The 72,089-nt window shown below is 40.2% G+C and overlaps 1 protein-coding gene across 4 annotated transcripts; it reads right to left on the minus strand.

Moving 5' to 3' along the window:
- Positions 1 to 42,729: 42,729 nt before the first annotated feature.
- On the minus strand, positions 42,730 to 46,853 carry LOC126045238 (uncharacterized). Of its 4 annotated transcripts, none has more exons than XM_049816028.1 (2): positions 46,092 to 46,853; positions 42,730 to 44,227 (listed from the first exon to the last, which is right to left on the minus strand). In XM_049816028.1, the coding sequence occupies exons 1-2, from the start codon at positions 46,677 to 46,679 to the stop codon at positions 43,925 to 43,927; spliced, it is 891 nt and encodes a 296-aa protein (XP_049671985.1). In that variant the 5' UTR covers positions 46,680 to 46,853; the 3' UTR covers positions 42,730 to 43,924. The 4 variants fall into 4 exon arrangements, with proteins under 4 accessions (XP_049671985.1, XP_049671987.1, XP_049671984.1 ...); XM_049816030.1 differs by having other exon boundaries at positions 42,730 to 44,533; XM_049816027.1 differs by having other exon boundaries at positions 46,050 to 46,853.
- Between the last annotated feature and the right edge of the window lie 25,236 nt (positions 46,854 to 72,089).

The following is a 72,089-nucleotide window of genomic DNA, read 5'->3' on the forward strand; positions in this document are numbered from 1 at the left end:
CTCTAAAATGTGCATTACTTTCTGGTGGCTATCAAAATAAAATAGGGGTCAGGATGCTTCTTAAGCTTTGGAGTCCATTGACAGTATAAATGCAAGGGGAACCTGAAATGCCTTCATGGGAGTGGCAGGTATGGCTCTTAAAGATGAGATCAGCTGAAGTCATGATGGAAGCTAGGGGAAATATTGCAGAGAGTTAAAAATTACATTAAATGTTTATGTTAAGGTAATTGAATCCTGCCCAGAAAAGCTAGCTCAGATACAGATGTCTGATTTTAAGTGATCTTAGTCCCATTCCTTTTGTCCTGAATAATTGTGTATTGGGTTTTTTAACTTTTCCTTGTTACAGTACTACTCAATTTAGATATTGTCTCAATGAAGTATTTATTCTGGTCGAATAGACAATTTTTCTAGGGGAATTACTTCTGAGTTTTTTTCTTGGCTCATTATTTCCATCTTTATGGATAAAATTAAAAAAAATAATCTATAGAGAACTAAAAAGTTGTTTAAAAACTTTTTTTTTCTCAATAATATCTGTGAGGACACATCACAATTTCTGGAAGATTTCTATCCTGTAAGAAGAAAGAATTCTTTGTAGTTTTGATTTTTTTTTCCTTTTTACAAATGTCAGTATTGGTATCAATGTGAAGTATCTGAACTTCAGTGTGGTATAAGCAGAAGCAAAAAATACCACTCATCCAAAGCACATTTCTATAGATCTTCTCTGAGAGAAGTGACAGTATGGTCTGAAATAAATAAATAAATAAATAAAGCTGTATAAACATATATACCTTGAAATATTCAAGTCCTAATATGATGGTGTAAAGATTACCTGCACTAGCTTGTCACAAGATGTCAATGTTTCCATTATTAAGGTATAAAATGTACATGCTTTCTATGTTTATAGTAAGTTCTGCAAAAGCTCTACCAAAGGTATGACTAAAATAATGTGAAAATGAACCTTCATCAAATAAATGTGTGTAGGCCTAATGGCTTAGTGCAAAACTGACTGAGAAAACCTGTGTTAATCTTGACATCATCTTGGAAAGATAAAATAGTTTCTAGAACTATAGAGTGAATTCCTCAAACTATCACTGAGCTATAGCTATAGCATCTGCATTGAACGATAACTTCTTCTCTAAAGACTTGTCCTGGAAGCATCAGGACCTTACTTGGAAGGAAAGATATACCATGATATCACTATGAACTGACTTGGCTGACAGCCTGTGCAAACACCTGGATAATAAACCCACACAATCGTAGAGAGTGGGGGAACATTGTCACACAGCCGTCCAACACTAATAGAAGCAGAGGTCTTCAGGAGTCAGTGCCAAGCCCAGCCCAGCCCCTGACATGGACACTGGAGGGAGTGGGTGTCATGTTTCTCCAGGCTGGGCTGTGCTGTTTTACTGGTGTAGTTACTGGGGCAGGTCTCAATTAACTGAAATGCATATGCATGCATGCATGTGTGTGCGTACGTGTGTGTATGACAGTGTGTGTGAAAACCTTTTCTGAGACAGAACATCTCCCCCTCGTCTCACTTCATAAGTCAAACTCAACAGTGTCATGCTGTTTGATGTTCCTTCCCCTACATTGGCAAAGGGTAAACAAGACTGTTTCTTGGTGTGTGTTAATGTTACCTTGTATAAATATGCAATAGGGAATTTCAGCAAAACTAAAATTACAAAAGAAAAAATTAAACATATTTCTTAGAGATAACAATATTACTTTGTGTTAACTCAATAAGCAAAATGAGAGAAAATGGAAGGAAATTAAGGTACCTTTTGTTTTTTCCCTCTTATCTGAGAAAGAAAAGGACACTTAAAAATATTAGATATCACACATGTAGAGTCCCATATAAGAAAAAACAGATATAGTTTAATCTAAGAGATGAAAGAAGACCTCATATACACAAAGTTCCTCTTATTTGATTATCGTATAAGCAAGTTACTCCATGAACAGTGGGATTGGTAAAACCTGAATAACAGCAGCAATAAAACTTGATTTCTTATGAAGCTTTCCCACATACTTCTTATTTCTTCCTTCTGTATTCAGTGTCCCTTCCCCTTTGTTGTAAGATATTTCTTTTTTCCTCATATATCTTTTATCTATTTCTATGACCAAATAGCAGCACATGCTGTGGATTGCTCATTGTTGCAGAAAAATATGAGCTTTTTTTCAGTGACATTCATTTGTAACTGTTTTATATTGGCCACTGATTTTGTGAAAACTTTTGTCTTTGCAAATTCTACTACTTTAGCTGTAACTGACCAAGGGATTGAAGAGTTATTTAGGAAGCACAATAGACAAACAGAGTGATTACATATGATTTGTAATTCACTCCTGAAATTAAACAGATTATGAGGTCTTGCACATAGCAATCTATTTGTTCATCATAAAAAATTCATCCTATCATTCCTTCAGACTGTTACCCCATGTTGCCAATGAGGGCCAGCAAACTTTAAGGCATGCGATTTTCATCTGTAGTGTTAAAGTATTTCAAAATATTATCTTGCTTTTCTTGTACATGATTGGCTTGCTTTTCTCTTTGTTTTCTTTGCACATAAGTGTAATAATGTATTTTGCTGGCCTACTCGTTTCCTCAGTTTTCTGGATCCCGGGTCATGTATGCAAATTAGCACAGCTGCACAATGAAGAAGAAGATGTATTATAAGTATTATTAGTGTTTACGTTTCAAGGGGTAAACTGTTCTCCAACTGAAGTCAGAAAGAAATTTTGCCATATTATGCACATGGATATTTCACATTTGCTCAAGTTTTCCTTCTATAACAGTCTTCAAGGACAGCATATTAAAATGACTACTTTATTGAAGTTGTATAATGTCTTTTCTAACATTTTTTTATTTGAATGTATTTTTGCAAATGTAATTATACCTCACATTTACATACGTGATATTCCCCTAATATTGCTTATGTCCAATGTGTAATGAACTATAAAGAGGTAACCTGGGCTGTTGAAGTCAACATTATTCATATCAATATCTGTATCTTGGGCAAATTAGTCAAAACTGATCTGAGAAGATAAGAAATGGTACTTAGTGCATAAACATAGCAACCAAAAAATAATCATCAGATCTTTGACATTACTGTGAAAGCAGACAGACTTTTGACTTCCAAGGTAAAACAAAAAAAAAGGGGGGGGGGGGGGGGGGGATGTCATATGACATCACATTGTCCCATAAACCATGATAACACAAGAATTTTTACATCGGAGCATTTTTAACAGAACTCTATCATCTGTAATTGTTATCTTTTTATTAATTTTATTCTTAAACAGTTTAAGTAGTAAAGTATTATGGCTTAAAGATGCAGCCTTAAATATGAACAGTTTGTGAAGGATTCAAACCACTAAAATGTCCTCTGAAACAGGTTACTGTATTTTTCAATGTCTATAATTAGACATTCATATGTACAAAGTTGCAGTAGGTTAAAATTTTGGGGGTAATTTCATAATTACTCTTCTTCTACATATACAAATACTAATTAACTAAGGATGCCTCTTGGAAGGTACCTTACTGCTTTTCTGATAATCTGGATTGCTCAGTGAATCCTACTTCATCCTCTTTGGAAGTCTATATGATGGCTAATGATAACGACAGGGAGTGAAACAACCTTCATCTGGAAGCATTAATCTCTCTTGCTTTGCAGCACATTTGACCTATTGTCTTTACTAATACTTCAATGGTGGTGTCATCATTAACTAGATCGATAATAATTTTTAACCTTAATGGTGCTGAGAATCAATAGAAAAATCTGGTGTCAGAGTTGTATGTGGTTTTGAGGCCATAACATAATTGCAACATTGGTGAACACACAGATGTGGAAGTTTTTGAGGGCTGGAATCATCTCATCCAATTATATTTTTCTGGAACTTAGCCATGGCATTTCAGTTAGTCACAGTTAGTTAACAGAGTCAGGGGAATGAAAGAAGCTGGGAGAATAAATCACCTTGTGGTGTGACTGTTGCCACTGTTTATAAAAGGAGCCTATATGATTAGTTTATGTGAGATATTCGACCTCTATATAGCTGAAGTTAAGTGAGTTGAATTCCATCTTCACTCTTGACAAGATGTAAGGTGAGCTAAATTGCTGTGAAATAGGCCACTTGTCTTCTTACATCAGCATGGCAAGAAAGCATCGTAGTCACATTTTGTGCAATGTGCTTATATGAGACAGTTTTTTTCTCACTTTTTCCACCACTCCCCCTAACAAGCTTGTTACTTTCTAGTATATAAGAAATTATTCCCTTTTTTTATACTTTCAAAATATATACAATACTGTTGACATAATTTTACATACTTCTTGTTTTCCCGGTGAACAGAAGGTGCACTTTCTTCTCATCATTATTGAAAAATACAGACACCTTAGCCTTAATATTAATTATTTTATTTCTTGCAAAGGACATAGTTGATGAGAATGATTAAATTTAGAAGTTCAGACTTCTGCTTAAGAAATCAGCTATGTGTTGAAGAAATTTGCAATTATCATTATTGCTTTTACTTTTGGAAAGGTAATGGAATACATTCCAACCACATTTGCAATCAGTTGTAATCAAAGCTTTTGTATAGGTTGACACTTTTCAAGTTTATGGAAATTCAAATTGATTGGAATTTATATTGGCTATATCTTAATCCACTTCTGAGAGGCTAGTTACAGCATGTTAGGTTTAAAAAAAAGTTCCAAAAGGAGACATATTATCTCATACAGTCTGTTACAGAGAGTGTATATGTTAAAGACAAGTCATATGGGCTGGATGAGAGGCACAGTGTGTGCTGGAAGCCTATGGTTAGTGGAGAGGGAAAGACAGAGAAAGGCTATGGAGAAGATCAGGTTGCCAGCATGTCATGGTCCAGTACACTCCAACCAGGTCCCTTCAGATGTTCCACATGTGGAGTGTTTAATGCACAATACAAAATTTACTTATTTGAAGCTCTTTGAAGTTCCAGGAGATTTTGATTTAGCAGAGAAACTCAGCAGTGCTACAAGCTACACTTAACAGAGTGCAGCAACGGCCGTATATAGTTGAATGGCAATACAAACTTGTTACTGCCTCTCTATAACCTGCTCATTGTCACGGCACTGGGTGTCACCATTTGCCAGGAAGGAAGGCATGGGTTCAAACCAGCTTAAGCCCATTGCTCCCCTCAAAGTTTCTTCTACATCCAGCTGTGGGGCATGTGGAAATGGTTCATTGTAATTGTTAAGAGACATAGAAAAGGACCATTTATCACTATTGGTTTGTTGGGGTTTTGTTTGGTTGGTTTTTTTGAGGAGGAGAACTTTTGAGAGTATTCAACAAGCTGATGGCATCAGTAGTATTTTCACACTTAACAGAGAATATCATAATTTACATCGCTGCTCACAAAGGTAAATCAACCCGTTAAGTAAACTGAAGTTTTTAACATATGCCCACTGCACGCCAAACTGATAATCGCTAAATACACACACACACACATATACATTTTCAGAACATCTTTGAAGAGCTTTGATTTATTATGTCAAAAACCAAGTAAAAATATTTTTATTTTCTTGGTTAGTATTCTGTCACACAGTAAAGTTCTCTACCACTGACAGTATTTCCCATTTTTGCTGAAATCTAACACCCTCCAAATACTTTCTGTTTTGTTTAGTACAAAAAGCTTTTAAATCAAGTCTTAATGTTTCTGGAGCTTATAGTGCACAAAACTAGGTAGTTATAAAGACCACCAAAACAAGTCACTTTTTAAAATTTGCAAGTATGAGGACCCTGGTAGAACCAATGACCTTTCAGGGTTCTAGAAGATCTATGATGACTCAGAGTGCTTTGGGTGCATTTTAAGTTGACTAAAAGAAATATAAAATTGAAGAGCAGGTTTTTGCTGAATGTCATCTGCAAAACTAATGATGAGAAACAATAAGAATACTGATTTTACGAAGTCAACTTGCAAAGACGAGTGAGTTCCTTTATCTCCTAGATGCTGAGGTTGTCAGAAACACAAAGGCACTAGTATATAAATTCTGTCAAATTTAAGTATATAAACAATCCCAGCAAAACTTGCCAAACTGTCAGGCTGCTTCTACGGTTTTTTGCACTGTTTTTCAGGCAAGGCATAAACACAAGCCCTGATGATATTAAATGACAAAAAGTGCTCTAGCTAATAGCATCTTTACAGAGCTCTTCAAAAGCCAATAAGGGAAAAGAAGACTGTTAGAAAACTTTTCATGGATACTCAAAATATAAAACTCATAGAGAGTGAACTTAAGTTATGTTGGCCCTTAAGGCTGAGGAAGACAGTGAACAGGCCAGTATACTTGCTTAGAGATTTTTGCAAGAATTTAGAACAGCATCTTTTAAGAATGTTTTAAAGCAAGTATTCCCCGTGGCAAAAAAAATTAGACCTTTTTATAGCTTATCATGGTTCCTGTAATCAGATTCTACCATTGACTATGTATGTAGAAGCTAACAAGGAGAAGTCAGTGAGGAGTTTTATTTACTGAAACTTTATCCGAGTATAAACTGTCTGGTGGAAAAGCGTTTTGCTTGACATCTCAAACAATGTGAATTTTCCCTTGCTTTGACAGTATAATTTTCAGTAATAGTGAAGCTGGAGTAGGTATCTTGGCAACAAAACCAACTCTTTGACAAACTCAGCGATGGTTTCCCTGAAGGCTTTGTTCATGTGGCAGTACTTTTCAGTATTTAAAGCATCAGTATGTTGTTCATTGTCTGTCATACATGTTTATAGCCAACATCTAGTTTGAAAAAACAGCAGGCAGAGAGACAGCTCACAGTAAATTCATTTGTTATGAGATTTAAATATCTATTAAGTTATTAAGCACAATCCAACCACCCTAGAGACAACTCTCGAGTATTTCCAGAATTTGAAACCCATGTAAGACAAAAGTCTGAGTAAAGCTAGCTAGTATTAGCTGAAAAATGCAATCTTGAATCTGTAAGTTTGCAACAAGCATGCATGTTCTGTTTGCATTGCAGTTTTGCTCATTTGGTTGCTGTAACAGCTACCAAACTAGAATAATAAAAACTAGAACTATTTTGAAGTTGAACACTACTGCAGATCTGGCTTCCATTATTGTTAATCATTCTATCAGCAAATATTGTACAAACAGCTGCAGTTACACATATTCTGTAAAATTACCAGTATCAAAGACCAAACACTTTCTAGCAACTTAGAATCAGGATGCAACTAGAAAAACCCTTTCAGGTACTGGCCTCAAATCTTTTTTCAAGATAGAAAGAGCAAGCATGTGTGGGGATAATATGTGTCATTCGATAATATGAAATATGGACAACCTTTGATACTCCACATTAAAAAAAAAAAATATTGTTGACTTTGTAGGAACCCTTCCAAGACTTATTTTATTTTTGCAGCACTGGACTAAGATCAAATACGAACCATTTGGTGAAGAAAGGAGGAAATACTCATTCTAAATAGAAACGTGATGCATGTCAGTAATGTGAACACAGTAAACTGCAACTTCTGCAATTACAACTTATACTGACAAGAGTCACACGGCACACACTTATGAATGAGATGTAAAAGAATTCATCAGACCTTTCCAAATCCCAGTGAAGGGTTATAAATTTATAAGTGTAAATTTATAAAGTTTCATCAACTTTTGTATATGGCATTCCAATCCCTTGAGAATCTGAGCAACTAGGCAGGTTCAGAGCCGACCTCTTTGCTTGATTTCAGTATATTGTTGAAGAGGTGCTTCTATTGAGCTCTCAGTTCTTGCATTATAGATCCAGAAGAAAATAGAAGGAAATGTCCTGCTTAAGTTACTTTGATATCTTGTGGTTCAGGAATAAAGGAAGATGATGACTCATCTGTCCCTTCATTCAATAATATTTTTGAGTTTTGTATACTGACAGCTTCAAATAACATATATAAAATATCTTCAGAGAAAAAAAACCTGGAAGTTGCATGGGGATGGAAAGAAGTTAGTGTGGGAAATAATGCTAAGAGACAAAATGGGTTGAAAAAGAAAAAAAATGTAGAGGGATAAATTGATTATTGTCTTAAAGATTAAATTTAGTGATTTCAGATAATTTATAAAAGAGCTGGGCATATAAAAATCAGAAGTGGCTATGTTTACATTATATGGAGAAGAAAATACAGAAACTTGTAATACATTGAAGACAACATTTTGAAGATTTCTAGAGTGCATGTATTAACTCTCTAGTACAATGTTATGAGAGAACTAAGTTCTTTAAAACCTGTTGGCATTAATTATTTTTTAATATTCATGACCACAGTGTTTTTCATACATAGAACAAGCTTTTGAAGGGTGCTAGGAAATTACAACTCAGTAAATATTTAGGGTATATAACTCTTCCCAAAATGAAGCTCAAATAATGCAGATTGGATTCTGTCAAGGTTTTCACAGGACTATATTTTCCTTGAGAAATCAGGATTGGATTGTTCCTTTTGCTATACATATATTTTTAGACAGTATATTTCTAAGTGATCCTTAAATATTGCTTGTTTCAATGAGTTGGTTCAAGAATATTGTCAGGAGCTGATGTTTTCTTTCATAGTTTATTTCATTATATATGTAGGTAACTCTTGCTTTTAGCTCACAGAATTTTACATGAACAAGAGAAAAACAGAGCTATGTCTCATCAGTTAATGACTTTACTGGGTTTCAGCTAATCATATATGTGCATTTAATTACAAAATAGATTTAGGCACTATCTGTAAACATACTTACTGTTATGCCACAAGTCTGGACATGCTGAAATCTGTTATTTTTTTGCCTTTACTAAGGGGAAAGCAAGTCCATTGATTGCTCACAAGTATACATACTTCCAAAACTCTTGTCAAGAAAACTGCCAGGACCAGTGGGATTGCTGATGATCTGGTGAAGTGCTAAGACCATCTGCTACATAAAGCTGATGTTGATCCTCAAGAAGCCCTTTCTAAGCACAGCCTAAGTAGGTTGCAGTGATTTTCTGATGAACTGATATGAATAATGTGGCATAAGTTTGGAGCCCTGAGAAGTTCTTATGGACTCACATAAGTACTCAAAAAAGAATGTTATGAATATAAATGGGGCATTTTAGTGTATGAGACATAAAGCAGTTGTTTTGACTGAAACTAAGTCATATCTAAGAATTATAACTTAGAAGAGGGAAGCCTTTTCAGGTACAGGTAAATGTTCTTAGCTTGCTCATGTATAGTTAAAGAAAGTGAAGTGGGAATGTATCTGACTCAAGTGGCTGTATTGCTCAAGAGATTTCTACTTAAAAATTCTTGGACTTTCAAAAATAGATTTATTGTACAGAGGTTTCAGGTTTGCTTTTTTTTTTTTTTTTTTGGGGGGGGGGGGTGTGTCACATTTTTCCTGAATGTTAAATGACTTCATGCTTCTTACATTTAAATATTTTCCAGTACCATTCCTCTTTAAGAGTAGATGGTATTGGGTATGGGGGAATGGAAAAAATTTCTTAGTCTAACTTAGCACTGATAGAGAGAAATTCTGTCAAGGTCTATATGCCGTCCATCCACTCGTGACATTTGTGTTGCATCAGCATCCAACATGTAGTAGTTATTTTTAAATGTTTAAAGGTGTATTTAGGGCTAAATTCTTCATATATGTACATGACAACTTTGTCAGCTAAACCTCTGTGAAGACCGATCACAGTTCAGCAGCAACTTTTCTGCTATCTGCACACTGCTGTCTGCAACTGCTGTCATTGGTTTTTGTCTTGCATTCACCATTAGTATCCCACCTGAATCTCTCTGAAGTCAAGGTCCAAAGATGAGATTTGAGTTCCACTACTTGTATAAATACACAAAGTATTTTTATTTTAACCTTTGAGTTAAAAATGGTGCCAGGGAAAAGAAGCAGAAGAGAAAACAGTGACAGAATCTATGTAAGTTTTAGAGAAGCACAGAGTAGTGGCATGATAGAGCAGATGGGAATTCTGAGAGGTAACAGGAAAACTTAATCAAAACTATAAAATTGTGACAAGAAATTGGAACTATGCATTGGTGACTATGCTGTCTTCTTGCTATTGACTATGAAAATGAGGCCTGGGGAAAAGGTATTTACAGCTCAGCAGTTCTTGATGTTCATTGGGAAGTAGAGGTGCCTTGGCTTTGAAATTTCATTAAGAATTGTCTTAGTAATGTCATCTAAACCCTTTTCTCACAAGGGTGTCTACATATACAAATGAGACATAGAAAACCACATCAAAAAGATGCAATGTATAGAGCTCTGAAATGTGCATTGTTGTGTATAAGGAGAAATTAGCCATCTGTGATTTCTGCATAATGACCAAACCTTGTACTCCAAGCACCACATTGGAGAAGTTATCCGATGTCACTTTGAGCATTTATGATGAATCCTACATGACAGATTGAGAAACGTCCTCTAGAAACTGTATCACAATATTGTAAAGATTTTAATTGTAGGTGGGACCTCAATCTGTGAAGTTAAATAACTGAATTTATGTAGAATTAAATTTATTCAAGCAAGTTGGTCATGTGTTTGTATCTGTAAATTTGGAGCATCCTCTGCTGAAATAATGTATTCATATGCCTATATTCTGCTTCATACATTGTAAATATTAGACTGCATGGAATTCCATTATGGTTCTGGTTAACTTAATTAAAAAAAAAAAAAAAAAAAAAAATTGTCAGTTTGGTGAAACCTTTGGCTGAAAAAAAAGACTGAGATTACAATGGAAGAACACTTTGGGATTTGACTTTTTAAATGGCCTGTGTACTAAAATTTTGCTTGAAAAAAAATACTATATTGTTGTATCTTAGTAGTATAAAATAGTAATTTTCAGTTGTGATACCATAGACAACTTGTAATAAAGATTGTTTATCCTCTATGCATTTTTATTTTTTGGTTTACAGCTTATGAGTTGTTGGAGCGGCAGAGGAATGCACATAAGTTGACCCAATATGAGTGATAGAAGTGATTCAACTTTATTTGCACAGATAGCTCATATTTATACAGTTTGCGATAATTATGCCTACTAGTCCTAATACGATTGGTACATTGCTAATGTTTATTCATTACTAAAACACACCCACTTGTGATTTGCAGCTATGCGTGTTCCGTAACTTTCTCATGGGAACTTCTTCAAAAGTTGCTTATGAAACTATGCCAAGGTCACACTGTCCCTGTCTTTCTCCTGATATCAGCGAGACCAGCTGTTGTTTTTCTCCTGATATGAGCAAGGACAGCAGTCTTCGGCCAAGGTCTAGTCTTGCTGCCCACGCTGACATTCCTTCACACACAACTCTGCTCGCACAACTTTTCTATAGACCCATGTCCTTTCTCATCAAGCCACTTCCCAACAATTCCCCCTTTTTCTTTTTGTGCGAGTAGAGCTTGGTGGGTCAGCTTTAAGACTCCTCTCATCATGTACCCATACGCAATCCTGACTATTACACAGATTAATATCAATATACCTAACCATCGTAAGGCTTCCTTAATCAATGACATTAGCTATGGTGTTATCCCGCCGAATATTGACTGTAACACTCAATCAAACCAACTAGTTTCTTGCTGGATCTTTGTGTATGTTTCTTCAGCCAATCTATTTGTTTGTATATAGTTTGAGAATGATCACTTAAATTAAAGCAACACATCCCATCAGCATCTTTACACCCGTGTCCTTGTGCCAGCAATAGAAAATACCCAGACCATGAGGACTATGAGGAAAACGAACCATCCATACGTTCTTGTGCCATCTTGCTCCGCGAACTCAGCCCAGCAATCGGTAGGTGCCAGCTTTCCGTGGGCGTCCCCACAGAGGCAACGATGGCCTCACCGTACACCCGCCCGATGCTCTTCGGAAAATCCCGGTATTTATACATTTGCAGAGGAACAGGTTTTAGCACACGTGGCCAGCGGGTGCCAAAAGTCCGCCTCGGTTGCAATCTATGACGCATGTGCTCGCCGGCCAGGTGTGCTGCACGAGTCATAGCCATCTTGTCTATTGCTTCGTGGGCTTTACGATACAGTTGCGATGCGCAGAGAATCTTGACCTGTTATGTTAGCCAAGGTGACCTATACATTAGTTTTTAGCTGAGGTGGTATTCATATTGCCACATCATCTATGATGCTCCAGATGATGATGGTCGTGCAAATCGAACAGGAGTCCGTCGTGGGCCTGTATCTGTGGAAACACAATCAACCTCGTTCCCAGGTTATTAGTGGAAATAGACCTTACCCCTGATTTTGGCTTTAACTAACTTTTACATTTACCCCACACTGTTTTCCCGTAATCACACTATGTTTAATCAAATTATGCTTAACATACTTTTTACCTAAAGCAAGTTCCATATACAATAAGGCACGCTGTTCTAAAGACCTCTCTGAAGGACTCAGTGTCCATTAGTAATACTCTATTAGTTAGAATCTGTCAGATCAGTGGCTCCAGCACCCGCCGGTGCCGTGCCAGTTGCCATTGGGACAATTCCGGGTCCAGCATCAGTGCGAAGCCATGGCTTGACCCACTTAGCTGGGATCTCCCAGTAAGTTTTACTTCTGCTGATCCGCACCATTTCCCGGATTCTGGGTCCTTATACATTACCATGATTCCTGTACTTTGTTGCGTCCTTTCTGCCTGTAAAAGAACATGATGCACTACCATTGGTGGGTCTTTGTGATCACCTGTCAATCTAAGATAATTTAGCACAAATAAGGCTTTGGCCAATCGTTCCTCTGGGAGTAAGCCCTGGGTTCCCCCCTTTTTGTTTTTTCAGCATGTTCTTTTAGGGTTTGGTTGGCCCATTCAACAATAGCCTGTCCTGTGGGAAGATGTGGAATACCGGTACCATGGTGAATTCCCCACAAATTACAAAATTGAGCAAATCGTGTAGAACCATAGGCTGGGCCGTTGTCCGTCTTAATTTCTTTAGGCACACCCAGTACTGCAAAAAAAGCATGAAGATGTCATTCAATATGTAAGGCCTTTTCTCCAGTTCGTGCCGTGGCCCACATGGCAGCATCAATACACACATGCACAGAACGCTTTGCACCAAACCACGTGACATGGGTGACATCCATTTGCCACAACTGCAATGGCAAAAGACCTCGTCGGTTAACCCCACAGCCCAAGCCCAAGCCCTTCCTTTTGACAATCGGGGCATGCTTAAATGATACCTTGGGCATCAGTAAGTGGTAAATCAAATTGCTTTTCTAACATCCTAGTGGGTTGGTGCAAGAACGCATACGATTGAGATCTATAATTAACAAATCCCATTCTTCTGGAAGCATAACAGGAGACGGCAAACCTGGCTGCAGGGCTCCCATACTGTCCATCACCGCGTTCACAGCTCTGAGATCATGTAACAGTCTCCATTTCCCACTTTTCTTGGGAATGGTAAATATTGATCTATTCCATGGACTAGTAGAAGGAACAACATGTCCCACTCTCAATTGGTCTTCAACTAACCCTTGTATTTTTAGCAACCTTTCAGAATTTAGCGGCTACTGATCAATCCAAACAGGGTCATCTGTTTTCCAGTTAATTTTCAGAATTGGCTGCCCCTCAGTGACCGCTCCTAAAAAGGATGGGCCACTAACATTGCCTTCATTTGGCTCAATAAATCACAGCCTACGAGGCCAAACAATTCAGTTGGGGTAGTCATGACATACAGACACGTCGTAATGTGTTCACCGTCAGGGAACACAAATGTAATCGGTAGCTGACTTACTAAGGTGGCTTGTGTGCCCCCTATCCCTGCAATACCAAAATTTGGATTGATCGATGGCCATGATGGAGGCCAAATGCATTGTGAAATAATTGTAACATCAGCTCCTGTACTGATTTGTCATCGGTTTCTTGATGATAACTCCGTCAGGCCCTTCCAATTGCACTACCTTTTCTGGTTTACCTCTTGTTGTGTCCATGGCAAAGTTTACCTGTGGTTTCCCTGCGGAGCCGAATCCACCATCTCCACGTTGTACTTCATCTGGGTTCGGAACACACGACCTGAATGGAACAAATTGTGCTATTCTGGTACCTTTCGGAATAGAAACAGGAAGGATTAAAACATGAATCATAATTTTCACAGTCCCACAATAATCTGCATCAATAAGCCCTGGGAGCACCAGAATTCCTTCTAGAGCTGTTGAAGATTGCCCCATTAAAAATGCACTAAGTCCAAACCCCAACGGTCCCTTTATGTTGACTGCGGTTTCCACATCCACTCCGGAGCTTCCTGCGGTGGCGGATCTGGTGGTTGCGAGGCTGCCTGAGGGCTGGCAGCTCAAGCCCCTTGCATTCGTGTCATCGCGCGAGGGGCCTTCGCAGTCGGTGTAAAGTTTCCCTTCTTCCTGTATTCTTGGTGGTATGGTTATCTTTCTTAAACTTCTTGCAGCACTTACTGTTAACAGTACCTGTACATTTGCTCCTAATGTGTCCACGTTTGCCACAGTTAGAACACTTGACCAAGGGTGTCTTATTGGCCTTGTGTTTCTTTGTAGCTCCTTGGAGAGCTGTGGCAGCATAGGCCACTTTCTGTGAGCCCACTGATCGATCCATGTATTCTATCATATCAATGACGTCTGCATTTTTCGGCAAATTACGCAATGCTTTGCGTGTCTTTTCAGTAGCATTTTCAAAAGCAAGTATTTTGAACATGTTTTCTTTCATGCCCTCGTTCATGTCAGGGTGGTCATAAATTGCCCTATGCAGTCTATTAATAAACTGTGTAAAAGGTTCATTATTCTCCTGTTTCACCTGGGTAAAAGCATGGCTGTACATATTGTCTGGTATGGTAAGATGTCGCGGTAGAGACGGACAAGACAAGTAATAGATCACGCAAAATGGCTACTTTATTGTTCTAACACACCTTTTTATCCCCTTCTTCAGAGTATGTGTTAGTATATGATTGGCTTAGTTAGTAACTAACAATTCATGATTGGTGAGTTTGTCAGGACGGTTCTTCTTATCACTATCTTGTTTTCGTACTGGTCTTCTCGGATCTTTCCAGACTTCTCAAGGATATACTACAAGCTGCTCAAGGTCGCGCTGTTCTCGAACTGTCAGGAATTCCGTAGACTTGTTGCATCCCCCGACAATTCCCCCTTTTTGTATTTGTGCTAAAAATATCCTGGCTGCCCTCTGCAGGGCCCTTTGCAGAAGGCTGAAAAGACAGGGCAACATTAGAAGCATAGTTATCACAATCAAGATAACTACCCCCACAGTCTTGAGCAGAGATATCAACCATCCAGACAATCCCCAACCCTCAAATATCTTCGTCCTTGTGCTAAAAGCAAGAAATCAATTCCAGCTCTATTTTATAGCGTAGCATGTCTGACACTATCAATGTCTAGCAGTAAATCTGATAATACTACACCAGTCTGTATTCAGGGACCCCAGAATTTGTGATTCCTGGGGTGGCAATGAGGGTTAATGCCCGATCCATGAAAACCAGGCATTCCCATCCATTGATTCCATGACCTGCTGCACAGGGGTCTCCATCAATAAGTTCTTAAACTTTGTCGATGTCAGTGTAACCCCCTATGAAACCTGTGAAAAAGTGATAGCTTGGTGTTGTTGTACTAAGGTATAAGAAATCTTGTCCAGTCACGTCAGCCAGGGTCATCCAGATGTTTTCTTTGGTTTGCGGTGGTATCCATGCCTACGTCCATCCGAGGACTGTGAGGTAGATGAACCATCTGTACATTCTCGTGCTGTCTTGCTCCGCAAATTCAGCCCAGCAATCGGTAGGTGCCAGCTTTATGTGGGCGTCCCCACGGAGGCAACGATGGCCTTGCTGTACACCAGTCCGATGCTCTTCGGAAAATCCCGGTATTTATACATTTGTAGAGGAACGGATTTCAGCACATGTGGCCAGCGGGTGCCAAAAATCCGCCTCGGTTGCAATCTATGACGCATGCGCTCGCTGGCCAGGCACGCTGCATGAGTCATAGTCATCCTCTCTATTGGTTCATGGACTTTGTGATGCGGTTGCAATGCACAGAGAATCTTGACCTGTTATATTGGTCAAGGTGAAGTACACTTAGTTTTTGGTTGAGGTGGTATTAATATTGCCGCACCCTCTGGGATGTTCCAGATGATGATGGTCATTCAAATCAAGCGGGAGTCCATTATGGGCCTGTATCTGTAGAAACACAAGCATAACCTCGCCCCCAGGTTAACAGCTCACATGGTCCACTCCACTGACCAGTAACTAAATCTTTAATGTGTACTTTGATGCCTCTTTGTAAATTCTGTGTTGAAAAAAGAGAAGTGTTGAAAAAAGGAGGTAGAGAAGAATTATCCCCATAATAGAGAAAGCTAAGAACATAAACCACGTTATCTAAACATGCCTGTGGTGGTTCCCCAATCATTCCCCCTTTTTGTTTTTGAAGCTGCTGCTTCAGTGTGCCATGTGCACGCAGCTCTACTATTTGTGGAGAACCATTTTGATACACTACTTTGCTGTTCCAGTTGTTGTTTTCATACCATACTACTGCTGCTTTACCTGTTTTTCCAGAACCATCTGTGAAGACAGTAGGGCCTTTCACAGGTTCCGGCTGGCTTAAGCTTTTCTGACCAAATGGTATTTCTCGAGCAAATTTCAGGAGCGGGTGCGACGGTAGATGATACGAGATCTGTCCTTGAAAACCCGCCATAGCCACTTGCAGCTTGCAATTGTTTGCCAGATACCTTTGAAAGTACCAATTTTGAACAGGTAAAACAATAGTAGCTGGATCACGTCCTGTTAGTTCTACACATCGTTTTCTGGCTTTTATGATTACATCAGCAATAAGTTCAAACAAGCCAGGAGCAGTTTTTCATGGCCAGAAATGACAAAAACATCCATTCTAAAATATGTAATGGGTCATCCCACTCAGAATTCCACTGCACCAAAGCACCAAATGGCACAGTTTTGTCAATTAGTACAAAGAATTGTACCAATTGAGACAGATCAAATTGAGAAACAAATTTCCTGTGTATACATTGTTCCACCCTGTGAATTACATTTAACGCTTCCTTATTCAATATTCTGGGTTCTGTTGGATCATTGGAATTTTTTAATAAGTCTAATAGAGGTTGTAACTGCGAATTGGTCAGTCCAAGATAGGGCCTGATCCAGTTCAAGGATCCCATTAATTTCTGTACATCACTGAGTGTCTTAACTGCAGGGTTAAGTTTCACAGGTTGGGGCACAACCTGCTTATTTGTAATTGTCATTCCCAAATATTTCCAGGGTGCTATTTTTTGCTCTTTTTCAGGGGCAATAACTAACTCATATTGTTGTAGCAAATTCGCGGCCAAATTGTTCATGCCATTCAACTGCTCCTTGTTGTCTGACGCTAACAGAATGTCATCCATATAGTGATAACTATAACTAGTAGGGAATTTTTCCCGTACAGGTGACAGAGCTTGTGCAACAAACGATTGACAAGTGATTGGTGAATTTTTCATGCTCTGTGGCAGAACTCTCCATTGATATCTTTTTGCTGGTTCTGCATGATTGATAGAAGGCACAGAGAATGCAAAATTTTTTTTTTTTTTTTTTTTTTTTGTCTTGGGAAGCTAGTGGAATTGTAAAAAAAAACAACCCTTAAGGTCCATGACAATGATTTCCCAATCTTGAGGGATCATGGCAGGTGAAGGCATGCCTGGTTGCAGAGCCCCCATCATGGCCATGACAGCATTGACTTGCCACAGGTCATGCAAAAATCGCCATTTTCCTGATTTCTTTTTTTTTTTTTTTTTTTCTTTTTTTTTTTTTTTTCACAAACACTGGAGCATTCCACAGACTGTGAGATGGTTCAATGTGTCCGGCAGCTAGTTGTTCTGCTACCAATTCTTGCAGGGCCTTTAATTTTTTCAAGTGGTAGGGGCCACTGATCCACCCACACAGGGTTATTTGTTAACCAAGTTAAAACAAGCATGGGTTGTCTAACACCCTGCAGCACAGTGGCCCCCGTTAAAAATCTGTGATAATTCTCACCCCCCACTGCGACAAGCAATCCCTCCCCCATAAATTGAGGGGAGCTGCCAGCACATATGGTTTAATAACTGCTTGTTGGCCCTCAGGATTGGCAATCGGAACTGGAGTGGCTGCCATCTTTGCACGTGTGGATCCTCCCAGCCCCACTACTCCCATACCAGCCTCCTCTGTTGGCCAGGTAGACAGCCACAGATAATCGGCAATAATAGTCACATCAGCTCCGGTGTCCAGGAGCCCTGCAAGCCTTACTGTAGTCGGTGATCTTCCGTGATTCAACAGTGTGCACGTCATATGTGGTCAGGATAATGAGACAGTCTGAGACCAGCAGACCTGAGGGGGTCCCGTGGAGCTGAAGCCTCCAGCGTATCACAGTCGCTGTTCTGCTTTTGAAATAGAACTCGAAAAAGGAACAAGTTGAGTACCTCTAGGGATTGGTACTGGTGGGTAGGGGGTCGAAATCATCGCACAAATTTGACCTGTTAAAGCAGCATCAATAACTCCCACATGCACGATTATTCCATTCAACGTGCTACCTGATCTTCCCGGTAGCAATGCACTCAGTCCCCGTCCTATAGGACCCCTTGCATTAAGAGGGACCTTAACGATGTCTTTCGTGGCTAGAGTTACCGTGTCGGCGGTGGATACATCCAACCCTGCTAAGCCAGCTGTTGCAGCTGACAGTTGTTCGCAGAGAGGAATTGGCCGGCTGTCGGGAGGGGATTTGTTCTCCTTGCGCGCCCTCTCACACTCATTTTGTGGTTTTCCTGTAGCGGCTGTCCATTAGCATGAAATTTGGAGTGACACTGTTTTGCAAAGTGTCCTGATTTCCCACATTTCTTGCAAGTAATCTCCGGTGAGTGGTGCACTGGTTGTTTACCTGGTGGTGTTTTGTGTGGAGAAGTTACCATGATGTGCCCTTCACTGCCACACCCAGAGCACTTTCCAGAATTTCTCATAGCATTGGCTATGGTGGTCACTGTGTGTGCCAGTGTCCCAACTTTAGAACATGCAGCTACCATGTCAGGGACAGAAGGATCTCCTGGCAGAGCCTGTACGATCTTTTGACAGTCCTCATTAGCATTATCTTTTACCAACTGTTTGCATAGCATTTGTCTTAAGACCTCATCTTCTACCTGTTTTTCCAGGGCAGCAGATATTTTTTTCTACAAATTGTAAAAAGGGTTCTGTGGGGCCTTGGCGGATAGTGATGTATTTTTGCTTCGGAGCTGCCATATCCATTGTTCGCTTTATTGCCATAAGGCCTATATTTCGTGCTTGTTCGAGAGCCAGCGGAGGCCATGTAGCCTGTAGCTGAGGGTTTCTATACTGCCCTTCACCAAGCAAAGCATCCTCTCCAAGGCCTAATCTCGGGTCACCCTGTGGCAGTCGTGAATTATGCAGCGCCGCCGCGTGTGCCATCTGCCTCCAGGTGGATTGAAATACTTGCAATTGTACGGGCTGAAACAGCACTTGTGCTAGATGCATAATATCATATGGACACAGCAGATCTGTGCTAATTATACGAATAAGTTGCATTACCTCAGGAGAATTGATTCCAAATTTTTGTACTTTATTCTGCAAATCCTGCACTACTCTCCAGCCTATGGGATTGTGCTCATCGTGCCGGTTTGTGCCTGCAGTAGCTTTGAAAACAGGAAATGTAACAGGAGCCTCTGCTGCATTATCTAGAGGCTTTAGAAATGCAGGTGTTAGAGAGCACAGGCTGAGGCGTTCTACTAGATCCCAGTTGCCGGAGTCGGCAGCATATCTTCTAACTCCCTCCCAAAATTGATCAGGGGATCTCAGGACCACAGTTACTGTGGACGGAGGGAGAGTCCATGGCAGGGGTTCTTTTGGTATGGTTTTATCTGCGAGCTGCAGGGATCGCATAGCGTCAATTAGAGATTTTTCTGCCTCAGCTTCATTTTTGCTCTCATTTTCCATGCGGCCCTCACATTCGGTTTGAGTCTCACCATCCTTTCGGCCCTCACTTTCGGTACGGCCCTGGCTTTCGTTACGGCCCTCGCTTTCCGGCTCAGTGTTAATCGCCACATTTTTCTCTGCGGGGGGGGCTGATGGAGTCACCCCTTCTGCCGCCGCACCAGTAGGTGAGGAGGGCCCCTCATCGCCCGGTAAAGTAATTAATGGCGTAGGAGGAGGAGGTGAATAAGGGTATGATCTGATTTTGCTTGTGAGGGGTTTTCTGCCCGCAACTGCTGATATTGCAGCATCGGCCGCAGCTGTTACTTGAGCAGAAACTTTTTCATTTATAACATTTTCTGATTTCTCATCTTTCTTTTGCTGATCTTTCGCATCACATTCTGCTTTCCATTCCTTCAGGGTCTCACGTAATAGACGCCATACGATCGCCAACTTACAGAGCTCTTTCTGTCCTTTAGAGATCTCATCAAACATTTTCCAGCCCACTGTTTGCCATGCATCCACACTGAATGCAGTAACTGTTGTGGCTGTAAAGCCTTGCACCTTACACCGTATTAAAATCCGTTTCAGGCTTTGTTCTGGGGTTTTAACCCCTTTTCTTTTTAACAGGGCTTTCCAGGTAGACAAAATCGTCTCCTTTTCTTTTGTTAATTTCTGCCCCATTCTAACAGTTTAGTCCCCGGTGGCTCACCTTATTAGGTGTCTAGGCTCAGGTCCGGACCAGGCAGATTCCACTGCTCTCAGCTTCACTGGGCTCCGTCTCCGCAGCTTTTCTCGCTGCCGGTATACTCTTTCACAGCTCTCATTGCCGCTGGTATACTTCTCTCTAGTGCTGGATTTATCACCGTTAGATGATCTGTTCGCTCAGGCGCATCGGGGTCACCATTTGTCGCGGTAGAGATGGACACGACAAGTAATAGATCACGCAAAATGGCTACTTTATTGTTCTAACACACCTTTTTATCCCCTTCTTCAGAGTATGTGTTAGTATATGATTGGCTTAGTTAGTAACTAACAATTCATGATTGGTGAGTTTGTCAGGATGGTTCTTCTTATCGCTATCTTGTTTTCGTACTGGTCTTCTCGGATCTTTCCAGACTTCTCAAGGATATACTACAAGCTGCTCAAGGTCGCGCTGTTCTCGAACTGTCAGGAATTCCGTAGACTTGTTGCATCCCCCGACAGTAAGAAAAGCTTGATACGCCAAGATTTGTGATAGATGATGAACCTCAGTGATACATTGTAACTGAGCATTCCCTGATGCAAAGGGTCCAGTACCCATCAGCATCTGCATGGTTACTCCCCATAGGGGATCTGTTTGTTGTCGTGATGTTGCTTGTTCCCTTTCACAGAGCTTCTCCCACTGCCAGAAAAACACTAACATTCGGGCGGGTGTCAAAATCAACTGTGCTAGCTGTTTAATATCTTGAGGTATCAGCGTATCAGCAGAAAAAATGAATTGCAGTATTTGGTGAGTTAACACAGATTTGATTCCATACTGACTCACAGCATTCCTTAATCGCTCAATGACCTTCCAGTCAAACACCTCCCATTTTTTCTGTCCAATTGTTGCAATAACTGGGAATGCTTGGAGCATAGTCCCTTCTATAATGGCCTCTTTTATTACTCCCCTCCAATGTCTCTGCCTTTCTTCTGCAGCGGCTATTACAAGCGGCTCCGCGTCTATCGCAGGTGCGGTTGGTTTCCCCATCTCTTTTCCGCATTACCTTTAACAATTCTAACATTGTCTCTTTTTGTTCCATTATTAGAGTAACCAAATCCTTGTTTGCATTATTTGAATCAGGGTGTATGCTAGGTATAATTTGTTCATGTTGAACGGTGGTATCTGGGGGCTGTTTTTTCATAGGCAGATTTTTACTCACTCCCTGATTCTGTAGGGTTTCCTTTAATCGTACGGTTAGGGAGGCTTGGGAACTGTCAGATGGCTGATTAATATCGGCAGTCCCAGGGAGTGGAGCAGAAGTCAAGGGCACAAGAGCAGGCGAACAAGCTCCAAAAAGTCTCTCTCGCTGCATTATGGTTTTCTCCCTGCTTTTCCCTTTCTCTTGCGGTTGGAAAGAGAGAGCAGCAAAAGCAGATGCTTTACGATCTGCTTTCATTTCTTACAGAGTTGTCTTAATCAATTTCCATAAAGTTGCAAGATCTTTAACTTCTTTAGACCCGTCACTAATTTCATCCCATAAGGAGTTTCCGATAGCATTCCAGGTACTAAGCTCAAAAGCTGTACCCACACTAATTGAAAGGTTTCTGTCCTTGCTTCATTAGTTTTTTAGCTGATTTGTCATCGTCAATTACCATATCCCATAATACGTCTCCTAATCTACGCCATTCACTCTCCTCAAATAATAAATCCGGATTCTTAAAGCATCCCTTAACATGACCTAAAGCAACTAATCCTGAAACTTGCTTAACGCAATTTACCCCCCGCTTTTCTAAAAAGCACTGTAATAATTTTAGGGCTACCTCTTGATCCATTGCCGGCCGGCTTCTTGATACTCCTTGGCGCTACCTTGATTAAGGCACCTCGGTTAAAAAGTCTTTGCAGCCTTTTTCCAGTACCCCTCACTGACGGCGAACCCCTTTTGGACGGTCCAGGCACGAGAGTTAACACACCAACCAAGACGATCAGCGTTCGGTTAATCTTTTGCCCCCCGGTCGCTGCTACCGGTGCTTCTCAGTGTCCGTCGCTCCAATTCCCCTTTCTTCTGTCCCCGTTTGGGCGCCATTTGTTGGAGCGGCGGAGGAATGCACATAAGTTGACCCAATATGAGTGATAGAAGTGATTCAACTTTATTTGCACAGATAGCTCATATTTATACAGTTTGCGATAATTATGCCTACTAGTCCTAATATGATTGGTACATTGCTAATGTTTATTCATTACTAAAACACACCCACTTGTGATTTGCAGCTATGCGTGTTCCGTAACTTTCTCATGGGAACTTCTTCAAAAGTTGCTTATGAAACTATGCCAAGGTCACACTGTCCCTGTCTTTCTCCTGATATCAGCGAGACCAGCTGTTGTTTTTCTCCTGATATGAGCAAGGACAGCAGTCTTCGGCCAAGGCCTAGTCTTGCTGCCCACGCTGACATTCCTTCACACACAACTCTGCTCGCACAACTTTTCCATAGACCCATGTCCTTTCTCATCAAGCCAATTCCCAACAATGAGTATTTCAAACTTTTTGAAACCTCTACTACACTCCCTCAGTGTCGGAGGACATAACAAATTTCCATGTCCTGCTGAGATTTAATTTTCTACTCAAAATAACAATCAATACAATGTCTAAAATGAGGTTTCTCATTCTATTTATATTATTTATTGAGATTTTTTTAATGTAGTAGCAGTCCCATTACCTTGGTAGATGTCAAATAAAATTTACGAATCCTAAACCAAGCTCCCTATTAAGACCACTATTGAGAAGATTTATTCCTTACTATGAGAAGTATTGACAAGTTGTGGAGAACATCCTTTTTGTAGCAATTCAGGCAATGGATTTATGCAATGGATTATTACAACAGCTGCCATCTTGTTCAGAAACAAAAAAATCTCTAGCTTGAAGTTGGTGTTTGTAACAGACAAACATCCTCTCTGCCCTGCACAGAGGAAATAGTTTGCAATCTGTCTGAGGGGTTACAAAACAGTTACGTTTGCAACTTCTTCCTCTGCCTTTTATATCTGAAATATTTAAATCCCTCAGATGCTGAGAGTCTCTAAAGAAGCTAATATCCTCTTAGACATAAGAAAACTGTTAAAAGTTTGTCATGTATAGTAAGTCAGTGTCTTGTGCAGCAAGGCTTTTGAAAAGCTTTAGTTTTCTTTAATATTTAAGAGAAATTATTTTACCTCCATGTGATAATAAAATTATGAAGAGCACTGTATAAGAAAAGGAATGCATTAAAAAAAACTAACCATCAGTATCCTAGCTGTTTTTACAAAGACAGAAACATTTTTTGTACAGTAACGTGCCATTACACTGTGAAAATAATGGCAAGATTTTAAAATGGTAGTCTTCATTAGGCCACATTATTTGGAAATGAGATTAGGATTTTACTATAATTAATCACTTGTATCATCTAGGAACCCTTGTCATTCACTAAGACCTCTTTGGCCTTGCAGCTGTACTAACATGGACCAAAAGAAAACATCAAAGTAAACAGTGTACAACAGTAGCAATTTGGGGGTGGCAGTGCTGCTATGGAATCATAACATATAATGAACCATGGGCTTGACCTAATGTTTTCAGAATATGTTTTACATATAAACTCAGATCTTGCTACTACTGAAATTAATTGAAAAATCAGACTCTATAAGACATTTTATAATTTATTCATCTCTGCATTCAAAAACGCAGAGGTGGTAGATGTCCCAACCCTGGAAACATTCCACATCAGGTTGGACGGGGCTCTGAGCAACCTGATCTAGTTGAAGATGTCACTGCTCATTGCAGGGGGTTTGGACTAGATGACCTTTAAAGGTCCCTTCAAGCCCAAACTATTCTATGGTTCTATGATTCTATGATAGCATAACAAGCAAAAGCCATATTAAAGTGCTAAGTAACTTATGCTTTTATTATTTTTTTTTTTTTTTTACCCAAAGCTTAGGCACTTAATGTAGCGTTCACTACATATCAAGGTGCCGCGATTAGATCACTGGTCAACCTGGACCAGGGAAAGAGACAGATAACACACACGGTGTGAGCGCCAACTTCCCTCTTTTATTGTGCAGTTAATTCCTTTTATACTAACAAGGGCAGACAGGGTTACAGATGTGTCATAGGGCTGCGACTAACCCTCCATCTTTCCGTAACATCGCGAGATCTTCCGGACGCTGAACCCTACATCTCCCCCTCCCTATGACTAACTAGTTTCTATTGTTATAAACAGCTTCACACAAAGAACTAACTGTGTAAAGTACTACAAACACAAGCATATTTCTACAACTAAGTTTAAACACTGTATCTTAAACACACATAAATGTAATCCACACAAATGGTAAATGGAAAGCCAAGGCTTATTGTCTGGGGCATCCAGATTCCCGGCTGTAAGCAACTCTGCAACTCCGCCCCTGACAGCCGGATCCCATAAAGGCATGCGTTGATGGGGTCTGAAAGGGATGTAGTCCGGACAAGCATCGGTCTCCCCAACTGGCCCTGCATCCACTGCCAGAAATTGTAGCAGATACCCAAGGCGACACAAGCCAGGATAGGATGACAGCAATCTATAAAGAAAAACACTCAAACACTACGAGGTTAGGGCAGGATGAACCATATGACTATGGACCCATTTCAGTAGCCCTTCAGGCATCTGTACACAGGCATACCCTCGCCCGAGACAACGCAGCTCAAATGGCCCTTCCCATTGGCGTGTCTGAAAGTCACACACACAGACCAATGGGTAGGGACCTTTCTCTTCCATGCTCGTAAAATGTCACTGCGCCATCGTCTGCTCCAGGTCCCTTCGAACTGTCTGATTTAATGAAGGTAATGCAGTTAACAGAAGACGCTGTATACGGAGAACAGGTACATTATCCTGTAACCAGGAGGGCTCCTCCTGCTCCCCCTCCCTAAGCCGATTGAGCAAGGTCTTTAAGGTTCGATGTGCTCGTTCTACAATGTCTTGGCCGCAGCTATTATAAGGGATGCCATGTATAAGGTTAATACCCCAGGTTGCACAAAACCGTTCCACCTTTTCCCCACTAAAAAGTGCACCATTGTCTGTCTTAGTCTGTTGCGGAATACCTAGTTGAGCTATGCAAACACGCCAGTGTTGTTTAACTGCCAAACTATTCCATTTAGTGTGTGGTGTAGCAAAAATACATCTACTATAAATGTCTACTGTAACATGTAAATGCTACTGTGGCTTAAAAGGAGCATATTCTGCAATATCCGTTTGCCAGATCTGATTTGGCCGCAAACCACGAGGGTTGACCCCAGCCTCCCAAAGGGTTCTTTGGGCACAATGAGGGCAAGCTGCGACAATTTCTTTGGCTTCAGCATGAGAAATATCCATTAGCATCACCAGGCCTCGTGGACCGCAATGCAAAAGGCGGTGTAACGTCATCACGCGTGCCCTTGCTGGCGTAATGTTATCATCACCAACAACAGCCAACAACGTTTGTGCTGCCTGGTCAGCACGGCTGTTCCCTTCAGCTAATGGTCCAGGGAGACCAGAGTTACTGGTAACATGAATAGGGAAAACGGGTACACTACATAACTGTAAGGCGTTCAGCAGCATACGGGCTATCTCCATAGAAGAGGCTAGTGCCCATTCCCCTGCAACCAAAACCTTATATACATACAGTGAATCCATGACCACATTTAAGGGCTCTGTCGGCCAATGTAACAATGCCATGGTCACTGCCGTGGCCCCCAAAAACTGTACTAAGCGACTTGGTTCAGTATAGTCTACCTGGTGACATGCCCCATCTTCTTTCCAAACACAAACGGCTTTGCTGATCTTGGAGGATGTGTCAGTAAAAATTGTGCACTCATTATTAGGGTGTTTTGCCACCTGCTGTGCTGGAAGAATGGGTAAGGCATGCAAGATCTCCCCACAAGGATGGACCTCATGTCCCGCTATTGTCCCCGTAAACTCTGCTAAGGCACCCTGTATAGCAGACACCGCGGTCTGACAGAGAGTTGGTGAATTTTTCATGCCTTGGGGGAGCATTTGCCACTGATACCGTTGCATGGGCACTTGATGGTTCCTTTCCGGGATAGAGAGGGCAAACAGCTCACGATCTTCCATGGTCAATGCTATTTGGGCAACAGGAGGAACTGCCGGAACGGTTGTTACATTGCCCTGAACCTGTCCCTCCTTCTCGGCGGTCAGTTCCACGGAAGCACCAGTTGATCCTGAGTTGTTGTCACTGGGTCCTGTACAAAATTTAAAGGGGAGAGCTCGGACCCCATCCCTCCCCCCATCTCATTTCCCGACATCAGTTCTCGTTGTTTTGTATACCACGGAGCCCCCCACTGGGCCCCGGGTACACGGCAGTCTCGAGCTCTGTGTCCGTGCTTACCACATCTCCAACAGCAGAGGTTGCCCGCCCCCACCTCCTGAGCCAACCCTCCAGGTCTGGTTGCGCAATTCCTCGCTATATGGCCCCTACCCCCACATTGGTGACAGGCGCCTCTACCCCCTTGCAAAACTTGCTTCAAAGGCGCTGCTAGCGGACACGATTCTTGTTGTTGCTCCCTTTCCAGTACGTGACGTATCATTTCGCCCAGCGATGAGCCCGCTGGCAAATGAGAGAGAAGCGCTGCGGTCTGTGGGTTTGCTTGAGCCTTAGCACACTCAACCACAACCGCTTCCTTAGCTGCCTCCGGAAGGTTTGCAGCCTGTACAGCAACCTGAAGCCGATCTAAAAAGGCTGTAAACCTCTCGGCAATCCCCTGGCGGATCTTCACCCAAGTGGGATCTGCTCTGTCCATAGCCGCGACATGTTTAAATGCGGCCAAGGCGGTAGCCGCGACTGCCGCAAAGTCACGTCCGCGCATGCCCTGTGCCTGCGCCTGAGGTGTCACAAACTGCCCCTCCCCCATGAGTTGCTCCATGGTCACTCCTGCCAGGTGGTGACCAGGATCCTGAGCATCAGTCACGACCTTAAGGCACTGAGCTCGCCATTCTTCCTTAAACAACAACAGCAATGATGGGGGCAGAACCCCTCTCATCAGCTGCATCACATCAAAGGGAGCAAGAGGCATTGAAAGCAGACATTCGAACAAAGTGAGTGCCTGCACAGTACTCGCGAGTTCCCGAATGGTCTTTACATCAAAAGGTGTCCACTCATACCCTCCTCGCGCCGCTGCTTGAATAGGGAGAACGACCGGCTGAAACTGCACCCCTGAAAGGCAACATTCTTTGGCAATCAGTCGCCAGTCTGTGCCCTCTCGGGTGCCCTCTTCCTGGCCAACCCCGTCCCCCTGTGTGGGGGGCATTAGCGGCACTGCACGCTCTGCATTCTGTATGACCCCCTCAAGCCTCCGCAACAGACCCTGTACTCTCTGCAAAATGTTCGGTCCCTCCTCTATTTGAGTCTGTGGCGCAGGTTTTGACGGCCTCCGTATTGCACCATCCCCCTTCTCCTTGTCAGAACTATCGGAATTGCCCTGCGCTGGCACTTCGCGCCACTTCCACAAGGACCCAGACGAGGGTTTAACCTGTTCCGGCAAAGGCGCAGTAGACTTAGGCTCAGCAGGCACGGGAGGCTCAATCCCAGGAGGCTCAGTCCGCTCTCCCAGCAAGGGCGCCTGATCTCCCTCACAGGGGGTGTTTCCTCCTCTGCCACCGTGTCCAACCCCCGCAGTCTCCTAACTGCTCCCTCCATGGGTGGCCGTTCCTCCCGCTCTCTCAACTTACAGTATAAATGTCCCTTAACATCCCTGCCTGGAACCCAGTCCAAGAGGCATTCCTCTAAGCCCTTCCAAACCACCCGCCGTAATTCTTCCCAGGAAAACTTCCGAGAAGGGGGGCGTACCAGGCCCCGCTGGTGCCTTTTCAATAGGAAAAACCTCGGTCTCCGCCGCACCTCCCGCGTCCCCGCCCTTAATCAGAGAGAGATCTGTCTGCGAGCCCTGCTCCACGACCGCCCACTCTGTCTGAGTCTGACTCACTGTCCCCGAGGGCACCGTCTCCCACTGTTCCTGAGGCGGTGCCTCATCCGCAAACAAAGCAGCTCACGCCACCAACCAGCACGCCCCGGCTTTCTGTCCTTCTGTAACCACCCTCTCCACTTTTCCCCAAGTTTGTAATCGTTCTGCAGCTCTGCGCTCGGGGGCGAGCGCAGATTGGAGCAAAGACTTCCAAATTTCTCCCCATTTTGGGGGGTTTAAAACTTCTCTAGGAGAACCAATACCTCCCCGGCGCAGCATCCACTGGATGCATTCGCCTGTGGGGCCCCTCCTAATCGCTCCGCGGGCACCCACCTCATTAGCTAACACTTTCAATACCTTAATCACCTGCGCAAGTTCCATCGTCGCCTGTGGGACCGATTACGTCGGGGTCACCACTATGTAGCGTTCGCTACATATCAAGGTGCCGCGATAAGATCACTGGTCGACCCGGACCAGGGAAAGAGACAGATAACACACACGGTGTGAGCGCCAACTTCCGTCTTTTATTGCGCAGTTAATCCCTTTTATACTAACAAGGGCAGGTGGGGTTACAGATGTGTCATAGGGCTGCGACTAACCCTCCATCTTTCCGTAACATCGCGAGATCTTCCGGACGCTGAACCCTACACTTAATATGACTATCCAAACTGCTATCTATCAGTATCTGTTTATTTCACCCTGTTTTCTTTGGTAAATTAAAAAGATTCTTTATCAGTTCACTGGGCCTTAGAAAATATAAAAGAAACAAATAAAGAACTCCTTCCAAACAAAGAGCAATCAGAAAAAAAACCCCTTTTAACTACCAATCACTCTACTGGAATATTCAAAGGTAATTAAAAAAACTAAAATGCAGTCATTTATTAGTTTACATGTGTGTGTGCCATGATAAAATGTGGATATATGTCCCAGGAAATCCAACTTTGTCTGTTTTCTGGTCTTTCTGGTTTTGGTTTGGTATTATTAGGTTTGTCAACATGATAAAGTATGTAATGTAGATGTAACACAGAATAGTTGAAACCCAGATAAAAATGCCTTGCTCTCCACTTTCACTACTGTGATTTTTCGCTCCCCTTTTCAGAAACCAGCATTGCTTACCATATTTTCCCACATTAACTGTATTTTACAAACACAATGTTATGTACTTTAAGATTCTCCGTTTAGATTCTCTTTATATTCAGTACAGAGAAAAAAAATCATTAAATTATTTTGACCTACTTTGAAGTCTGCCTCATGATCAGATAAACTGTGGTTCTTTTTCTTCTGTATTATCTACAAAGGAAGCTGGAGTGAAAAGTTCAAATATGCATGTTTACATTTGGTGAGAGTAATCCCATCTTGGTTCGTATGAAAAAGCTCTGTAATTTACTTTTTTTCTAATGGAGCACCAACAAGAATGAGACTCTGGACACATGCCAGTGTGAAGAAAAAAAAAAAGTAAAAAGCAAAGGGCTACATACTAAAATAAAAACAAAGAAGAAAGTTTAATAGGTTTGGAAATTTTGTATTTAAGGAATATTGTGATCTTTCCAAATATCCCAAAGATATTAAAAAAGCTTCCAAATAGACACTAAAGACAACACTGCATAAAAAGTCATGATAGAATCTCATATTAGAATCCTCATCAAGAGGTGGTGAATTTTTTAAGATAGTGGCTAAGGACAGCAGCTATAAAACCATCAGCTGATTTCCTTATTGCAGTTGTCTAAGAAAAGTTTTCCAAATAAACTGGTTTTGATACTACAATTTGAAAGGCATTTTCAACTTTGACAGCTGTAGAAAATGCAGCCTGTAGGCTGGGATTAAAATGTAGCTTCAGTGTTGGCACAAGGCACATATAGAAAAAGAGAAACAAGCAAACAAGCAAAACCAACCTTGCATGTACATCATTACCTCTCTATATACAGCTATATCTCCCTATATACATCTATATCTCATCTATATATGCATTTATATAAGCCATATAATCACATTAGTGTTAATAAACTGTAGGACTACAAAAATGACCCAATAACTGAAACTGAAAAAAGAAAGGTCTGTGACAATCCCTTTTGATGACTCTATCAATCAATGGAAATGAGAAATCCATGTAATCTACTGATCCATGAAAAAAATTTCAGAAATTTTGGGAGAGTGATTCAGGTGCCTAAGCAGGTGTGTTTTAAATGTCCTTGGGTATCCTACATGACATTTAGGGAAGGTGGTGTGTCTGCTGTTATTTTGTGACTTTTACCAGCCAGCCTTGTGGAGATGTTTTCTTTGGAAAGACTTAGACTTCAGCAAGTCAGTCCCCTGTAAAGCATATAGCATAAATGTCAGGTTCTCAGTATTGTTTCACTAATAGAGTCATAGAATAATTTAGTTTTGAAAAGGCCTTTAAGATCATCAAGTCAAATCATTAACCTAAGACTGCCAAGTCCACCACTAAACCATGTCCCTAAGTGCCACATCTTTTAAATACCTCCAGGGATGGTTACTCAACCACTTCCCTGGGCAGCCTGTTCCAATCCTTGATAAACTTTTTCGTGAAGAAATTTTTCCTAATATCCAATCTAAACCTCCTCTGGCACAAGTTGAGGCTGTTTTCTCTCATCCTATCATTTGCTACTTGGGACAAGAGACTGACCCCCACCTCACTACAACCTCCTATCAGGTAGTTGTAGGGAGTGATAAGGTCTCCCCTGAGCCTCCTTTTCTCCAGACCCTTTTCTGTAACCCCGGTTCCCTGAGCCACTCCTCATAAGACTTGGTCTCTTGACCCTTCACTAGCTTCATTGCTTTTCTCTGGACACGCTCCAGCACTTCAATGTCTTTCTTGCAGTGAGGGGCCCAAAACTGAACACAGTACTCGAGGCGCGGCCTCCCCAGTGCCAAGTACAGGGGGGCGATCACTCCCCTAGTCCTGCTGGCCACACTATTTCTGATAGAAGCCAGGATGCCGTTAGCCAACTTGGCTACCTGGGCACACTGCTGGCTCATATTCAGCTGGCTGTTGACCAACACCCCCAGGTCCTTTTCTGCCAGGCAGCTTTCCAGCCACTCTTCCCCAAGCCTGTAGCATTGTATGGGGCTGTTGTGACTCAAGTGCAGGACCCAGCACTCAGCCTTGTTGAATCTCATATAGTTGAGGTCAGCCCATCAATCCAGCCTGTCCAGATCCCTCTGTACAACCTTCCTACCCTCAACCAGATCAACACTCCTGCCCAACTCGGTGTCATCTGCAAACTTACTGAGGGCACACTTGATGCCCTTGTCCAGATCATTGATAAATATATTAAACAGAACTGGCCCCTGTACTGAGCCCTGGGGAACACCACCTGTGACCAGCCACCAACTGGATTTAACTCCATTCACCACCACTCTTTGGGCCTGTCCACCCAGCCAGTTTTGAAGAGTATGCCCGTCCAAGCCATGATCAGCCACTTTCTCCAGGAGAATGCTGTGGGAAATGGTGTCAAAGGCTTTATGAAAGTCCAGGTAAACAACATCCACAGCCTTTCCCTCAACCACTAAGTGGGTCACCTTGTCATTGAAGGAGATCAGGTTAGTCAAGCAGGACCTGCCTTTCGTAAACCTATGCTGACTGGGCCTGATCTGACTCAGTAGAGCCTTTTCTATTGCACTGCCTTACTAGCTAGTAAAGCCACAGCTTATGATAGCCTATGATATCTAAACTGGTAGTAAAAACATTTGTTTAAGTATATGATTTTTTTCCTGTGTGTTCTTGAAACAAGCACCTAGCAGAGAAAGGAGGAAAAGGTTCTCTAAATATGCTTTTGAATGGAAGTTGAGAGAACATGGAGAAGCCTGAGGAGTACTGATTCTCATAATTTCCTGGAGAATCTGCTAAATTTCCATAAGTATGTGGATATTTTCATCAGCGTATAAATCTCCAGAACCTTATTTTATCACAACAGTATTTTGTTTGCTCAGGACCTGACTGAACCTAAACTCTTTGTGAACTCTTGCCAGCTTATTAGAAAAACACTTTTTACTGTGTTACTTTGTGGCAAGTGAAAAGGGAATGCCTTCCGACTCACTCTTTCATGGCAAGAATAATACTATTTTCTATGCATTTCAGAGAGGTTTCCTCCAGCTTGATAGGAAAAAGTGGAAAATATTTACTTTATATTTCTGTTTTAAAACAAAAGAATTTTATTTAAGCTGTAAAAATAATCCATCTGTTGCTTCTCTGTGATTTTGTACAATTACATTGAGCTTTCTGATGTCAACCCTTATCAAAATAATGAAAAACCTTATTACATATATACTTAAATATTTACAGTTTAAACTTCCTATGTTGTATTGTACAAATGTATATATGTGTATATGTTGCTTTGTTATATATATTGCAGTTGTGTAAACAATAAAGCACACTAAAAACCCCTTCTAAATTCTTTCAGATTCAATAAACTTCAAAATTTTTCATTTTAGAATTAAGTCAGAATTTTCTGGTTAGCAAATAAAGCATTTCAATAGATTGACTGAGTTAGTAATCCTATACAGAGAATATAGTCTGATACAATAAATTTGGATTTGAACATTCCTGTTGTGTACCAGATGGTGTAGCCTAAGTACTATGATGGTAGTTATGACAGTTTTTTCTAACATTATGTGTAGTCAAAGAAATCTTCAACATCATTAGTATTATATTCCTTACAGAAAAGAAACAGTTTTCTGTTATTGACCAACTATTATTCAAAGATATAAAAATAACAGTTCAGATTCATAGAATAAAATATTTCCATAGCCTCTAGAATTCCTTTAACTCACAAATACAAGGGTAATCAGTATTTTGGATTGTATGTTTTTAGGGACAATAATATTTTAATACATGTAATACATTCTAAAATGGGGAGTGTCTTATCCTCATTTGAACTAAATTTGAAGGTTTTCATAACACTGGTAATGGAGATAAGAACATAGAACTGAATCACAGTTTGGATCTCAGCCTTCCAGAGCTTCTGTAATTAACATTTGGGGAAAGAAATGGAAAGAAGTGGATAAGTTTGTTTTGGATACTTCTGAAAGAGACAAGACAGAAATCCTGATCTTAAACCAGACTTCCCTTTACTTTTCCCACTTCCCCTTTTCCTGAGGTATGACTAAATGACATTTCAGAAACCCAGTAACATGATCAACCAGGATAATAAAAATTTCTTTGCCTGTTTTTCTTTCTTTTTTTTTTTTTTTTTTTTTTATTGTTAATAGAATTTGAAGCAGAAAATACTATGTAAATTCTTTTTGAAGAATCACCAGAACTTTCTGCAACATTTTTTGTTTTATTTCTTTGCCATCGTGTTTATATTTCCCAAAAATTGCCATTTACATATTAACAAACTTCTCAAAAAAATTAAAAATTAATTAAGTCTCAACATAAATTCTATGGGTTCATAATAATAAAAGATTTATTCATTTTGGGATGGTAGATTTTGCTCAAAAATCTAGTAATAAAGGAAAGACAATTTATTACTTTTTGCATTTCTGTAAGTCTTTTGTGGTGCAAAGCTAAAACAGGTGTTAAAAATATAGATTCCATGTTTCTGCTATTTCTTATCTCCTTCTGCCTATATCTCCCTTTGCTCTTCCACCTCACTGTACTTGAACAATGATTGTGAGTTAGAATGTTAATTGAAATGGACATAACTAATGAAAAAAAGAATGCTGTTTGTAGATCCACACATTTCAAAGTTATAGTGAACAAAAGAATGCCAGAATAAAGAAAACTGATTAGAAAAAAAGCAAAAAACAAAAAACAAAAAAAACAACAAACCAAACATTGGGGGGAGAGTTGTTTTTGTGAATTGATACTGGCATTTCAATAAACTGCTCTGGTATAAGGTCACGATGATTTACAAAGAAAAAAAAAAGTAGTATCATACAAAAGCTTTTAGTCTTAGGAATACAGAAACAAACAACTCTTTGTGGCACAGATCTTGATTCCAGTGAAGTCAACAGTAAAAAAAAAAATAAAAAAAAAATCACACATCCCATGAGCAATATCTGTAATTCAAATGATCATAAAATACAGACTTCATAACTAGTGACTATGACACAAAAAATGCAAGTAACCAATATTTACTTAAACAATGACAACAGAGAATGAAGAATAGATTTTTAGATACAGGGAATCATGTTTCAAGCCCAGGACTTCTCTATAAAGAAATGGATTTCTTCCAGAGTATTTATTTTCTCATTATTTTTTTCAGCATAATGAACCACAGTGATTACATTCACATGGCTGACTTCAGCTTACTTCCTTAAAATCATGTCCAAATGACAGAAAATCAGCATAAAAAGGTGGTATATTTCCAGTTACTGTATAGCATTACAATGTAGGTACAACTCACAAAAACTAGGGTGACTTGTGCTCTATTTTCACACCCTCAGCCAAGATGGTTGTGACAGCTAAAAAAATAAAACCTGAATCATGCATTAGAATTTAATTGGGCATTTCCAGTTCCCTGATGTTTACTGTGCAAGTAGTCAGCTAGGTTTTCCAAAACACCTAAAGCAATAAGCACATTGCTGATCACTAGTGCTGGCCAAAGGTTTACAAATGGAGAAAAGAGCAAGTGACAAAACACTGCTGTCCCCTCTGAGACATTGCCCCACACAAGTAACATCTCCAACTCTTGGTTAAAGAATGGTAGAATTATGAGATTACATTGAGACATTACCTTTAGAGGGAGGTAAGAACTTTAGTCTGCACAGTTGCATCACTCTGCCTTTGCCTCTGCTACCATTCAGCTTGCTTTGGAGTCGATATTTCACTCCTCCAGACCGGTACCCAGTTAGAGTACATGGGGTTCTCCTTTCACAAAGGGTTGGAATGCTGCTTCTTATGCACTGTGGTCAGTAAAATGAACTAAGTTCCTAAGTGATGTATTAAAGTGGTAACCCCACAAATCTGAAATGAGAGAGGCAGCTAGCCACATCAGTGTGATAGTGAGAAATTTTTAATTTAAAAAACTTTAAAGTAAGAAGAAAAAAGAAACCACTGTCTTGTTTTAAGGTAGATGGTGTCTATTAGCTATTTAGTGCAAACAACTGTGATACATTTCTCCTGTGGTGGGTTGACCCTGGCTGGATACCAGGTGCCCACTAAAGCCATTCTATCACTCCCCCCTCCTCAGCTGGACAGGGGAGAGGAAATATAACAAAAGGGCTCCTGGGTCGAGATAAGGACAGGAGAGATCACTCAACCAATTACCATCATGGGCAACATAGATTCAACTTGGGGAAAATTAACTCAATTTCTTACCAATCAACCAGGGAAGGGTAATGGGAAATAAAACAAAATCTCAACACCTTCCCTCCACCCCTCCCTTCTTCCCAGGCACAGCTTCACTCCCGGATTCTCTACCTAGCCTCCCCTCCCAGTGGCACAGGGGGACAGGGATGGGGGTTACGATCAGTTCAATCACATGTTGTTTCTGCTGCTTCATCCTCTTCAGGGGGAGGATTCATCACACTCTTCCCCTGCTCCAGTGTGGGGTTCCTCCCACAGGAGACAGTCCTCCACGAACTTCTCCAATGTGAGCCCTTCCCAAGGGCTGCAGTTCTTCATGAACTGCTCCAGCGTGGGTCCCTTCCATGGCATGCAGTCCTTCAGGCACAGACTGCTCCAGCGTGAGTCTCCCGCGGGGTCACAAGTCCTGACAGAAAACCTGCTCCAGTGTGGGCTCCTCTCTCTGCAGATCCTCAGGTCCTGCCAGGAGCCTGCTCCAGCGTGGGCTTCCCATGGGGTCACAGCCTCCTTCAGGCACCCAGCTGCTCTGGTGTGGGGTCCTTGGGACTGCAGGTGGAGATCTGCTCCACCGTGGACCTCCCTGAGCTGCAGGGGGACAGCCTGCCTCACCATGGTCTTCCCCACAGGCTGCAGGGGAATCTCTGCTCCGGTGCCTGGAGCATCTCCTCCCCCTCCTTCTTCACTGACCTGGGGGTCTGCATGGAGATAAGAGAGCTGAGCAATACCAGGGGAGGAAGGGCAGCAGGCTGTTGCACAGCACAGCTGTGAGCATGATTGGCACGTGACTGCTGGATGATGACAAGATGCCGCATGTCAAAGCCCATGAACCAATAGACAGCGTGGCTATGGCTCGTGCAGCACGCCTGGCCAGCGAGTGCATGCGTCATAGGCTCCCTGTGTTACAATTGAGGTGTGTTTTGGCACCCACTGGCCACATGTGCCGAAACCCGTTCCTCTGCAAATGTATAAATACCGGGATTTTTCTGAAGAGCACCGGGCTGGTGTATGGCGAGGCCACCATTGCCTCCGTGGGGACACCCATGTAAATCTGGCACCTACAAATTGCTGGGCTGAGCTCGCGGCACAAGACGGCAGAAGAACGTATGGATAGTCCATCTTCCTTGCAGTCCTCGGGTCGGTATGTTAATTTCCTTTACAAGATACCCTTAGTATAACGCACAACTGTAGTTAATAAATGCTTGCTTTTTCCCCTTATAGTCAGAGTGTGTGTGTTCGCCTTCTTGGGAATCCTTGAAACCACCCTAAAACACCTGGCTTGTGGGTGTATAGAGTTCGAGACCATGTGTCTGTAGGATTCCATAATACACAAGGACACAGAGGCTTTATCCTCTAAATTTCTTTACTTATCACAAAAATCACTAGCAGTTATACCTATGATTAACTAAGTGAATGTATATATCAAGCTATTACAAATTATTATCAGCAATCAATAGTAGCAGTGATCAATAGTGTAGCAGTGATCAATGGTATAGCGGCGACCAATTACAGCAACGATCAATAATAACAGCATCCAATGACAGAAGCAATAAAGTATATATAATATCACAGGTGTTGTGGTTTAACCCCAGCCAGCAACTAAGCACCACACAGACACTCACTCACTCCCCCCCACACCCAGTGGGATGGGGGAGAAAAATTGGGAAAAGAAGTAAAACTCGTGGGTTGAGATAAGAACGGTTTAATAGAATATAAAAAGGAGAAACTAATAATGATAACAATAACACTAATAAAATGACAACAGTAATAATAAAAGCATTGGAATGTACAAATGATGCGCAGTGCAATTACTCACCACCTGCTGATTGACGCCCAGTTAGTCCCTGAGCAGCAATCCCCCTGCCCCCACTTCCCAGTTCCTATACTAGATGTGACATCACACGGTATGGAATACACCATTGGCCAGTTTGGGTCAGGTGCCCTGGCTGTGTCCTGTGCCAACTTCTTGTGCCCCTCCAGCTTTCTCGCTGGCTGGGCTTGAGAAGCTGAACAATCCTTGACTTTAGACTAAACACTACTGAGCAACAACTGAAAACATCAGTGTGTTACCAACATTCTTCTCATACTGAACCCAAAACACAGCACTGTACCAGCTACTAGGAAGACAGTGAACTCTATCCCAGCTGAAACCTGGACAACAGGTTACAAATTTATCCCTAGTGAACCAAACTTATCAATAATAAAACACCAGATATGCTTATGATAGCTTACTATATACATAAATATATATATGGTAACAAGTGCATTAAACAGATTCCAGAAGGGGGCCAAACCATACCAGAAGGGAGGCCAACTGTCCCAGAAGTGGGAGGACAAACCAAACCAACCCCAGAAGTGGGCCCAGAGGGGGACCAATAAAATAGCAGTCTCACTTCGAAGATGATCTATGGCACAGATTTTGGAGTCAGCCAGGTGTCCCCAGAGACAGTCCAAGATCTTGTAGAAAGTTCACACAGACCTCTTTAGGAAAAGCAAAAGTACATGCAGCACAGGAATTCTTCAGGGAGTGAAGCTCCATTCTAGATAAAAATTAAGTGGTTTTTATATCACAGAGACATAAGAAGGCATAGGACATCACTACTTTGAGCAGCTAATAGATGATGTTGATTTCTGGTTTTGACCTGAACATCCAATAAACGATGATGTTTTTTACACTTGGAGACTGATTTTTATTTTTTCAGACTGTTTTCCTGTTCTTGCAGTTAAAACGGTCAATGGCAGTTACTGATCCTTACTTTCTCTGGATGTTTTCCTCTTTTTCCAGGCTATTTTTTCACCTTTTCAGTTGATAAATTGCAGTTACAGTTCCTTGTATTTGGGCTTATTGATGGTATCTCAGGATGTCTCCATTTTCAAGGTACCCAGCTGTACTTCAAAGATGCCAGCTGCACTTCTCAAGGATGCTTCTGATTAACAGGCCTAGTTCCCAAGCTAACAGTTCCCAGGCTGGCAGGGATTTTCTCTGTCAGTATTTCAGCAGACATTTTCTTCTGTTCAGTAATTTTCCCCTTGTAACCAGGTCATCTTTATGGCTGCTCACATCAGGCCTATATACATGTTTATGTAGTCATGCCAGGGTACCTACAATGACACTTAAATTAGTGAGTAAAAATAGTCTAGCTGTGTAGCCTTTCCAGGCATGCTCCAGGGATTCAGATGAGTGTCAAATACACAAATCTTTGGATTAATCTTTGACACTTTATCAAATCCTAGTCAGCACATTAAAAAGGAGACATGAGTAATTTCAGCATGAACTACATGTGCCTTGTGAGCAAATGCAAAATCTCATAGTAGAAGGCATATGTTAGACAGAAAAATGAGAAACAATACTGAAATAACATCTGTTTAATTTAAAATAATATTGTGTTAAATGACACATCCCAAAATCTAATTAAAGCATCAACATTCTACAAACTATTGTAAATTAATCTGAGCTGACAAAGGCGGGGGGGGGGGGGGGGGGGGGAGTTTCAAATAATAGTATAGGACCCTGTAATTTAGTACTTGACAGTCTTAAATTCTGAAAAAATACTAGAAATAAGTGGAACTGAATTCCAGAACAGGTGTAAGAAGTTGTTACTGTCAGTAAAAGAACACACTTAACAAAATATATTCTTGAAAAAATATGGTGAACATATTCACATTATACGCATTATAAGACTACAATAATAGCTTGACTATGGAGCATTACATAAATAAATGAATGCAAAGCCTTTCTCTAGACGTGAAGATACAGCTTAGAACAGATGTTCATGTGTACAGTCATGTGTGGGCTCTCACACAGATCTTAGAAACAGCTCCTAAATGTGAAAATACATGATAAGTGGGAAGCTAGGATTCTTGAAAAGTTCAAGGTGTCTGCAATATCCACTTTGATGGATGACTATAAGAAACACTAAAACATACAGTCTTGCCAAATCACAGCAAGGCTGCAAAATAATGTTCTAAAAGCTAGTATTATTTTCAGTTATTACTTCCTTCAACTCCTTGATATAAACCAGTAAATAAAATAGTTTTTAAAAACTGTGGATAGTGGCAGAGAGGTTAGCTGACTGAAGAAATTCACAGAAGATGACAAGGGAGAATAAGGATGAACAGTGACATGAAAAAACATAGGAAGTAGTCTTGTAGAGCTCGGGAAAACTTTCAGTAAAAAGCGTCTGCTTGTTGCCTGATAAAATCCTTGTAGCTTTCTGAGACCTTGTAAAGTTGGCTCATCTGCAGGACCAGTAGGGATATAGTGGGTATTTTGCTAAACAGTATTTCTGATTCTTTTTATCTCCAGGATGGTGCCATGTCTTGGCAGTACTGATTATCACTTCAAAAAGTGTCTTCTCTCTTGGTCTAGTATAACACATCTGAGGCTCTCAGTGTGGGAGAAAGGGGTCTGAGAAATACAACTGGGGACTGAATAACATGAATCTAGTGCTTTATTCCTAGGTTTGCCCCTCATTCCCTCTCAACCTGCACAGTGTCATTTCCTCCCCTTTGTTTCTCCTTGTTCTTTCACACTATGGGAATCACACACACATGCATAAAGCACTCTTTCAAAGCTTAGCTAAATGTTGTTAATTCATCAGATAACAGCCACTATAAAGTGCAAATATTAACAATGATTTTAAAAAGCAGATTATTCAGTACTGACTGCACTTTTCAAGTGATGTTGCTTCTGGAAGAAAGCAGCAACTCTAGGAATAATAATGTAATGACCAAACACTTCATCCTGCCAAGAAAGCTTGGCAAGCTGTTTGATATTTGAGTAGAATGTCCAGCAGCTCAGAGGAAAAACACCAATAGTTTTAAAGCTGTAAGTGGATTCAGGGGTACAGAATTATTTAAAATCATCAGTGTGTTCAGAGCAGCTGAAAACGGAAATTAACATTGTCTTGTTGACCCACCAGACAAAGCTTAGCTTTTATTTGTACTTCTTTGAAATCATAAATATTTAATGTGATATAAAGCCCTATGAAATCAATAATAAAATTCCTATTAACCTGAACAAACTTAGACTGGTAGGCATATAGCCTATGACTTTAGGTTAACAAAATTAGAAAATTATCAGTAATATTACTGCAACACCAAGCTGAGCCAAACTCCAGAATTTAAATACACAAATTAATTTTAAGAGCTACTTAATAATTGTCTTATGTTTTAGTAGAAGGAACACATACTTTTTTTACTAGTCATCTTATTTTAGCTCTGTGTAGTTTTCTCAGGTTTCAGTAATTTCACATTTTGCCCACAACTATGAAAGCTAGAAATCATGTGTGAATTTTATGATGCTTTTCAGCACCTATTAATGTTCAGCACTTACTCATAGTTAGAAAAAATGCCAGTATTGTGTTGCAACTACAAAGCAGACCTTTTAAAACCAAATAATCCACACCCAGGAATTGAGAGTCAGCTGAAGAACTTCCATACCCATTTACCTAATCTTTCAATAATTCAGAAAATAGAGATACAGTTGGTTTTCTCCCATCACATGAATATTCCCTACTATGTGTCCCAGCACTATCCTGGCATATCCAAACTCTCATAATTTTGCTTAAAAAGAAGTCAAAAGAGAACTACAGAATGAATAAGTCAGTCACACAAATTCAATTTGGCCTTGGTTTAAAATTCATTTCGGCCTTGGTTTAAAATTCATTTTGGCCTCAGGTTGCAGACTGGTTCCATTGGAGCAGTAAAAAGCTGTTATGAAAACAAGGAAAATAAATATTCTTTCTACTCATTCTGCAATGCCAATAGTAGGATGAGAACAATACTGAGTGTGTTTCTGTAGCATCTGAAGTTGATAAAGTGCTTTGTTGAGTAGAGGAAATACATAACAGTCCTTGTGATGCAATATCAAATTAAATTGAGATTGGATTAAAATACCCCAAATGTTCTTGAGACATATATTGTAACTCATATTTCTCCACCTATGAGGTAAGAGTCCTGACTAAAAGTAATTGTATTCCTGTTTTATTCTTTATAGTAGAAAAACTACAACAAAAGGAAAGTGTTATCATTTTATTTGACTATGGTACAGTTTTCATTCAAGTATTTTGCCTGGCTTTTGTGCTTTCACCCAAAACTTTAAGAAGAATTCAGGAAAAAAGCCACTAGAATAATAGTGAAAACAGACTGTTAATGACGGATAAAAGAAAGCACCTTTGTTGCAGCGGCGGAGGAATGCACATAAGTCGACCCAATATGAGTGATAGAAGTGATTCAACTTTATTTGCACGGATAGCTCATATTTATACAGTTTGTGATAATTATGCCTACTAGTCCTAATACGATTGGTACATTGCTAATGTTTATTCTTTACTAAAACACACCCACTTGTGGTTGGCAGCTACGCGTGTTCAGTAACTTTCTCATGAGAACTTCTTCAAAAGTTACTTGTGAAGTTATGCCAAGGTCACACCGTCCCTGTCTTTCTCCTGATAACAGCGAGACCAGCTGTTGTTTTTCTCCCAATATCAGTAAAGCCATCTATTTTCAGCCAAGGCCTAGTCATGTTGCTCAAACTGACATTCTTTCACACAGAACTCTGCTCGCACAACTTTTCCACAGGCCCATGTCCTTTTTCAGCAAGCCACTTCCCAACAATTCCCCCTTTTTCTTTTTGTGCGAGTAGAGCTTGGTGTGTCAGCTTTGAGACTCCTCTCATCATGTACCCATACGCAATTTTAACTATTACACAGATTAATATCAATATACCCAACCATCGTAAGGCTTCCTTAATCAATGACATTAGCCGTGGTGTTATCCCACCAAATATTGACTCTAACACCCCATCAAACCAACTAGTTTCTTGCTGGATCTTTGTGTATGTTTCTTCAACCAATTTATCTGTTTGTGAATAGATTGAGGTAAAATTTTAACACCTGCTGTATTGCCCTTTGCAAAGATCTGTGAACACAATTAATTAAACACAGTAAAAACAACATTATACCTAATAAAATACATAAGCACACAAAAAGAGGTTTGATTAATAGCTTTAGCTAGTGACACCCAAACATTCTTACTGTCCCATGGCGTTAACCGATGTGGATCAATCACCGGTGTCACTGTCATGCTGCTTACTACAGTCAGTGTGTTCCATATCAATCTCAGCATAAGGTTTCAAATTTATGGGTAAATCAGGAACGTATCTGCCAGACATGGATGATGTGACTTCTTTTTTTTTGTCCAATTGCTGCCAAGGCTTGCCATCCCGGTGCACTTAGTTGTCTTGTAGAAGTTAAGCTATCGCTGCCCCTCAATAAATCCAGCAGCGGCTGTAAGTCTGTATTTGTAATACCAAAACAAGGTTGAATCCACTGTAGGTCTCTGTTTAAATCTTTCTCCCTCTTTTTGTTTTTGAGCAATCCAGGCTTACTTAATAACTTGGGATGCCATTTTCCTTAATAAGCTGAACAAGGTAAAACTATTACAATAGCTACAATCACAGTAACTACAATAATGCCCATAATTCTTTGAGCTAACCTGTTACCCCTAATGACCCAGACCATGAGGACTATGAGGAAAATGAACCATCCATACATTCTTGTGCCATCTTGCTCCACGAACTCAGCCCAGCAATCGGTAGGTGCCAGCTTTCCGTGGGCGTCCCCACAGAGGCAACGACGACCTCACCATACACCAGCCCGATGCTCTTCGGAAAATCCCGGTATTTATACATTTGCAGAGGAACGGGTTTTAGCACACGTGGCCAGCGGGTGCCAAAAGTCCGCCTCAGTTGCAATCTATGACGCATGTGCTCGCTGGCCAGGCGCGCTGCACGAGTCATAGCCATCTTGTCTATTGGTTCGTGGGCTTTACGATACAGTTGCGATGCGCAGAGAATCTTGACCTGTTATGTTAGCCAAGGTGACCTATACATTAGTTTTTAGCTGAGGTGGTATTCATATTGCCACATCATCTATGATGCTCCAGATGATGATGGTCGTGCAAATTGAACAGGAGTCCGTCGTGGGCCTGTATCTGTGGAAACACAATCAAACTCGTTCCCAGGTTATTAATGGAAATAGATCTTACCCCTGATTTTGGCTTTAACTAACTTTTACATTTACCCCACACTGTCTTCCCGTAATCACACTATGTTTAATCAAATTATGCTTAACACACTTTTTACCTAAAGCAAGTTCTATATACAATAAGGCACACTGTTCTAAAAACCTCTCTGAAGGACTCAGTGTCCGCTAGTAATACTCTATTAGTTAGAATCTGTCGGATCAGTGGCTTCAGCACCCGCCGGTGCCGTGCCAGTTGCCATTGGGACAATTCCGGGTCCAGCATCAGTGCGAAGCCATGGCTTGACCCACTTAGCCGGGATCTCCCAGTAAGTTTTACTTCTGCTGATCCGCACCATTTCCCGGATTCTGGGTCCTTATACATTACCATGATTCCTGTACTTTGTTGCGTCCTTTCTGCCTGTAAAAGAACATGATGCACTACCATTGGTGGGTCTTTGTGATCACCTGTCAATCTAAGAAAATTTAGCACAAATAAGTCTTTGGCCAATCGTTCCTCTGGGAGTAAGCCCTGGGTTCCCCCTTTTTGTTTTTGCAGCATGTTCTTTTAGGGTTTGGTTGGCCCATTCGATAATAGCCTGTCCTGTGGGAAGATGTGGAATACCGGTACCATGGTGAATTCCCCACAAATTACAAAATCGAGCAAATCGTGTAGAACCATAGGCTGGGCCGTTGTCCGTCTTAATTTCTTTAGGCACACCCAGTACTGCAAAGGAAGCGTGAAGATGTCATTCAATATGTAAGGCCTTTTCTCCAGTTCGTGCCGTGGCCCACATGGCAGCAGGATAGGTATCAATACACACGTGCACAGAACGCTTTGCACCAAACCACGTGTCATGGGTGACATCCATTTGCCACAACTGCAATGGCAAAAGACCTCATCGGTTAACCCCACGGCCCAAGCCCAGCCCTTCCTTTTGACAATCAGGGTATGCTTTAACGATACCTTGGGCATCAGTAAGTGGTAAGTCAAATTGCTTTGTTAACATCCTAGCGGGTTGGTGCAAGAATGCATGTGATTGCCGTGCTTTGTTGAAAACGATTCCCTGGAGGAGGCTCCCGTGGCGCTGCAACCAATTCGTCAACTCTGTCATTTCCCGTTTCTCATCTGCACAGTGTTCTCATACCCAAGGGTTCTACCAGAGGGGTCATATTGCCATTAGTGATACCGCAAAGATTCCGCACCCACTGGATATCTCCCACAAGCTTCTGGACATCATGTAACATTGAAATTTCTCATGTTATTTGAACCTTCTGAGGTTTAACATTACTAGCATTTATGTGCCACCCCAAATACTTCCAAGGTGCTGCCTTTTGCACCTTTTCAGGAGTGATTATTACTCTGCGATGGCTTAAGATGTCCAGCAATTGAGTTAAAATCTCATCCTGTGGCAAGTTACTGAGGTAACTGCTTTCTTACAGGCTCTGATGCCCAGGCCACATACACCTGACGCATCGTGGGGGAATTGCGCATTCATTGCGGTAACACAACCCAATGGTATCTCTTATAGGGTTCTGCCTTGTTAATCGATGGTACCGAAAAGGCGAACCGTTCAGCGCCATCTGGGTGCAATCTTTTAGATCTATAATTAACAAATCCCATTCTTCTGGAAGCATAACTGGAGATGGCAAACCTGGCTGCAGGGCTCCCATACTGTGCATCACCACATTCACAGCTCTGAGATCATGTAACAGTCTCCGCTTCCCACTTTTCTTGGGAATGGTAAATATTGATGTATTCCATGGACTAGTAGAAGGAACAACTTGTCCCGCTCTCTATTGGTCCTCAAATAACCCTTGTATTTTTAGTAGCCTTTCAGAATTTAGCAGCTACTGATCAATCTAAACAGGGTCATCTGTTTTCCAGTTAATTTTCAGAATCGGCTACCCCTCAGTGACCGCTCCTAAAAGGGATGGGTCACTAACATTGCCTTCATTTGGCTCAATAAATCATGGCCTACGAGGCCAAACAATTCAGTTGGGGTAGTCATGACATATGGACACGTCGTAATGTGTTCACCATCGGGGAACACAAATGTAATCGGTAGCTGACTTACTAAGGTGGCTTGTGTGCCCCCTATCCCTGCAATACCAAAATTTGGATTGATCGATGGCCATGATGGAGGCCAAATGCATTGTGAAATAATCATAACATCAGCACCTGTATTGATTGTCATCGGTTTCTTGACAACAACTCCATCAGGCCCTTCCAATTGCACTACCTTTTCTGGTTTACCTCTTGTTGTGTCCATGGCAAAGTATACCTGCAGTTTCCCTGTGGAGCCTAATCCACCATCTCCACGTTGTACTTCACCCGGCTTCGGAACACACGACCTGAATGGAACTAATTGTGCTATTCTGGTACCTTTAGGAATAGAAACAGGAGGGATTAAAACATGAATCATAATTTTCACAGTCCCACAATAATCTGCATCAATAAGCCCTGGGAGCACCAGAATTCCTTCTAGAGCTGTTGAAGATTGCCCCATTAAAAATGCACTAAGTCCAAACCCCAACGGTCCCTTTATGTTGACTGCGGTTTCCACATCCACTCCGGAGCTTCCTGCGGTGGCGGATCGGGTGGTTGCGAGGCTGCCTGAGGGCTGGCAGCTCAAGCCCCTTGCATTCGTGTCGTCGCGCGAGGGGCCTTCGCGGTCGGTGTAAAGTTTCCCTTCTTCCTGTATTCTTGGTGGTATGGTTATCTTTCTTAAACTTCTTGCAGCACTTACTGTTAACAGTACCTGTACATTTGCTCCTAATGTGTCCACGTTTGCCACAGTTAGAACACTTGACCAAGGGTGTCTTACTGGCCTTGTGTTTCTTTGTAGCTCCTTGGAGAGCTGTGGCAGCATAGGCTACTTTCTGTGAGTCCACTGATCGATCCGTGTATTCTATCATATCAACGACGTCTGCATTTTTCGGCAAATTACACAATGCTTTGCATGTCTTTTCAGTAGCATTTTCAAAAGCGAGTATTTTGAACATGTTTTCTTTCATGCCCTCGTTCATGTCAGGGTGGTCATAAATTGTATTCTCCCGTTTCACCTGGTTAAAAGCATGGCTGTACATATTGTCTGGTACGGTAGGAAAAGCTTGATATGCCAAGATCTGTGATAGATGATGAACCTCAGTGACACATTGTAACTGAGCGTTCCCTGATGCGAAGGGTCCAGTACCCATCGGCATCTGCGTGGTTACTCCCCATAGGGGATCTGTTTGTTGTCGTGATGTTGCTTGTTCCCTTTCACAGAGCTTCTCCCACTGCCAGAAAAACACTAACATTCGGGCGGGTGTCAAAATCAACTGTGCTAGCTGTTTAATATCTTGAGGTATCAGCGTATCAGCAGAAAAAATGAATTGCAGTATTTGGTGAGTTAACGCAGATTTGATTCCGTACTGACTCACAGCATTCCTTAATTTCTCAATTACCTTCTAGTCAAACACCTCCCATTTTTTCTGTCCATTTGATGCAATAACTGGGAATGCTTAGAGCATAGTCCCTTCTATAATGGCATCTGTTATTACACCCCTCCAATGTCTCTGCCTTTCTTCTGCAGCGGCTATTACAGGTGGCTCCGCGTCTATCACGGGTGCGGTTGGTTTCCCCGTCTCTTTTCCCCATTTCCTTTAACAATTCTAACATTGTCTCTTTTTGTTCTATTATTAGAGTAGCCAAGTCCTTGTTTGCATTATTTGAATCAGGGTGTATGCTAGGTATAATTTGTTCATGTTGAACGGTGGTATCTGAGGGCTGGTTTTTCGTAGGCAGATTTTTACTCACTCCCTGATTCTGTAGGGTTTCCTTTAATCGTACGGTTAGGGAGGCTTGGGAACTGTCGGATGGCTGATTAATATCGGCAGTCCCAGGGAGTGGAGCAGAAGTCAAGGGCACGAGAGTAGGTGAACAAGCTCCAAAAAGTCTCTCTCGCTGCATTATGTTTTTCTCCCCGCTTTTCCCTTTCGCTTGCGGTTGGAGAGAGAGCGAGCAGCAAAAGCAGACGCAGACGCTTTACGATCTGCTTTCATTTCTTACAGAGTTGTCTTAATCAATTTCCATAAAGTTACAAGATCTTTAACTTCTTTAGACCCGTCACTAATTTCATCCCATAGGGAGGTTCCGATAGCATTCCAGGTACTAAGCTCAAAAGCTGTACCCACACTAATTGAAAGGTTTCTGTCCTTGCTTCATTAGTTTTTTAGCTGATTTATCATCATCAGTTACCATATCCCATAATACGTCTCCTAATCTACGCCATTCACTCTCCTTAAATAATAAATCCGGATTCTTAAAGCATCCCTTAATGCGACCCAGCGCGACTAACCCCGAAATTTGCTTAATGCAGTTTACTCCCCGCTTTTCTAAAAAGCACTGTAATAATTTTAGGGCTACCTCTTGATCCATTGCCGGCCGGCTTCTTGATACTCCTGGGTGCTACCTTGATTAAGGCACCTCGGTTAAAAAGTCTTTGCAGCCTTTTTCCAGTACCCCTCACTGACGGCGAACCCCTTTTGGACGGTCCAGGCACGAGAGTTAACACACCAACCAAGACGATCAGCGTTCGGTTAATCTTTTGCCCCCCGGTCGCTGCTACCGGTGCTTCTCAGTGTCCGTCGCTCCAATTCCCCTTTCTTTGGTCCCTGTTCGGGCACCATTTGTTGGAGCGGCGGAGGAATGCACATAAGTCGACCCAATATGAGTGATGGAAGTGATTCAACTTTATTTGCACGGATAGCTCATATTTATAGTTTGTGATAATTATGCCTACTAGTCCTAATATGATTGGTACATTGCTAATGTTTATTCATTACTAAAACACACCCACTTGTGGTTGGCAGCTACGCGTGTTCAGTAACTTTCTCATGAGAACTTCTTCAAAAGTTACTTGTGAAGTTATGCCAAGGTCACACCGTCCCTGTCTTTCTCCTGATAACAGCGAGACCAGCTGTTGTTTTTCTCCCAATATCAGTAAAGCCATCTATTTTCAGCCAAGGCCTAGTCTTGTTGCTCAAACTGACATTCTTTCACACAGAACTCTGCTCGCACAACTTTTCCACAGGCCCATGTCCTTTTTCAGCAAGCCACTTCCCAACACACCTTCACTTAACTTTTTAAAGAAAAGTCTCAACACAGTTTGCAAGTAGATGGAGAGCAGAAATTTGACTACAGTTTAGTTTCTGTTAGCAGTGAAAGCAGGAAAAGAAACCTACAAAATTTAAAGTTACAAGGAAGGTCAGTTTATTCAGTAATACAATTTACCAGGGATTGTGGTAGACTGCTAATAGTTGAAAAATTAAAGCAACTTCCCACCCCCAGACTGTTTTATTCAAAAAATCAGTTTATACAAAAAAATTTATGACTATAAAATAATTTAGGTTTATAGAAATGTCTGCAGGTCATTTGGTAGAACACTCTGATACTCCGATCAAAGCAAGGTAGGCTCTGAAGTTATACCAGGTTGATTAAGGTAAAATTTAAAGTATTTCCATGGAAAGAATTTCTACAGCCTCCCTGGGCATTACCTGACCACCCTCTCTGTTATATTTCCCCCCTCCTATCCAATTAGAATTTCCTTTAATGCAAATTAAGTTTGTCGCTTCTAGTCCATTCTCTGTGCATCTGCAGGGAGAATACCTCCCATCAGGTAGTTGAAGACAGCAGTAAGGTCTTCCCTTAAATCAAAAGAAATTCAACTTCCTCAACTTGACTTCCTAGGCTCCACCCCCCAGCTAGCTTGGTGGCTTCCTGCTAAACTCATTTTAATTTGCCAATCTTTCTCCTGTAATAGGTGAGCCAAAAGTGGATGTAGTGTTCCACATGCAACATCATGAAGGCTAATATCAGGGAAGGATCACTTCTCTGGACCTGCTAGCAACACTCTTCCTGGGGTAGCCTAGGAGGCCATCATCCTTCTTTACATGAGTGCATTGCTGGCTCATATTCAACTTGTTGTCCACCAGAATCCCTATGTCCTTTTCTGCAAAGCTGTTTTGTAGCCAATCAATGTCCAGTCTGTGCTAATGCCTAGGGTTATTTCTCCCCATGTATAGGAATTCCTTGAACTCCATGAGGTACCTGTCAGACTGCTTCTCTACCCTGTCAAGGTCCATTAAATAGCAGCCTTTCCCTCCAGCATATTTTCTACCCTCTGTCTAAACCCTGACACAAAGGCATCCCAGTAAACACACTGACAAAGAGCAATAACTACTTAGCCTGGAGCCCCAAGACATCCCTGAAAAGCTCCTTGATGAGGTATAGGTGTCAGGACAAAGAAACATTAATGGACACAGAACAAAGAAATCGTGATAACAAACCAACCTTCCACGAAAACAGGAATCAGTAACAACTGTTCCGAGAACTGGTAACCTGTACCTACTTATATATCTACACCAAAAAGGTGTAGAAAGTAACTCACTATCTATCCAAAATAGATTTCTGTGCATTAACACCTCACATAATACATAAAGATGTGCATATAGGTGAATGATTGTAAGTATATACTTACTTTACTAGTGGTAATTCTGTAATAACTTGTTATATATGTATTTATATCTATATATCTATATATATATACTTACCTTACTAGTGGTCATTTTGTAATAACCTTTTTTATATACACTCATATAGACACACTTGCTTTACTAACAGTAATATGTAATAAAGGAGTTCACAGAAATGCAACTTCCAAGTCCTTGTGTATTATGGAATCCTGCAAACCCCACAGTCATGACCTTTACATGCACACAGGTTAGATAATCCTCATAGGTCATAACCGTGGCAGATACAACCCTCCCGCCCTGTAGCATGATCCGCAAATTTGCTAAGAGTTCACTCCATTCTGTTATCCGGGTCATGAATAAATCATTAAACACTATTGGGACCAATATCAGGCCCTGAGGATGGTTAATAACTGGCCATCAGTAGGATTCTGTATTACTAATCATAATGCTATGAGTCCATCTGTTCAGCCAATTCCACATTCAGTTAGTAGTCCATGTGTCCAAGCCTTATTTCTTCAGTGTGCCTCCAGGGATAATGCAAGGATGGATGTTCATCTCAAAAGCCTCGCTAAAGTCAAAGTAGGCAAAGAAAAGACACTTTTCTTTCCTTCCCCACTAAACCACTCGTTTCATCACAGAAAGCAATCAGATTGGTCTGGAAAAATTTGCCTTTGGTAAATCCACATTGGCTTCTCCCAAACACCTTTTTGTCCTTCAAGTGTCTGGACATAGTTTCCAGTAAACTGACCAACGTGTAGTTTTCCAAACCCTCCTTCTTCCCCTTCTTGAAAATGATCATGATGTTTCCCTTTCTCATTGTCAAACATCTTCCCAGATCACCAGTAACTCCAATGACTGGTATGGATATAGTTCATCCACAGTTATTGGGTGTGAAACTGGTATTAATTAAGGGAAATCTCACGACCTAATTCATACAGTAGGTTAGAGTATCTGATCAGAAGTGCCTTGTTGATCCTATCATGTGCAAACCTATATTCTTCCTACTCATGAAGATTTGAGGACTTACAAAAGTGACCGGAGGGTAATCAGGTCCAATACTTTGCTCAATTTACATCTGTTATTAAAAATAGAGGGCATCTGTGGGAGATATCTGTTAATTCCTAATCTTCTCTGACTGGCAGAGCAAAGCAATGTCTACACAAAGGGAGGCTGCACTCTTGGCTTGGCTGGAATGATATAGAAGCAGTGGAAGATGCACCAAACTATCAAAAGAGGCCCAAGAATTTGTATAACTCATATTTATATGGCAGGTAAAACCTGTCTCTAAGCCTTGAACGAAATTGATAATAAGACAATGTTTCATTAGGAGTTCTAGTTTTATATTAAATTAACTGAAGTGCTGTCTTATTTATCAGAGTAGTATAGATTAACACCCAGAAGCTGAAGACAGGCCAGTAGGAATAGGAGTAATAGGATATGCTGTCATGGGGGAAAAAGGAATGCCAAATAATGTGATATTACTAAACTCAATTTACGAAGTGGACCAAACAAGAGAGAATCTGGGTCAAGGAAAGTTTTACAAACACATACACACGCACACACACATGCACACACATGCACAGTTACAGTTAGCTGGGACATGCCCCAGTCACCGCACCAGTGAGTTGAAACAGCCAGTCTGAGAAGACACAACACTCACTCGCGCCAGTGTCTGTGTAAAGCTCTGGGCAGGGCTCAGCTCTGATACCTTGAGTCCCCTGCTTCTGTGTACGTTGGACAGTGGCTTGACAGTGTTCCTCAGGTCTCAATGATTGCATGGGTTTTATAGCCAGATATCAGAACAGACTGCCAATCAAATAGGTTGATAACCTCCTATACCTCTCCAGAAGTTGCAGATATTGTTCTCCTGTCACCGGTTGATCTGTCACCCGTGCTAAGGCTCATCACTCAGGTTTTGTCTGCATTGTCATATTTGGCCATAGCCCACTCCACCTGTTTGGGTTGCAGTTGGCTCTTGTCCAGGATGGCCGTGGTAGGCCCGCATCAGATGCCCTGAGAATCTCACCCTGCTTTCAAGGTCTGATGCTCAGGATCCTAATTTTTTTCTTGAGTGGACTAATTCCTGAATATTTATTGCTAGGAAAGTATTATTTTCCTCTGTGGGAAGTTAGTCATGCAACTGCACTATGGAAATGGGGAATGTTATCAGATCCATCCCTTTCCTATATTCCTTACTTTGGTGGTAAACTATCAAATTAACTAGGGGCAGTATTTGCCTTTAGTTGTCACTGCTAAAACTGTTGATGGGAACTTTCAGGTTGCTGGTGAGCAAGGATGTCTTGCGAATAGCATATCTCTGGGTGATTTGGGTAGAAAAAACACCTTAATTCTCCACATAACCTCTATAAGCACATAAATAATTTTTCTATTTAGTTAGTTCTGTTATAAAACCATTTTTGTTTTATTACAATAACCTCCTAATTTTCAGGGCAAATTTTATTCAGTGCAAAATCTCTGAGTCTAAATTCTTGGAGCTGAAGAGGAGCATATAAGCAGAAAATTTCCTTCCTGCAATAAAATGTTGCAGTATAATAAGTTTAGAGATTTTGAGTATTCTGAAAATAGGAATATTTAAACTGCAACTTTTAATACCAAAGCAGATCAGCATTATTAATATTATATCTGGCAAGATTTCAGGTGATCAATGTCACTGCTAATCACTTAGAACTATAAGGAATACATGGAGTATAAAAGTAGCGTGGCATTTCTAAATCTCTTTTATCTCCCCTGTAACATTTCTTCTTTTATTCAGAGGATGCTTTAGCTACAAAATATTACTTATAAGCCACAAATTTTACTCACAGCTGGAAGGGTCCTACATTATGACCAAAGAAAGAAGTTTGCAAAAGATCATAATAGGGTGAACACTGAAAAATGTGCTTCTGTCACAAATGGCATGGAATAGTGGAAACATGGAGAAGTATTTTCATGATATTCCTGGCAATTCAAGAACGTACAAATGATTGCCCTGAATCTAGGTCGACCGACAACCTATTTTGAAGAGCAACTGGCAGTACAAACCATGTGAAGGAAATTAAAATGGGGCATATAATATTTTCCTAAAATATAATCTCCTAAATTCTCCCAACTTCCTGTAGTCAGAGAACTTTTTTATTTTAAATTGAGATGGTTATTGTAAACTTGTGTTCAATAACCCTTTATTTTCTTTCTCCAATAATTAGTGCAATCACACTGAACCTATGTAGGCTTTAAGTTTCTATGTTTTTTATTGTTCACTGAAAGATATTCACTTGAAGATAGGCATCTTTGTGCTTTGGAAATAAATTTGGGATCTACAGTGTCTTTAGAAACGTATATTTTTCTTTCACTTATTGACACTAAATAGAGCATTTGACATACATCCAGAAGTCACTCTGCTATTTTTTTTCTTGGGCTGCATGGTATGAGTTTAAAAAATTGAAAGAAGGAACAAAACAAGGAAAGAGAGACAGAGAATATAGAATTGGAAAAAAACCCTGAAACAGACAGTGGGAAAAGAAGAAGAGATGAAGTAAGAATTCATAGAGGAAAAGAAAGTAGAGAATAATTCCAAGAAAGGTTTATTAACATTTAATCACAAAAGAAATAATATCATTTTAAGCAAGGAAGAAAATTCTGACAATTGACCTATATTGCTTGATCTGCAGTTCCAGTCTTCTCATCAAGTTAAGCTAACAAAAAATCTGTAATAGGTATAGAAAAGAAATTAATGCTGAGATTACAGCAAATACAGAAAGTTTTTTCTTTTACCTTTTTATTACATTAACACATGTATAAATCATGGACACCATTCATGTCAATGCCTTGTAGTATCACAGATATAGGTTAATTGTATTCTGTATTGTGTTTCATTATAATGTAATAGAGATGAATAAAGTTGTAATAAGTTTTTGTAAAACGTACTGAGAAGTTACCTGCATATGAATACAGCTAATAGAGGCAGCCCACAGGTGTAGCATTTTGCACAGCGGTTTGCACAGATTGGCACACAGAAGGGCAGCAGCGACACTGCTGAGAGCAGTGCACGTGTTCAGCAATGGTGGTGATGCACTGCAAGGACTGGTCCCCAGCATGTGCTGAAGCAACTATCCCTATAACCTAGGAGGATGCAGCTGTCCAGGTCCTGGGCTGCTGCGACACCTGGAACCACCTGCTGAGGTTGGGACAGCAGAAGGTAAGTTCCTTGTCTGCAAGAAGTGAGTGGGGATGAAGGGTCTGTGTCACCAAACGAAAGAGTTTCAGAAGGGGGTCAGAAGTTTGTGCAGCAGCAGAGATCACCAGAAAGAGATAACTAGATGTTCTCCAAGAACCTGTAGCTTCAAGAACCCAAACCCCTAGCTGTACCAAAAGAATGGTAGGCAAAGTCTGTGCGTGTCAGGGTGGAAGTGGAGACTCTACAAAGGCTGGAAGCTTGAGGTTTCTGGCACTAGGAGGGAAGCTCTCAATCCACCTGCCAGTCTGCAGCTACTGAAGAGATTTAGTGCCCTGATAGGAGGCGAGGATCTGGGAGCTGTATCCAATGAAGCGTCTGAGCTGGCTGACTCTGAGCGTTGCAGGTACAACCAGGAGGAAGTGGCAAGTGATAGCAGTGGGTGACCCCCTGCCGTGGGGAAAGATCCCCATCTGCTGACCTGACCTGCTGTCTAGGGAGGTTTGTTGCGTGCTGGGTGCTCAGGTCCAGTATGTTATGGAAAGACTGGTGAGGTTTCTCTGGCTCTCAGGCTATTAAACTCTGCTTCTCTACCACGTGCACACCAGTGATACTGCCAGGAGAGACCTGAAAAGTATCACACATGATTAAAGGTGTCTGGGGGCAATGGTCAAGAGCCTGGTAGACCAGACGTTTTCCTTCTCAATCCTGCCAGTGAAATGTAAGGCCTTAAGGAGAAGGTTCCTGTGGGTCAACAACTGTTTGCGCAGCTGGTATCAGCAGTAGGGCTGCAGTTTCTGTGATCAAGGCACCCTCTCTGAGGAGAAAGGACTGCTTGAAGGGATAGGATCCACCTGACTGAGGGGGACAAAAGCATCTTTGCCAGCAAGCTGGCCAATCTGATGAGGAGAACTTTAAACCAAGAATGACAGGGGAGGAAGAGGATGACAAACAATGAAATGAGGAAGTAGTGGACCAGGTCGGAAAGCAAAGGAGATGTCATAATCACCAAGACAGCGGTCACCCCAAGTGTATGTGTCATGGCTGGGAGATTAACCTCAAGACCTGCTACAGAGGTAAAATTTTGGGGCACCATTTGCCAGAGCAATACCTTGACAGAACCAGACAAGAAGGGTTCAGTTAAAATTGCATATAAATATTTGTACTGACTGACATTCTGCACCCCCGAGGAAATTAATCTCAGCTGAGGTCCTGGAAAATGTGCAAACTAGCCAGTCACTAATGGTGTACACAGGCTAATTTTAACATCTTTAATAATGACCTGGATGATGGGGCAGAGTGCACTATCAGCAAGTTTGCAAATGATGCAGAACATTGGAGAAGTGGTTGATACAGCAGATGGCTGAGAGGGACCTCAACGTCTTGGAAAAATGGGAAGAGAAAAAGCTCATGAAGTACAACAAAGGGAAATGCAAATATCCCTGAGAATGAATAAACCCAGGCACAAGGACAGGCTGGGGAAACCAGATGGAAAGCAGTTTCACAGAAAAAAGCCCTGTGGGTCCTGGTGACCAACAGGTTGACCATAAACCAGCAACATGCCCTTATGGCAAAGGCAGCCATCAGCTTCCTGGGCTGTGATAGAGACCAGCAGCAGCAAGTTGAAGAAGGTGATCCTTCCCCTTTACTCAGCACTGGGGAAGCTACATCTGAAGTGCTGGATCAAGGTCTGGGCTCCCTAATACAAGACAGACGTGGAGCTACTGAAACAAGTCCATTGAAGGGCTATTAAGATAATTAAGGGACTGGAACATCTTACATTTGAAGAGGCTGAGAGAATTGGAACTGTTTAGCCTGGAGAATGATCAGCAGGGATTTGACCTGTATGTGTAAATACCTGGTGAAAGGGAGGAAAGAAGATGCAGCCAGACTATCCTCAGTGGTGCCCAGTGATAGAGCAAAGGGCAATGGGGACAAACTGAAATACAGGAAATTACATTTAAAGATAAGAAAAAACTTTTTCCTGTAATGGTGGTGGAAAAATATACCTTCCTGAGATGCGGTGGAGTCTCCTTCTGTGAAGATATTCAAAACCTGACTGGACACAGCCCTGGGCAACATGCTTTAGGTAATCCTGCTTTGAGCAGGGTGTTTGGACTCAATGACCTCCAGAGGTCTCTTCCAACTTCAACTTTTCTGTATTCTGTGACTCCTTTTATAAAGGATTAGTTTTTAGAAGTTCTGACTTTTCATATTACAATTTTTCACCAGAATACATCTTTCCTTCCTTGTAACTTGATTTTGCATTCTTTTGTATTCCAATTTATAAAAATAATAATTTCAGCTTGAACTTGTCTTCTCTCTGGAACATACTGGCTTTCTATTTCTTTTCTTATAGAAAGGTATTCACCTCCCACTCTGCTGATTTATACTGACCTTTTTTCTTTTTTTTTTTTTTTTGCTGGCTTATACAAAACAGAGTCATCAATGATTTTCTGTTTGTGTGTGTTCTGTTTCCCTGAAATAAGACAACTGACATATAGAATTATTAATGATTTATAGTGAAAATCACCTAATATGTTTATTTTAGGAACATATTTGCAAAGGGGAATATAGTAAAGAAGGTGATTCTTATTGACAATCAGTATTACAATTGCATAACCTTTAGCACCCCTTAAGATACATAATTCTGTGTTTGTACAGATTTATTCCCAGGTAGTATTTCTGAAATCTTAAAGCTGAAATTTATTAAAGTTATCAAATCAATATAAAAAACTTGTGATGTGTATGAATTTTCTTTTTTTCATAATTCCAGGTATATTTGCATGTATTCCTTACTTCAGGTGCCATTTACTTTTCAATATCCAAAATAGTAATTTGGTACATGAGCAAACATCTACACAATAGTAAGCCCAGAGCTATTCAATTAGACTAGAAGTTGCTGCTTTTATATATGTTAGTGCATGCTTGTGTATATTGTCTATATATGTACACATAATATATGTGCAAATATAATGTATGCATACATTATGTTTTTATATATGAAAGTATATTATACACACATATACAAAAATATGCACACATATACTAGGACAATAAACATAAAACAAAGGCAAAGAAAGAATTATTTATTGTTTCTTCCTATAAAACAACATTTTGTCTATCGCAATGTTAGAAAGCTCAAAATTTAGTTTTTTCCAGAATATCTATTTTATTGCCATTACTGAAGTACCATGACCTCAGTGAAAAAGTATAATAGCTAGCTGGTGAGCTAAAAATTCTCATAGGTCTTGACATTACCATGAGTACTAAGTAAGAAATCTCAATGACAGACCCATTTCTGAAGTCAGCACAAAATGTACTAGTTTAAATCAAGATTTATATCTCTCTTGTCACTTTAAATTTTAACAAATCAGCTATAAATATTTATTCTAAAGGGACAAGAATGATGTCTCCCATGGTGGAGGAAATTGTGCCATTCTGACACCTAATTCTACAATCCTAACTCCTTTCTATGTCGCCATTCTTTGTTAAATGATTGGAAAATTACGTGTTTTGGAAAATGAAGTCCTATTAGATCACTTAGATTTTTTTCTGCATCCTTCTGACATCCATGATGATATGTTATATACCTTAAGCATATATCTCATTATGTTTTCTAAATTCAGTAAAAGAAATAAATTTCATTTTCAGTAAAAGGTAGAATATTGTTTACTGGATGAATAAGAAACAAATGTACAAAGAACATCTTAGTTGAGCTGTAAACAATTGTTAAATTGAGAACAGTTTATTCAAATGGATTGCAGAAACATCTATTGTATAGCAAAAAATGCAAAGAAAAATACACACAACAATGATGAAGGGATTAAAGCCATTTGTTAAATTCTATTACACTGGGAGAACTGAGGATAAAGGGATTTTTAAAATGTCTGTTTATACACATTCCTATGTATGTAACATAAGCAAAAAACTAAACAAACTCCTCAAACTACACCCCACCCCCCACCCCCCTCCCCCAAACTAAACCATGGAACTCTTCACTTTTTAGAAAGCTGGAAGGCAAAATAATAAGACATTTACAGAAAAGACCTACATGATCATGACAGCTCTGCTTTACTAGTGAAGGTTTTGAGAACTGCATCTTTAAGATTTGAAATATATTTCTTGTTTAGAAATACCTTTCTTCAAAGATATATATGTTAAATATTTCTTGTTCGGTAACCAGATAAAATGCATTTAGACTCATAGACTATCATATATCTTGCTGTCTTCGGTGACATTCATAGGCGGGTAGAGCAATGCATGGAAGAACTGTCTAGAAAGGCAGGTGTTTGTATTCGGTTATCCTTACTTATTTATCAACTCTACTTGAATAAGATAAAGATGGCACAGCATGTAGCTCAGATGTAATTCACATATAAAGATATCAGAAGCAAATCTGACCACTAGTTTTAATGCAAATAAATGCTGCTTTGGAAGCGTGGGACTCAAAAGCTTTCTAGTTCCTAAGACCCACATCCTAATGGAAAAGACCCACATCCTAAAGATGAGAACCAGTTCTACAACATCTTTTCTTTCTTTCTATCTAACATTTCTTGCTCTTTTCATTGAACTTTAATTTCCAAAAGAAGAAACTTTGATGGATTCAGGCAAATTTCTGCACCTGAAGAACTGGAGTTACACAGCAGAGAATATCTCATTTCCCATAGGTATGCATTTTAAGACATAATAACACTTCAGAGATGCTTGTTTCTCTCCATACTATTAGGTCCCATATAGACCCTAAATGACAAACTTATTCTAAATATCTTCCTTTTATTTAGCTATATGTAAGTGCAGTGAGATATGAAATCCAGTCAATATAATTAGAAATTAGCCTCACAATTGGTTATCAAAGTTGTATTAAAATTTTAATGGATTTTAAGGATTTAATTTAAGAGATGCAGAAGAATTTTTTTTTTCCATTTCTTTTCCTTTAAAGTTATAGATCTGACATTTATTATATAATTCATTTTAGTGTACTGGGAGGGAAATTTAAGGCATCCTTTCTATTAACCACCTATTTTATTATTTGGGTTAATTTTGGTTTAATAGCAAATATGAGAACATTTCTAAAACCCCTCTCTCCTAGCTGTTGGAAAGTTTCTTCCCAACAGGTTACAATCAAATAGCTATTTCTTTTAAATTTTATAGTTATTTTATAATTATAAGTAATTTATTCATATCGTTTATGTATGGGAGACTTGGGAAGACTTTCATTTTCTTTCTTTTAGAGACTTTTTTTATAGATGAAGAGACATCATCAATTAGGTTTTTTCCTATAGAGATGTGATTAGACAGATAAAGATACACTTGAATGAAATAAGGCTGGAAATAATTGATAATTTTCTGTTATTGAATGATAACAGATGTCTTGCATGATTACGCGTGAAAAAGATGGTCGCTATATAGTGAGATTAACAATTTTAACTGATTTCTAGAAGCTTATTAGTTAAATTTTAGAAATTTGACATAGTCACACTAAAGAAGAGTTATCAATTATCTGTAGTTTATCAGTTATATTAAAAGGTTTTTTACACAGCAGCAGCAATCCAGGAAATCTAATGGTTTTTATCATAAAATGATCAATGGTCTGCAAACCAATGGTGATATCACCATATAGATACATTTGTTTGTGATGCACAATATGACCATGAGCATCTGAATGTGATGGAAAACATTGAATAATTGTGGGCCATTTTAACTATTTTTAGTTAAAAGCTGTAAGTCAAGAAGACTTTTCTGAGAGACGAGGCACCTCAGCTACTGATTTAAGAGTTTTTTGTAAAATTGTACATTTTATGTGGATTTACTTATTTGTGTTTTGAAAGGCTTTTCAATATTTTCTTAAGTGGAATACTTAAAATAATAATCTCTTTGTAAAAATACCTGTTATATCTTTCTTGCTATAGTTTTAGAATGAAATAATTTTCCATAATAAACCATATCTACAACCTAAAATATATTTGAAGAATTTGATGATCAAATTTCCAAGAAACTGAGATAAAAAGAGCTATTCATTTGTCTGACAATCCAGTATTTTTTCCCTGTGAAAGGTACAGTTTTTCAAAAAGAAGAGCCTATTTTGTGTAGCATCCTTTTGGATTCTTCCTTGATGAATAGACACAGATAATCCCTAATGGAACTACTGTTCCATTTTCCTGGAAATACTGTTATATTTTTTCTCTTTCTTCACATTCCATTATGTATATATTGCAAATAAATATAGAGAAAGATTAAATATACAATTACTGATAGACTATGTTTGGATTTTATAGCTCCCACATTTTTCTAATTTATTAGTATGCCAAAAATAGCATAGTAATACTTTCTATTCCCATGCTCTACCTTTTGATTGATTGTTCCGTTAATGCTCTAAACATGTTTAAAAGTTCATAATTTCTGAACACCACAGTGGCTTTTTTTTTCAACTGAGTAAGAATAAATATGACTTCTGGAAAAAAAAAGAAAAATATTTCATAATGGAAGAAAGTGAAGCAGGTGAGGTTTAAATACCAGAAAAAGAAAAAAAAGAAATTGAAAAAAAAAAACCCAAAAAAAAAAAAAAAAAAAAAAACAAAAAAAAAACCAAACCAAAATGAACACTTTAGGCAAATTAGCTCCTGCAAGTACACTAGCACAGGGTAAAAACTGAACAGAACAGAAGAGGTCTAGTAATTTAGATCCAGTCTGTATTTAAATATTTTGATGAGTTATCTGTGCTTTATAATATAAAGAAAAATAAATAGCCTACATAACTTTGGCAATCATGATATACCCAAGATGTGGAGACAATAGTAAAAATCACTTTAATTGGTTTTTTCTTTTTTGGGACAAGAATCAAGCAAGGATTTGTGGATTCTGTCAATATGTATTCTGCCATTTTTCCAAAAGGCAGTTTCAATACAAATATAACAACAAAGTTTTTTGCTTATATAATGTATAAAAGCAAAACAAAACAGAACAAAAAAGTTTGAACATATTTGCAAGTTTGCAAAACAGATGATAGAAAGGATTTTAGGAAGAATTTTTCTCTTCCTTGACAGCTTGTGTTCGTTACTACAGCTGATGAGGTGAGAATACCTCTTTGATCATGAAAGATTTTTTTCACTTTTTTGTGAAAGCTGGATATGCTTTATCCATAACCTCATGAGAAGTGTAAGTCTAGGATGAAACAAACAATTTTTTGTTTAAAATTAATCTTATGTCTAGTAATTAGGTGTTGTTTTGTAGAATTTTGCTGTGGAGTAGGTGCACAAGCTCTCTGTGGTCTTTCAGGACAGATTATGAAGACAAAAAGGTCAGAAGATTATGGTATAAGGAAGGTTCACAGAGTATCCTGTTTCTGAATGTTCTGTTGAAATTCTGACTACAAGTGCAGGACTTGAAACTTGATTAAGCCACAGCAAGTATTTATCTCAACAGCTATACAATTGACATCTTTCTTAATTATACAAATTTTGTTCTTTATAGAATGAATTATATGTAATTAAACTGTTTTATTTCTCTTCTAATCTATAAATGTTTCCTTAATATTTGTTCCATTTCTTTGTAAGATGCATCAGATTCTTATCTTTTATTATTAATGCTGCTTTGATTTCCTTGAATTGAAAGCACTAACTGATTTTGTAATTGTAGATGAATTTGTTCCTTGGCTTCATCATTATCTTCAGATTGCGAGCGGCGGAGGAATGCACATAAGTCGACTCAATATGAGTGATAGAAGTGATTCAACTTTATTTGCACAGATAGCTCATGTTTATACAGTTTGCGATAATTATGCCTACTAGTCCTATTATGATTGGTACATTGCTAATGTTTATTCATTACTAAAACACACCCACTTGTGATTTGCAGCTATGCATGTTCCACAACTTTCTCATGGGAACTTTCTCAAAGTTGTCTATGAAACTCTGCCAAGGTCACAGTGTCCTTATCTTTCTCCTGATATCAGCAAGATCAGCAGTTTTGGCCAAGGCCTAGTCTTGCTGCCCATGCTAACATTCCTTCACACACCACTCTGCTCGCACAGCTTTTCCATAGACCCATGTCCTTTCTCATCAAGCCAATTCCCAACATCAGATTTTAATTTTACTTTTCTGAAATTCAGATATGGGGATTGAATTACATATATTTATTTTTTCTTCATTTGTTCTTGCTTTAAATTAAATTAGAAATAGACTTTGTATTTGTAAGTCATGCTTTAATTAGAGTAAAGTACTTTTAATAATAGGTAAATGAGGATAGGTACTGTAATGCTCAGAGGAATTGGTTTTACACATCATGGCAACCATGAACCAGATGAAGAAGCAAGTAAAAAAATCTTATGTATTTTTATGAATGTTTTATTTGAATAGTGAGATAATACTTTAGCACCTCTCTTTGTTCTCATACTACTGCTTCTTTCTGTCCCTCTCCTAATATATGCATGCATACAGAAGAAATGCATAAAGACGTAAAACTATCTCTTTAAAAGGAAATGGTATTCCAAGGTAAAGGAAATAATTCTGTCATATTTACTCATTTTACTGAGCAAATATTAACAGTGTTTCTTTCATTGCACTCGCACTTACTTTCCTCTGTGCTTTTTATAAGTTACACAATTAGCACAGCTGGTATTACCAGGAAAATCAAACACCTTCTAATGATTTTAAACTCTTTTTTTTTTTTTTTTTTTTTTTGCTATTTCTATGTCACTAATAGAGGATGAAATCCTGAAGATTCTACATACAAAGAAATGCTATTTCTGGATCAGAAATATACACTCTACAGTTTTAGGAATTTGTTAATTGTGCTACATGAGTGTGTCTATGAAGCTCTTTTAAGGAAGCATCTAGATGATTAATAGCTGTCTTCAACACTGATGCCTAAGTATGTTTTAGCTCTTTTGTCTGTTACCACCTGCAAAAAAGATATATTTAGGCAGACATACTTCATACTTTTACTTATATATTTTTATCTTCAGTTATTCAGTAAATAAAGAAAGTTAACAAGTTACTCAGGCATTTCGTAAAGCTTGTTTCTGGGAATACCTGTGATTTCTAGCTGTGTTTCTGCAATAAATACATGTTCTTGATCTATTTTGTTATAAAACTGAAATGTGTGCATGATCCTGTTGACCAGGAAATGAATTGATTACTAATAATTTGAAAACAAATTTGAGCTGTTCATTATGATGAGATGTTATGTTACAGCTTTGCTAATGTCCTTGTTAAAAAATAGATCTTCAAAACATTTCAGCTGTTCCAAAAGTGAAATACCTAAGAATAAGTATATGATTATACACTAATCATTTAACAAGCTGTATGGTATGACTGTAATTTGCTACTCAGAATTTAACAAATTGCCTCCTCAAATCAAATGTCTGCCACTGTAAGTGACAGTGATTACCAAAAAGGGCTATTAGGCATCTTAGACCTTAAAAACATCAAAGAAACTTGATATACTGCGATGGAGAAAGTATGAGGTTTTGTAATTTTGTTTTTAACACCTGGAAAAAATACATATTTTTCTGAATCTTAATAATACTGCTCTGAGTTCCTTATCCTAAGATTCTGTTCTCAGTTGCTTAGGTCATAAGTTTGTTAGAATTTAACTATGATGCTATCCGGATGATAGCATTAATATATATTTTTTTTTAATTATTATCATTTTCTACCAAACTATTTAGCCTTTTCTGACAATAATGCTGAATGGAATGGGTTTTCTCCTTTTTTCGTCTTTACTCTGATAACCCCATGTTACAATTACTTCAGTTCCCACATGTTGTGAAGAAAAAGACTTGACATCTAACAAGGGACAGTTGTTGCATTAAAAATAAATCTTTTCCTTGTCATACAAAAGTGTGATCAAATCTAGTGGGATTATGGCTTTTGAGATGTTTTTTATGTTATAGACACAATGTGTACACTGTTCTTGTAAAAATGAGTCAAGGACAAATGGGCACCAAATCAAGCAGTTCAGATTTATTAGCATCTTTGTAGTCAGGACATCGGAGCTCCTAAGCCAAGCTATGCTCTGCTTCAGGTCAAGCTTCTTCACCAAGAAAACTGCTGTTCTCATTCCAGATTTGAGTCCAGGAGTGAAGAAATAGGTAACCTGTGGTGCATGGGTTTATATCTTGTTAATTTTTTTTTATTATTTATTTATTGCTGGTACAAGAAGGTAGGCTTCATATTGATTTTACCATGAGGGGTTTCAGGACTAGTCAAAGCTCGCTTTGGCCAAGGTGTATTTTACCTTGCTGTAACAACATCTACCACGGCAGTAACTGTTTCCTGCCCTACTTCAGCTTCAGTTCTCTGAATACCACATAGAATAAAGGTCTGACCAAGCAAAATGGTCATAGTGTAGCAAGCAATAGCCTTGATGTCAGCTGAGGTTGGGGGATGCTATTGGGCAACTTTTGAACCTTACCTGGATACCAATGACCAGGAAGTAGGTGGAAGAAAATGTATAAAAATAGTCCCAATCAGACTCAAAGAATGAGGATGAAGGGACTCTCATCTCCAACATCAAACTACTCCTAGTGTAGACTTGCGACACTGATAACACACAGAACCCATCACCTTTCTGCTTGAAGAAGCTGACACCATCAGCCTTATGACCCAGAGGACACTGGAAAATTGACAGTAAGACTGAAATAAAGTTGTAGATATTAGTACATTTTCTTGTGTATGAATTACAAGGATATTATTAATGTGACTTTTCTGTATTAATTAGGAGCAAAGTGTTAGTGTAACTGGAGCAATAACTTATATTTTACTTAGACTGCTAATATTTTATTTAGGGTAGCAAGAAATCCTTGATTTCATAGAAGTGGTATTCTCCATTTTGGCCATGGCAATATTTTGAATACAACACGGACAATGGTCCTGAGACAAAATACGAGCAAAACAAGCCAACCCTACAGGCAAACTTTCTATGAAGTTATAGTCTTGTACCAATTTATAGCTTGCATGAAAAATTGAATTGCTTATGAACTTTGTTTATGGGTGACTAATCACATTACTGTCCTGAGTGGCAAGGTGAATTTTCCTTAAATCCTGCTTTCTGGCTGATGAGAGACCGGGAAAGATAAGTATCAGAAGTGATATTTCATAAACAAGAAATCACTCCATCTCTCCGATATAATACAAGTCAATTCTGATCAAAAAAACCTTACCATATATGTGAGGAGTTATCTTGGATAAATCACAAGCACTGTGGCATTTGCAGAAGGTGTCTTTTTCAATTTGAGAGTTCAGTTTGCAGTATTGACTTTATGCTTTATGAACTGTCTGCCAGTCTGTTCCAGGTATTCCCTAAGAGACAATCAGGTAAGTAGTGAATATGTTAATTTGCTGAATTTTTATGAATATTCTGTTAATACCAGATAAGACTAAAAGAGATCCTAGGTCACCTTAAATTTGATGTCTGGGCATTTGGTTGGTTACAGCTTGGTCTGTATTCTTTTAGAGATGAAAGACAGAAGTACATAAATTCTGAGGTTAGCTCAGAACCTGGTATAGCTTGTCAATATGAAATTGTCTCAAAACACAGCAGCCATGATGATTTTAATTCAAACAGGTGGTCAATGGAGAAGTTTGGTGCCTCCCATCTTTTTCAGAAATATTGTGTGAGTTGAACTGCTCATCTGTGATGTGTTGAAGATAGGCTCAGTACTGTCTTCTGTATAAGAGGATTCAGAAACAAAACTATGTTTCAGGAGAGTATAAAAACTACCAAAGTGGATGTAAACTGGAGAAATACTTGCCTTTGCACAGACATGACACCATAAGTGGTGGAAGGCAAACAAGGCAAAGTGAGAGAAAACTAGAGGAATATTGCATTTGTAATTTGCAGTGCAGGATCAGAAGGGGGCAGCCTTCTGTGGTGTTTTCTTCTCAAAGAGCTCTTCATTTGTCAATCCACTATTTTTTAATATAAAATTAATTAGGTGTCCAGGACTTCAGTGCTCCTGGCATACAGCTTCCTCCAATGAATTATTTATTCCCCTCCTCCTTTTTACTTCAACTATTTCATAACCTAGCTGTTAAGGCTCTCTCCTGCAAAGTATGCTCTGTATTTCTTCGTGGTGAAATAGAACTTAATTCAAGTTTCGTATTTCCTTGGTATTTGTCATCAGCACTACATTACACTGCAAAGAGTGTATGGCGCTATGTTTCTTTGTCTAGGCATGTTCTTGAGATAGTAAATTCTGTTCAGCTAGGCACTTGAATTTAAGAGAAGAGTAAAGTTTAAGATCATGAGTGAATGAAAACATCTATAATGAGTTTCAGCTCAGCACAATGTTGGGTCAGGTGTATAACAATAGAAGCCTATCTCCATTGTAAACAGTATATCCCTGCTTAACTTCCAGCTATTCATCATAAAAGTTCAGAGTTTCCCTTTGGAATTAGCTCATAAGTCAGAGGACTCAAGGGAGAATCACAACTTTCTGGAGCAGCAGTGAAGTTTGAAAAGGGGAACAAATATATAGCCCACTAAGTGTGTTGAGTATGTCTTCACTGTCTATAAGAAGAAGTTAAACATACAGAGCTCAATTGCCACATGTAAGTGTCTAGTAGAATTTAAAACCTCTTAGGATATGTAAGACATGTATGGAATTAAAAGATAAGAAACAACATCTAAAGAAGACACATGTTCCTCCTTTGTGTCTGCCAGAGGTCAGGGTGGATATGCTATGGCACCTCAAATGGCATCTATATGTGAACTTCATCTAGTATGTACACACTGCTATTTAAATACTTAAACTGAATTGTTTGGACGCTGTAACTGAATCTTATTCCTTCTGTGTAGAGAGTTACCCTTTCACAACTTCATGCCCAGTATTTGTTACTGCATAGCTTTTGGTAGCTCTTGACATTGCAGGAGCTTTCTGGTGTACCTTTTAGCAGCATGTATCACTCTATAGTGGCCATACAGAGAACTTTGGTAGTAAATTCAACAACTGAGCATTCTACAAGGTCACAGTGACTAATTTTTACATTCTTTTATTTTGTCTAAATTACTTTTTGGGTTGCATGAACACTATATGCAGAATTTATATCTACTTCCACATCTGCTAGGATATAGAACATCTGTATCAATATAGACATTTTATTGCTTTGGATTTCTTTTCCAGCTTCGATTAGTTCAGCCTGGCTTGTCTTGTTGATTTTCAAAATGTGAAGTAATCCTTCCAGACTTCCACCAAGTGTGGATAAACATTTGTTTCCTGAACAGTCTAGAAACTGACTGGGAGAAACTGTTCTGGTTACAGTTGTTATGGTTGTATTTGTCCAAGCAGCAGAAGGCACAGCTGACTTTAGAACCATTGGTCTTCACCCCTGCTGACAACATCATAACTACAGCTGAAATCAAAATCAAAACCATTACTTATTAAAAAAATTGTTATTGGAAATAATCTTTGCTCCACAGATTTGGACAAATCCTGAAGATAATTGTTTTGCAAGAAGGAAAAAATCCCTTGTGGAACAACTGTTCAGTTTCTTCAACAGGAATTTTGAAAATGCATTTCACCTTCTGCCCAGGGAAAATGGATCAAACTGATACTTGCTATGAAGGTGAAGGCAATGGAGAAGTGTCACTTTGGCAGTCCCAGGAGAATTTGGGAAATACTATAAATTTGTTTAATTAATTTTTGGTCTTGAGATATAGAATAGTATCTATTCCATTTTTCTTAAAATCTGATGACCTACACAAGTTATCAGTTTCATAAAAGGGACATCTACTTTGGAAACCTTTTGTAATAGAAGATTTCTGATTCTGCCTAGCTCTAGGCATGCAATTTTGGAGCGCAGCATCAGTTGCCACTGAGCACTGTAATTTTGACTAAAGTGTTTCCAGTCTTTGTATAGGATGTAATTTTGCAACAGTGTAGCAAAGTACAATGTAAGAGGTATAGGAGGGGAAGATTATTTTATTTCAGAATGTTCACACACAGTCTCATACATACCCACATACCTATTAACACCAAGACATGGTGGTTCAGGTGGTTTGTCCAGCTTGAAGACATGAGGACATTTACATCCCTGCACCCTTGTCCAGGATTTTTTGCATTGGCACAGTGGGTAGTAGACACCAACCTGGTGACCATATACAGGTTGTGAATATGTCTTTTTGTATGTTTCAGTAACTCACAGTACTTAGTCCCTCCACCCTGACTCACCTTTGTGAGACATCAAGATTTACTTACTGTCCTTTATCACTCAGTCTGTGTGTCCTGAGAAGGTGCACATGGATGTGTGCTGCAATCTGGATAACCTACTAGACTAGGAATCATGCCACATCCTACTTTCATAGTCTTTCTGTCCATTCTTTTTTACCTTTTTTGATGTTTCTACAAACACACTGTACCACTCTGTTGAGGAATGGTTAATGGAACAGGGTCACAAGTCTGTGTAGGTGCTGTGCAAGCAAGAAGATTTCTGCTGAGACAAGACGGCGACGAAAGTAAGGAACTTGGTGAAGAGAAGTTGTGGTTAAAGAAATGTAAAAATAAGTAGCTGATGACCGCGAGTACGTGCAGTATGTGAGTGTAACCTTTTTATCATGTAACCAATAAGAGAATGGCTAGTAGGCATATGTTACAGAAATCATATAAAAGAACCCTGTTAGAAATAAAGATTGAAGACGCTTGCAGGATCTCATATTGAGTGTTCTGTGTCTTCCCTGCTCGAAACTCTCCGCAAAGTGGCGCCCGAACAGGGACTGCAGGGACCAACAGGGACCCACAAGGACTCAGGAACACCAGAGACCAACAGAGACTTACACCTTCCCTGTGGAAACCAGCGGAGAGGAGCAGATCGACGGAAAAGTCCTGCCGTGCAGCCAGCAGGGGACGAAAGCTTGTTTGTGCGGGCACAGAGAAGCCGCGTCTGGAGATTCTAAGAATTCTTCGCCGTCCGTCCGCTACCTCCTCTTCGGAAGTGCTGCATTGAAAACGCTGGCCAGCGTACGTCAAAGGAGAAAGGAAATATGGAAAAAGAGGTAGCTTTACAATTATTACAAAGAATTTTAGAAAAGAAAGGAGCCAATTGTGTTAAACAGTTGGCAGGGCTGGTAGCACTAGGCACAGCCAAAGGATTCTTTGGGGATCCCGGGCAATTGTTTTCTGTAGATGAATGGAGAAAATATGGAGATATGTTATGGGATGCTATTATAGATGAAAAGAAGGAAAGTAAGGAATATAAGAAATTATTGAAACCATGGAGAGAAACCATAAATGCTTTAAAGAGATATCATTGTGAAAAGAAAGTAGCTGCTGTGGCAACAAAAACCCTAAAGGAAGAAATGCCCAGCAAGGGGGTAACAGATAGAGAACCTGGGAAAATTACAATGGATTATAGATATGATGCAATTCCTAATACCTGTGCATCAGTTACGGTGAAGGGGCCAGTGAGATCACCGTCTCCTACTCCTCCAGAACCTGCTGCACCTTTGTTAAGTGATGAGGAGGCTGCAGAGGAGGAGGAGGAGGAGGAGGAGATGGAGTTTCCTGATCCTCCACCCATGACACAGTTAGAAAAGTTATCTATATCTTCTAGCGGGAAAGCGGCTGCCAAAAAACAGCTATCAAGAATAGACTGGAGCTCATTAGCTACTCATGCTGCAGCTGAAGGAAATTTTGAAGTAGTTGCTGCTGCCACTGGTATGCAGGCTTTGCCGGTTATTTTTACACCTGTACCAGGAGGTCAGCAAGCTGCCTATCATGCTTTAGACTGGAAACTGTTAATGCAGTTACGAGCAACAGTCAATGAATCAGGGGTACAAAGTGAACCAGTCCAACAATTGTTAAATTACATTTGGAATACACATGTATTAACACCAGAAGATGTTAAAGGGGTATTTCGTATGGCATTAACCCCCTCACAGTTATTGTTGTGGCATGCACACTGGCAAAGGTTGTGTGACATCTCGGCTCAGACAGCACGGGCACACGGGGACCCGTTGGCTGACGTTACAGTGGATCAATTGATGGGCACAGGAGCCTTTGCACATGTGACAATGCAGATGGAAATGGGTCCCGAGAAATGTCTGGAGTCCATGCGTTTGGCTCGGGAAGCCCTGTCAAACGTAAGGGAAGCTCCAGCCACTCCATCATATATGTCAATCAAACAGGGAACCCAGGAGCCCTTTGCAGCCTTTGTGGATAGGCTCACAGCAGCCTTGAATAAGGCAAATATGCCTCCGGCTCTAAAAGCTGCACTGTTGCGACAATGTGCCTTGGAAAACTGTAACGCTGCCACCAGAGCTGTATTGGTTACCTTGCCAGCTGATGCGCCAATTGAACTAATGTTAGACCGTATGAGCAAGGTCCCTGTAGGTCCACAGGCAATGTTAGTGGAATCATTAGAGAAACTAGGGGAAAAGTTAATTGAAGGTCAGCAACAACAACAGCAAGCCTTTGCAGCCGCCCTTGCACCTTTAAAACCATTAGGGGGCAATAGAGGCTTTAGTGATAGTAGGGGTGGAAAGTTTAAGTGTTATAGATGTGGGAAGCTGGGTCATAAGAGACAACAGTGTAGGGAGCCAGGAGTTTGGTGCCAGAACTGCCGGCAAGACACCCACAGTACCACTGCGTGCCGTCGATCGGGAAACGGGACGTCGAGCGCGAGGGGTCGCAGCGCGAGGACACCAATCGCGGCTCCAGCATCATTGAGGGACCACCCTACACCAGCTCCAGAGCCACATCTCAACTCATCTCAGCAGGACAACTATCCCCAGCAACACATGGCAGCCTCGGATTGGACTTGGCAACAGCAGTAGATGTTGCACTTATTGACACTAAACCACAAAGGATTGCTACAGGAGTATGCGGACCAATAATTATAAATGGCGAAAGACAAGGGGCATTGCTGTTGGGACGTTCATCAAGTGGAATAAAAGGAATATTTGTGCTACCTGGAGTAATAGACAGTGACTTTGAAGGTGAAATCTATATTGTAGCACAAACTTTGTTTCCTCCAATTGTTATACCGAAGGGAAGCAAGATAGCACAGTTGGTGCCATTGTTACAATTAACTAAGGGAATGACAACTGGAAATCAACAAACTAGAGGTGACAGAGGATTCGGCTCGACAGGAGGCTTAGTGATGTTATCCATGCCTCTCACAGAAAGACCGATAACAACAGTCACTCTGGAAAATAAAGGGGAGAGAGTTATTTTACAAGCTTTGTTGGACACTGGAGCTGATATTTCTATCGTTAGCAGACATTCTTGGCCAGAATCATGGCCAACAAGGACTGTTGCTGGAGGCGTGGAAGGAGTTGGAGGAACAGTTAGTATTCAACAAAGTCAGGATAGGATTGTAGTTTATCTGGATGGAAGAAAAACCAATGCCACAATTACTGTAATGCCCTTGCCTCATGGAGTTTCAGCCCTGATTGGGCGAGATATCCTTCTCCAGTTAGGAGTAAGATTGACAACTGAGTCACCTTTTTAGGAGCGGTCACTGATTGGACTTTCCCGATTCCTTTAGTTTGGACAAATGATGAACCTGTCTGGATCGAACAGTGGCCGCTAAAGAAGGAAAGTCTGGAACAAGCAGAAATGTTGGTAGATGAACAATTAGCATTGGGACATATT

The sequence above is a fragment of the Accipiter gentilis genome, chromosome 13, assembly GCF_929443795.1.
Source record: "Accipiter gentilis chromosome 13, bAccGen1.1, whole genome shotgun sequence".
Classification (NCBI taxonomy): Eukaryota; Metazoa; Chordata; class Aves; order Accipitriformes; family Accipitridae; genus Astur; species Astur gentilis.

What these genes read in the sequence shown, in the direction of transcription:
- LOC126045238 (XM_049816027.1), bottom strand. Translation starts at nt 46,679, where the DNA reads ATGCTGCCACAGCTCTCCAAGGAGCTACAAAGAAACACAAGGCCAGTA. An exon ending in CAAGAGGTAAACCAGAAAAG is followed by an intron (nt 44,228 to 46,049) that starts GTAGTGCAATTG and finishes GTTCTTTTACAG; the next exon opens with GCAGAAAGGACGCAACAAAG.